Consider the following 62,352-nt stretch of genomic DNA (forward strand, 5'->3'; position numbering starts at 1 on the left):
TCTACATATTGTAGGAGTTTTACTTCACCTTTAGTTTCAAAGAACGTGAGTAAGTTTTCTAGTGCCTGTCCAAACAAATTTGGAGATTCAGTAAAACCTTGAGGTAATACTGTCCACCTTAGTTGTTGTTTTCTGCCTGTGTCCGGATCTTCCCACTCAAAGGTGAAATAATCCCTACCGGCTTCCGATAGTGGGCAAGCCCAGAAAGCATCCTTTAAATCTATTACACTGTACCAGATATGTTCAGGGGATACTTGCTTCAATAAAGTGTATGGATTTGCCACTACCGGGAACCTAGTGATGGTCCTCTGGTTGTCAGCTCTCAGATCCTGAACTAGCTGATAACTACCGTCTGGTTTCTTAAATGGAAGGATGGGTGTATTATGTGGGGACATGCAAGGCTCCAAAGTCCCTTTTTGAATTAAGTTGTCAATTATTGGTTTTAATCTTTGTCTTCCTTCTAATGAGATTGGATAGTATCTAATTCTTATTGGTTCTCTTGGGTTTATTATTTCCGCTCCTAGCGGTTCAATATCCAATTTTCCTATTTCTCCTTTATTGTACTAAACTTTCTGGGTTATACGCTTTTCATCCTCTTCAGTTAAGTGATACAACTTTACCGAGATATTTTGTTTCTCTACCTCTAACCCTATACCTAATTTAATAATTAAATCTCATCCTAAGAGGTTGTGTTCTGCTTCTTCAACTAATAAAAAGTCTCCTACGCATATTCGATTTTTTGATTCAATTTCTACATTCTTAATAATGGGGACTCTAAAAGGTTCTCCTTTAGCACCCACCACCAGGTTGTATCCCTGCTGATTTGACAACCTCTAGGAATATGCTGGACCGTAGATTTTTCAGTCCCTGTATCTACTAAAAATGTCACTTCCTCTCCTTGGGGACCTATTTTTAAATTTATCAAGGGCTCCGTTACTATTCTGGTCCCAAAAATATGTAGCCCCTGAAACCCCTATTCTTCATTCTTAAACATCTCTTCATCTTTCATTCGCTTCTGACAATGCCTTTTGATATGTCTCTTCTGCCCACAATAATAACATTCGGGTATTCCCCTGGGAGAACCCCTATTCCTCTCCCTCGGGATCATTGACTGTCCTTTTTTACCTTCCGATCTGGGAGTTTTTGAGATCATTCTCGGTTGTTCCTTTTGCTGAGTTTCCTGGACCGTCGCTACAAATATTTTTGCTTTCGTTTTCTGCTTCTCCTCATCTCTCTGTACATACACTTTCTGAGCTTCCCTCAACAATTCCTGCAGTCCTCAATTTTGCCAATCATCCAACTTTTCCAGTTTCTTTCTTATATCTCCCCAGGATCTGGCTACAAATTGGGTTTTTAATAATGCTTCTCCGACTGAGAGGCTGGGTCCACTCCAAAATACATCTGTAAATTGTTTCGCAACCTCTCTAGCCAGTCCGTAGGAGACTCGTCCCTCCCCTGACGTTCGATAAAAGCCTTGTTAATATTTTGCCCCCTTGGAACTGCTTCCCTAATGCCCTGTGTAACCAATTCTCTTAAATCTGACATATTTTGCCTATCACGGGCATTTTGGTTATTCCAGTTTGCATTCTGGTTAGGCCACTTCTGTTCTCCAGGAGGGCCTTGTTGGTGCCTTCTCTCCCACATCCGCATTCCCGCTTGTCTAATCATAGATCTTTCTTCGGCTGTAAACAATATTCCTAAGATAGACTGCATTTCCTCTCAGGTATAGGTATTAGGTTTGGTATAGGAATAGGTATTAGGTATTTGGTTTTGTAACTTCCTCTTCCATGGCTTTCGGTTCATTATTTCCTTTGGAAGCAAAGAAAGAAAAGGAAACAAAAGACAGAGAAACTAAACCAAACACTTTATTGTGGGAGCTGTTAGACAATTTACCCCCACCTTATTTAAGGCGGAATGCGGAAGGTTGTCAGGAGGGATTCTATCCCCAACTGCCTCCTGACCCCGCTCCGTCGGATCCCACGCCCTCTCCTCCTTCTTGTCACTCCAGGAGTAAAACTGTACCGAGAGAGAGGGATAAGATTCATGAAAAAGAAGAAGCAGTGGCCTTAGCTCCCCTTTGAGAGGTACCAATGGGAGGACACACAGGAGGAATTGGATTTGTAACTGAAACAAAAAACGCCCAAACAATCGGCCTCAAACCAAGGTTGACTTCTGAGTGAATCCCCCGACCAGCAACCAGCATCTTATCAGCAGCATGAAGCAACCAGCATCTTATCAGCGTGAAAATGCAACCCTGGGAACAATCCCTGGGAACTATAAGTAAACAATAGGAAGTAACTGTAAATCCCAAATGTAAAGAAAAACAGAGACTCCTCAGATGTGCCCGGATCCTGGCCAGATCCGGACACGCCTGAGTGAGGCATGTCAATCTACCAGATATCTCCCCTGCATTTTGTTTAGACTTGTTTGTTAAACTGTACAAAAGCCGGGCCCTCTCACAGCACAGACGCAGACCTCACCTACGAGCGGACGCCCTGCGTGGGACTTCCCAGCTGCCGGGAAAGGCTCTGCGACCCTTCGCTGGGACGGGGCTCCCCAGCTGGTGCACGGGGCAGGGGGATGGTCAAGTAGGAGGGCAACTGGTGATGGATCTTTCTTAATCACTATAGCTAGCTTTATGTAGCAATGACTAGGTGCATTACCTTGCTTATTTTTTTCTGCTGCTTTAAACTAAAGTAAAATAAGCCTATTTCTTTAGCTTGGTGTCTGTGTCCTTTGTGTTAACCCTGTCAATTGGCAAAACAGCAATTACTTCAGAAATTCCAGTATGTTCTGCAGCAGAAATTGGATACTGCGAGACGTTAGTGATTTTTGATTTGGGAAGTACTGGGGCTGCACGGAGTATACACACTGTGGCAGTCTGTTGATTTTTATTAGGGTTAGGGTTGGCATTTGAGCCAAAAGACTACAAACTACCGTCTGGCAAACGCCAAGTCCGGTTGCTCAACACATCGAAACCCAGGATATTTTCATGATGCTCTTTGATTGCAAAGCAAAAAGACGTTAGATGCTTTTCATCAAGGAGCCATAAATTAACTCCTGCTGCTTGGAACTCAGTGCAAGCTCCTGCAACTCCAGTAATTTGAACTTTTTGCCATCCAGGTTGTATGCCTAGCTTATTGGCATCCCGTTGTGTAATTACTGAAATTTGTGCTCCAGTATCAATTAATTCAATCAATTATGTTAATTGTTGCCAAGGACCTACAGGGATTAAAATGTAAGGGCCATTCTCATTTAGCCATTGCCCAATTGCTGTCCGGGCACTATTAGTTTTTTGGTCTTGTGTTTTGGGACTGATCCCCATGAGGGAGAAAAGGGTTATTTCTCTCTCTGGGAGCTGGCGATGGAGGAGTTAGAGTATTTGGAGTGTTACATTTTTGAAATGCTTGAATTAGACTCAGAAGAACCACCGGTAGGTTATCTCTGAATCATGGCTCTAGGAATTCCTAGTGCCAGTGCTTGTTTCCACAGTTCGTTTCTCCACTCCTGGCCCTTAAAATTGTCAGTCAGAGGATTTTTGTTCTTGGGAAAAATGAGTGTTCCTGTCTGTGGGGGAAACACTGAAACATTTGGAGCTCCTGAATACAGGGCTCATTCTCAGGTACCTCAAGTGTACTAAAAGGCAAAGGGTTTCCAGGTGGCATAAATACAGCTTACTCCTTTTTTAAGTTTTCTTTCTGCTGTAAGAAAAAAAGAAAATGGGAGTTGCACACATGAGCCCACAGTCTATGGGAGCTCACAATTCTTACTGTATATCTAGCAGTCACATTTATATCCTTATTGTACTTTCATCTGTTGGAGAATGGCTCAGAGACAAGGGTCCTGAGCCCACCGAGCAGTTGTACGATCAGAGCCTGTTCTAGGGGCTGATGCTGCCTCGCTGATTCTGGGCCTCACTAGGGTTTGCCTGCAGCTGCTCGCAGCTGCTGATACAGGAGGAATGTCAAGGACGCTTCGGCCTTGTGTACCGTGGTGTAGCGAAAACAGGTTAAGGGGAATTAGAAATAGTGGCCTGAGAAACTTAGTGTTATGAGAAGCTTGTGCTGTTAGCTAGCCGCAAGTAAGCGGACCGTGCGAATGCGACCTTTAGAGCTTAAGCCAATCAGCTAGTGACTAGTAGGCATAATAATTATCGTTGTCTGTATAAATAGATGTACCCTGGACCAATAAATTGAACGATGCTTTATCACCCACATTGAGTCCATCTCGGCATATCGTTCCTCCGCCGCTCCGCATTCATCCACCTGATTCCTCTTAAATAATGGGTATTTGATCTTTTTCTATTAACAAATTTCATTTTAGTCCAAAAGATCTTCCTTCTTTTGCTTGCTGCTTGCAGCAATGTAATAAAAGGGAGGTGTTCATAGGGAAGATGGCTGTGAAGATTTCAGATGTACTGTGTTTCTGTTTTCTGAGATGACTGAAAATTGGTTCAGTAGGAATTTGTTGCCAGAGATGTTTTCCTCTGTTTGCCAGAGATGTTTTTTTGCTCTAGCCTGTAAAAGAAAGCTCCCACAATAATGTACTTCCAGAAAAATGGTAACTGAATTTGCTCGCATTATTCTGTGAAAGCAGGCAACTTACAGGCAGAGTAATTTCTTGGACATAGGTAAACAAGCAAACTAAAGACTAAGTACAAAATGCATAAAAAGTAATTACCAGCTTCATGCCCAGTTCATAGGCTTTGTATTGAGGGTGAGATGGGAGGGGCAGCGTGTATCCACTGCGTCTATCCGGAACAAACATCTGCTGCACCAACTGTGCATATAAACACACTGTGAAAGTAACCTGAAAAAGCCCCAGCAAAAGAAAATAACTTACTGCAGTGTGACTGTGCTGTGTACAGGCATCAACTTTCCACCAGCTTTCTCTGAATTTTGTTTTAAATCACCCATATACCTGAGATTGTAATCAAAATACATCTTCGATACGTTTGCTTAAGATATGTTGCTTTTCAGATCTAATGAAGTATATTCCAAGTTGACATCTCTAAATAAACACGAACTTCATTCACTTTAAAGACATTTGAAAAGATCCTCAGTATTCAGGCCAACGTGGCATATTTTCAAAAATGTAAGGGCTCTTTTCAATTAAAAAAACCAAAGCCGAGATTTCAAAAATAGTCAAGAAATCTGACTCCCAAACTTATTTTCAGGAGCCTAGCTGTATAACTCTGTTATGCAAACATATCCAATACAACACTGCTTGGACAAGGAACATAAACCACTTCCTAAAGTAGCTTTCACAGAGCTGCATAAGCACGGTTCAGAAGGTGAAAAGCCTTGGAATGAACACCCAGGGGTAGTTAGGAGCAACTCCTGGTGTTGGCTGGCAGTGCTGTCAGACTGCTCTGATCACGGAACTGGATGAATTTCCTTAGTGAGCATTCCAGCAGAGGAGCTACTAACAGTAACCTCTGATTTCAGAGGCACTTCTGATTAGCCATCTGAAAGCCTAGCTATGCCAATCTGAAGGCAGAAAAGCTATTTAACATAAAGAACTGGAAATGCATGTCTAGTGTCAAAATTTAAAAATAAATCAGAAAACATTCTATTTTAACAACTAAATCTACATAGTTGTACCACTTGACCACAGAACCTTCGTCATTTACAGAACCTAATTCAGTGACAAGTTTCATCAGAAGGATCACTTACTATGGTCACCACACGCTCGTCTGGAGGGAAAGTCTGAAAAGAGCCACACGCTCGTAAATCCACAGGCTCTCGCAGGTGAAAGGCCTGGCCTGCTGCAGCCACCAACGAAGGGCACTGCCTCAGCACTGCCCCAATGCCTGCTGGAAGGTAGCAGTGGGCTCGGTGAAATGAGGCCTGAATTTTCTCAGGATACCTGCATTGTACAATAACAACATAGTGTAGTAAGTGCATCGCAAGCTGAAACCACTCTTTAAGCTAATATTCCCATTTTCACTTTAATACTACTCTGTATTATGGGCCAAATGCCAGATGATTATTCTAAAGTTAAAACTCCGCTAATCTAACACCTGGTATGTCTGTTTATATAGAACTATACATGGCTAATAAAAATTTCATCCCCACATTGGTAAAATGAATCACTGTGAACTTGACTAACATGTCCTACTACACAGCATTCTTCACTGCACCAGGTGTAGAAGTCATCTGGCTCGTGCTGTCAAATCCTTGCAAAAAATAACTTGTGGTGCTGAATAGACCTGTGAGAAGCTATCGCTCTGAAAAGCGTGATGGTTCTACACTTTAATTTGCAATCCTTTTTCTCCCTCCTCAAAGGGCTCCTAAAGGCCCACAGAACTTCCAGACTTTTCAATACAAGAAGGATGTGAAGGCAGAATAACTTGTCCTTGTCAGGTGTGGCATCACAGCAGTGAACCAGTTCCAGAGCCCCCAGATCACAGCACAGCCCACAGGGCACTGGTCCCCCTCTTCAGAAGAAGGCCACAGAAAAAACACTGGTTTCTGAAAAGGAAGCCACTTTATCACACCTAACAGGAAAACGACTGGATACAAGAAAGCACCCCAGACAGCCCAGAATCAAAACTCACTGTTGCACAAGACCAAAGTGAAACACCCACATACCCACTGATGCGCTTCTACACTGCTGTTGGGATGGGCTCTGCAGCCAGGAACTCCTCTGAACAGGTGGACAACAGTGTCACCGCCTGCGAGACTGTCAGAGTGGTGGCAGATAGGTCACATTCCTGCTCCTGGGTCTCTGACAGCGGGATGAGGTGCAGCTCTCCTTTGTAAAGGAACACCTGGCAGGTAGCAACAGTCTCATCAGACAGGATCAGAACAGACACACACGAGGCAGCGGAAAATTTAATTTAATATACAAATGCACATGTTTAAACATAGAGAATACCGAACTACAAATAGAGAAATAACTCAGAAAACAGCACATTTTTTTTTTAAATGGGAGATGAGGTAAATACAGATGCCACAGACCATGATCCAACCAGTAAATAAAAAAAAAAAAAAACAAACTATTTTAACTGCAACACGTTTGGTCCAATGTATTTGGTTTTCTTAATAACACTAATAGCAAACATTTCTCTTCAACTAGAGATTTGCTTCAGGAGAATCAGCATAATTTAACTGCTGAAGAACAGGACAGGAACTGAAAAGCATTGTTTCAGGTGCTACACGTGACCTCTGTTGGTTCCCCATCCTAAGAACTGAATGTAACACTATCGACTTCCTCACTCCGTCTGTTCCCTCAATTGGAAGGAAAATACGGCCCTGATAGTAAAGACACAGGTCTGCAATTAATTCCTGTGTTGTGTTACACCCCTTTTCTTTTAAAAGCCTTGTGGGGAAAAAAAAAAACCTAAACAAATCTTTGTTAATGGAAAAGTAAGTTCCTTTCATTTAAATCCATTGCCAAGAAACTCTGTGACTAGCAATCACCCACAGCAAGCTGATGTGGCTGCAGAATGAAAGTCTACTGCAGACAAGACTAGTTGCACACGTGTACACTGGTGTTACAGTCAACCAATGAACCTTACTTCTTTCAACTTTACCAGCAGAGACTTAGGTTTTTTACCTCATGGCACACACGAGCTCTAGTCTAGTCAGGTGAAAGGGAGTTTGTTCAGAGACTACAGGAGAGAAAAAGTTAACTTTTGTGCCCTGGAACAGCTTTTTTTTTAAGCACTCCCTGTTAACTTAACTTTGTTTTGATGCCAAGTATCACCTCCACCTGGAAAGGGTGGCACAGAGAGCAGGGGGTTAGGTGCACGTTCTGAAAACTAGCTCCGTCAAGACAAATGACGCTGGATTCATTTCATCGCAGTGGTTTGGGACTCCTTGTAGAGTTGTCAGCATTTCCCACATAAAAATACACTAACAAGATAGGAGTGAAGCTGCAAAAGTTAATGGAAGCTGCAAGGGTTAAGGTAGCAAGTACCTGGGTGACTGTCAGAGGACAGGAGGGGTCTTTTAGCTTGTTGAGTAGCTGAGCGGCCTCCTACCGCTTACAAGTGGTACAAGAGGCAACTGAAAGGCACTAAACTGAAGTAACTGGTTTTTAAGCAAGACAGGAATGGTTCCTACTGAAACCTGCTCCCTCCCCCACCCCCAAAAATCCAACCCCAGTATCTTTAAATGCAAGCTGAGTTTTGACTGATGTATTAACAAAAAAAAAAAATTGAATTCAGCAGAAGAACTTCGTAGACTTGAGCACTTCATGAAATATCAAGGAATACAGTAGTTGCCTGCAATGCAGCAACTGTGAAAGCATAAAATTTGCCCCTTTTGGATGGCCAGGCACTTGTCTCAAACTTGCCTAAGTCATACGTAACACAGTTGATATTAGAATTAAAAAAAAAACAAAAACAAAACTAAAAAACACCAACAAAGAAAAGCATTTTAGTTTTAAGCTAAAGGAGATGTATTTGGTACTTAGTTTTAATACCTTTCAAAAGTCCTAAAGTTGTACATGATCTCTGTTTATTAGGTCTTCAGCTGCATGGTTCTCTGAAAACCCACAGTCAAGGTGGATCAGTCACAAAAAGCAAACAGGGGTTCTAAACGTGCCATGAAGAAGTGTCCATCCATGGCCAGAGTCATGCACCAGCTCTCATTCTCAGCAATGTCAACATTGTTTACAGCAGAGTCTTCAAACACCCATCCTTATGAATAGTTAGTTATGTTTTTATCAATCTAAGAAGCAGTTGCCAAAGATTAGAAGGGGTATACTTAAAACATTCCATTTGCCACCAGTAGAAGTAGTTATACTCCAATGGAAGGGTAAATGCACTCCAGTGGGCACTAAAGCCTAACTCCTACAAAATCCAAACAACACACTCAGCCACTGTTGTTTTCCCATTACTGGCTTATGACCTGTTCATCTTGTTACAGGCAAGTACTGCAGAATCTGCCAATTTTTCTGTTAGCTCTACAGAAGATGAAAGATTTTCCATAACAGCAGTAATTTCAATGTTAAAGGCTGTATTTATATGTTTAAAGCAACATTATACTATCAAAAGCAAGCACTACACGTCGCTGCTTCTACAACTCAACTTAGACAAGTTACGAATCCTGTAATAACTGCAGCAGATATCAACGCAGTTGTATAAAAATAAGGTAGCAAGCCAGCTGAGCAGAACTGATGACTTTAAGGGTAGCACACTAGTGACTCTTCCTGTGTTACATACTTGGACCTCTTCCTCACTGACTGAAGGTGGAAGAGGCAGAAGGGACTCTTACTGCAAGTAGTTCCAGACAGTATTCAAAGAAAGTACATTGTCTTCCTGGCGGGATATTTCATGGTAATTTTGCAAAATAGGTCAGTCTCCCTTTCTAAAAATGCCTGCAATTACCCAAGATTTCTGCACTCTGCCATGAGGCTCCAAACCCACAGATGCAACGACGTTGTTAGTAGATGGGTTCTGCACTGTGACAGATGTATCAGTGGTATTTGCTGCAGTTGCCCTTGTGGCTCCAAATTAGACAAAAACATGAAATACATGCTTCTAAGTGATTAGCTGAAGGTCTTACTCCCAAACAGTAAACTCCAGATGACAAATAAGCGTACAGACGAGGTGAGGATAACCACTTCATGTATTTCAACAAAATTAGGACGCTGCATGAAAACAGTTTCTCCTTTAAAAAGTTGTCCAATTAAAAAGCACTTTCTTTCTAAATTTCCCTTATTAATGTTTTCTAAATTACAATTCATAATGAAAAAAACTACTCAGTATTCTTTAGGAAGTAGCTCCTACTATCCCACTCTGTTATGTAAGCTATCAGATGTTAGTGGTACCTACAGAACAGCTAATAATTTTTAATCAATATTGAAGTTATTGAGTCCAGTTGATCCAAGCATGCTTTACTCAAAAAGAAGGGAAAAGAAAGCAAAGCAGAACTGTGCAAATGTAACTAAGTTAGCTTTCCTTTGCATTTCTAGAGGGGTGAAAAAAAAAAACCAAAAAAGCTCTGGTCTTAGTTGAAATCTCTTGGGTTTGCATAGAGGCAAACTGATGCTAAAGAGAGGCTTCTGTTCACTAAACCCTTTCAAAATACAATTTCTTTTAACAGCTGACACTACTGGAACATTGTACAGTGTGGCATTTAGTTACATCAAGCTCACTGGAGATAAGCATCCCCTTTATATCGGTGCCATTCCTCAGGGAGCAAGTTGGTTTTCTGTAGCCCTAGTGCACAAGAGTTACAAAAATATATAAATAAACTTGAACAGACTTCTAGTAACATAATGTAGTATTTTATAGCTAAGAGGAGTCAGTGTGTTAAAAAAGTGAAAGCAGTCTCATCATAAGGTAATTTTTGGTTTCTGTACTAATGGTTGACACAAGACTTCTGGGCTGGTAGGTATCTATTTTGTACAGTAAAAGTAACGTTCAGGTCCATGTGTTGTGCAACATAGAGATATGCTGTACTCTCAGAATCAGGATAATTTTTGAAAGAAGCCGCATAAAGGAATAGTTACCATCTACCTCTAGCTTCCCCCTGGGAAGCTCTATTAAATAGCCAGTTCCTGAATGCTATCACTGAAGCAGTGAGGACTTTCAGCTCAAATGGAAGTGTTCCCCTTGTTGCTCATAAGCCTCTGAAAAATGATCCACAAAATAAAGCCAGCCTCATCCCTTTGAGACAGAGTTGAAAACTAGTTAATTACCCTTCAAATTCATACCCCCACACACTGTCAGGGGGTTTTTAAACCAGCTGAAGCATAAACCTTTCAAGTATTTGCAGATCCTACTTAAGGAATTCACTTCTGAAATAACAGAAGGGTTGACAAATATAGTGAAGTAGCTAATCGCTACCACCCTACAGCAGAGTTGACTGTGATGTTATTGAAATAACAAGCAATGCATTTCTGAGCTTCGGAACTCCTTGTCATGGGACATCACAAACCCTAGAAATGCACAGAACTGACTCTCTCCTGTGGATTTTTCAGCTATTGCCTCACCTCAGTGTGTCAGAGGATTCCTACAGTGACATACATGCTGCAGTCTTCTTCCTAAGGCATCTGCCACAGGCAATCCAAGGCCAAACACGAGCTGGCCCTTTCATGGAACATGGCATCACCAGCACTGACATCGCAGTTAACAATGCAGCCATAGTTACAGCTGCTATACAAGTGTGCAGTATTTACTTGACTTAAATCAGTCAGAAGAGTTTTGAACAGCTACATAGAAAACGTAGAGAGGGCTGGGGAAGCAACTTAGCACAGAATTCTATGAAAACTTTTCCTCTATTAAATCTGCAATATTCCAAAGTATCTTTAGAAAACCACTGAAAATACCTGTTGAGCTGAAGTTCAAAGACTTTTAAAAAACAGCAGAAGGTTTGTTACGTAAAAGTGTGACTAGCAAAAAGATAAGGTTTTCAACTCGGAAACCACAGGAATTGCCACTGAAGACTCTCAAAGGTGAGGGGTTACACTGTTTTACCATCAACTGTACCAATAGCCATTCGGTGTTTGGAAGGAAGGTGCTTCCAAAGAAGTTTAATAAACGCACCATGGTCCCAAACCTCACACCGCTTCCTTACTGTAACAACTTTTACTCAGGAATCTGTTTGATCTTAACCGAAAAGCACCCAAAGGATTTTTAAAGAGCAGCACCAGAATGCTTTGTCTTGTTCATGATGCATTCTGTATCATACCTCCCAGTCACAGCAAACTGATGCACATGCTCTGAAACAGTAGCCCAGAAAAACTCTGAAATGCTCCCAAATCCACGTGATCCCATACAAAATGATACCTGCTATCTCAGCCTACACAGTTCTTTTTTTCTTTCCTTTCTTGGCTGCAGTCATCTTTTCTCCTTTTTTAGCATTTCTCCCGTATTTTGCTTCCTGTTGGGCCAAAAAGTCATCCATCTCCTTTTTTCGATCTTTATTTCTGCTCTGGGGGAAAGGAAATTAAAAAAGAAAACCGACCCAAAACTTTTACTACTTCCTAGTACAGATTATTCTGTTGAAGTTGATAGTATGACAGCTACATAAAATATTGGAATATATTAAACAGGGAATGCAAGCAATATAATACAATACAAATATAATACAATACAAAGTATAGTACCATCAAGCAAAATTCTACTTGTGTACTCTAGGCTCTATACCTAACTTCTCCTGAAGTATCGAGACAGACGTAAAGTGGCTATAAAAATTCCCAACGTAAGCCTAGGAAAAGCAAAACAATTTCTAAGTTTAGACCCAAAACTCTCCTACAGTTTAGGGAATGATTAAGCACGAATGTTCTAGGAAGCCCACTGGATGATGAGAAACAGAAAACATTCCAAAAAGCAGAACGTAAACAGTATGTTTCTTTCCTCAGTCCTCAAGATACAAAACAGTAAGACCTATCAGCTTCTACATCCTGATGGAATCCCTCAGAGAAAGAATCATTAATACTCCCTGTATAACTAGCTAAAACTAGAAGTTAAATATTTTGATTGTGTATGCCATAAGGATATTTGAATAACTTTGTTAATTTTCAAAAGACGCAGGCAGTAAAATCCATACCACACTGACTATTAAGTAAAGTACATAGGTAGCTAACATTAAGGTCAGGTTTTAACCTCAGAACTCTCAAGTTGCAAGGATCCAAACTACAAAGAGGCTCAGGGAGAACAGAATTATAGGCCAGTAACATACTTCTCTTCAGCAGATAGAAAAAGCCTTACTTGAATAAGCGCTTTCAAATCATCTTCTCCATCAAGGCCCAGTTCAGCTTTAGTCTCTTCTGCCTCTCTAGCTTCTTTTTCTGCCTAAAATAGCAAACTAGCTTTTTAACAAGTAGTTTGCAAGTTATTTGACAAAGTCTTATAATAGTTATCAAACTTTTTTTTTTTTTTAAATCTGTATACAACTAGCTGCAAGGAAACACAAATCGTTTCCAAATTTGGCCACAGATGACAAACTGGTGAAAGAAAGACCATTCTGGCTTTAGTAGAGCGGGACAGTTTTTTGTTGTTTCACAATGCTGAATGTGATGTCTATGCCTATCCCTGTTCCCCCCACCCACACTTTTTTTGTCTTGCCAGCTATTACATTTTCTTTAACTTAGAGAACGGTTACTGCGATGTGCATGTAAGATCTACAAAGTGTTCAAAAAACCCCACATTGAAGAAGAGGTCCATTTAGTCCAGCATGTTATTTCACACTTGCCAGAAGGCAAGCACAACATATTTCTACCACATACACTGAACTCCAGCAACTCATAGCTGTGTAAATAAATGCAGGGACATGCTATACTGTAATAAGCCATTGTGTATAATAATAAAATAAAGAATTAATAATAAAACAAAGGAATAAAGATTGGCAGCAGCCTATCACAGCTCAAAAGCCTTTCACAACAATTTGGGGGGGGGGGGGGTGGAAGGGTAGAGAACACAGGTGCACAAATGTGAAAGTCAAAGACACAGAGCAAGATCTGTAACCCAGAAATCCTGTGGCAAACATTTGCCTCAAGAACAGTTCCATTTTATTTCTAACAAGGAAGATTAAAAGCTTATCATAAAAAATATGCTTCCCTTTGGTCCCGGATTGATATAACCTACCCGCTTTTTTCTCGCAATCATTTTCTGCTTCGACTCTCTTACAAAACCTTTGTAGAATGGGACTTCTCCACAGTCAATGGCTTTTTCTATGACTTTCTGTATTCTTGGTTCATCTGTATAGTCCACGCACAACACAGACTCCATTATTCTGTCCAGGTCACCCTCAAAATCCACATATGCTGCTTTGATAATAGCTAGCTCTTTTCGAAGTCTTTAATATCTTTCACTGGGATCTGAAGCAAAGAAGTGACACTTCTGGAGTTACATGATTTATTCACCAGATGGATTTCAGAGACAGCGTTAAAAAAAAAAAAAAGCACAAACAAAACAAAGCAAAACAACAGCAGCCACGTGCTTTACCCGCAGCTCGCCAGGGAGACACGGCCACAGGCCCGAAGCAGGGAGCTCCCCACTTCCCGCAGGGCCTGCCCCTGCCCAGGCGAGCCCTGCGGGGCCCCGGCCCAGCTCTCACCTTCCTGAAGAGCAGCCGCCAGTACTCCCGCCAGTCCCGCTCGCCCCTCAGCACCTCGCCCTCCTCGCCCACCGTGCCCTGCTCACCGTACAGGGCGCGCTGCTCCGCCTCGCTGAGGGCGGCGTAGGCCTTGCCCAGGATCTGAGACAACTGAGCCTTTTTTGGCTAGCCTCAGCTGTATGGTGCTGCAGACATTTCACTCTTCCCATTATGCGCTGCAGCTTTTCAGTCCACAAACATTTTAATGCAAGAAGTTTTTAAGAACAGCCAAACCTCTTCAAGACTTTTCCTTCCTGACAAGAACATGCCCACGGTTTAGACCAATGAGCTTTGATAACACCACACACTATTTCTAGTGCCATATAAAATTACTCACCGCATTTCTGTTCTCTTGCACAGCCATCCTTTGCTATTCAGAAAAGATTCTGAACACTACGGAAGAAAGTCCCATTAAACCTTTATCATTTGAGGTGTTCAGTTGCGATCGCCTAACAAAGGAGGAGTTACTTTTGCACATTGCCCGTTTCCCCCTTTATTCTTTAGTGAACTTAAACCTACCCACAACGGCGCGTCCGTCTCTTCAGCGAGCATGGAATCACAACGTTCCCACCTGCCCGACGGAAAACCTGGCACAGCCCTGGCATGTACGTATTCAATGCAGCCAGTGGAGGCAGGCAGGCAGGCACAGACAGGCAAAGCCAGACTTCTGCTAATAAACGTGGGATTTTCCCTTTTACAAAAGGCACTTCATTAAATACAGGCCTCTCCTGCGGGAGCCCGGCAGCCGCACCGCTGCTCTTCCTTCCCCCAAAAGTTGCCCCCTTGGACGCGGGCGCACGGCCCTGCACTGGCACCTCCTGGGGAGCCCGGCACCTCTCCCATTTTGGGGGGACACGGGGCACCTCTCCCGTTTTGGGGGGGGCTGAACACAGGGGCACCTCTCCCATTTTGGGGGGGGGGGATGAACACGGGGGCACCTCTCCCGTTTTAGGGGGGGGATGAACACGGCACCTCCTCTCCCGTTCTGGTGGGGGGATGAGCATGGTACCTCTTCTCCCGTTTTGGTGAGGATGAACACAGCACCTCCTCTCCTGTTATGGGTGGGATGAACACGGCACCTCCTCTCCTGTTTTGGGTGGGATGAACACGGCACCTCCTCTCCTGTTTTGGGTGGGGAATGAACACAGTAGCTCCTTTCCCATTTTTTTTTTTTTTTGGGGGGGGGTGGGGGGTGGGGTGGGGATAAACACAGCACCTCCTCTCCCGTTTTGGGGGGGATGAACACAACACCTCCTCTCCCGTTTTGGGGGGGATGAACACAACACCTCCTCTCCCGTTTGAGGGAGGATGAACACAGCACCTCCTCTCCCGTTTGGGGGGGGATGAACACGGCACCTCCTCTCCCGTTTTAGGAGGGAGATGCACACGGCACCCCCCCTCCCGTTCCGGGGGGCAGCCCCCCGCCGCCGGGCCGTTCCGCCAGCGCTGCCCACCCAGCCCCGGGCCATCCCTCCCGAGGCCGGGGCAGCGCCCGGGCCCAGCCGCCCGGACCGGCTCCGGAGCAGCCGCAGAGGCCGCGCCGCACACTCCGTGCGCCCCAGCGCCCCGCCCGCCGCGGCGGCGGCTCCAGGCTCCGGGCCCGGCCCCGCTCGCCGCCGCCTCCCCTGCGGAGCCCCGGGGGTCTCCCCCCGCGCCGCCGGGCTGCCGGCCCGCCTTCTGCCCCGGCCACGCCGAGCGGCGCGGAGGCGGCGGGCAGAGGCGAAGCCCCTCCGGCAGCCGCCGCCGCCTCGTCCCTCGCGCGCTCCCAGACCTTCCCCTCGGGCCTCCCCGCGCTTTCCCCGGCGCTTCCCGCCGCGGCGGGCAGCCGCCCACACGCACTCACCGGCCCCGGCCCCGGCCCCGGCCCCCGCCGCTCCCCCCGCGCCGGGCCGGCCTCCCCCGGAGCGGCCGGGGCGCCCCCCCCGCCCCCCCCCGGCCCGGGGTCGGGGCTGCTGCGGCACCGAAGGGAAGAGCTGGGAGCCGGGCGGGGTTCGTGCTGTGAATCAGTGCACAGGCACCTCCTTGGGGCAGGGGGAGCACTGCGAGTACTGGATGATTTTGTGCCGCTGTCAGAGCGAAAGGAGAATTTTCCTGTTGCGGGGCTGAAGTGGCATCTGCTGTGCGGTTGCCTGTGGCTTCCACGGCAGCAGAGAGACTCCTGAGAGCTCTTTCCAGTCCCTTTACCCTGAGTGTGGGCATTAACGTTTTCACTAACCGTCTCCAATCACGGGGGGTTCCTCAGACAGTGGGGTGACGAGGTGGAGGGTCAGATCTACGCGTGGGGCAGGGGCTGCGTTACCCCCCCGCCTCCCGCTGCAGGAATGCCCGCTGGCAGGGGCGCTGTGAAACAATCCTCAACCCTTTTGTCGTGGTTTGGGCCTGGTTGGCAGCCAACCCCAACGCAGCAGCTCTCTCTCCCTTCCCCTCCGGCAATGAGAAGGGACAGAGAGCCAGGCTTGGGGTTCGAGATAGGACTGGGATGGGGAAAAATTCCCCTTTATGATCACGAGCAAAAGGCAGACTCGTTAGGGGAAGAAAAAAAAGAACATACATTTATTACAGACACTAACAACACCTAACAGAGTAGGTACAGTGAGAAGCATCGCCACATCTTGAGAACACCTTCCCCCCACCCCTCCCTTCTTCCCGGGCTCAGCTCTGCTCCCGATATCTCTACCTCCTCCCCCAGTGGCGCAGGGGCAGGGAATGGGGGGTGCAGTCAGCGCTGCCACTTCCTTCATCTTCGGTGAGGGGAGTGTCCGAAACTTGTTCCTCCTACTCCATCGTGGTCCCCCTCTCACAGCAGACAGTCTTCCACAAACTTTCTCCAACATGAGTTCCCTCCCACGGGCCTGCAGCGTTCCCCACACTGCTCCGTCATGGGTCACTAACTTTCTCCGACTGGATTCCCTCCCACGGCTGCAGCCCTTCCCGAGCTGCTCCGGCGTGGGACTTCCCCCGCATGCTGCAATCCTCCCAGCGCTGAATTACAGCAGTGGGGCTGCCTTTTCCCATGAGACCCCGGCCTTCTCCGAGCACAGAGCCTTGATCATTTAAGCAGGAGCAACAGGCCATAAATCAGTGTCTGCTCCACCGTAGATCTCCATGGTTGGCAGGGGGGGGCCGCCCTGCCGTCTCACCACAGGATACAGGGGGGTCTCTGCTCCGGCACACCTCCCCCCTCCTTTCTTCCTCCGTTCCTCCACTGACCTTGGTGTTCACGCAGCTGCAGCAACTCCTCCTCACAAGTCCAACTGCCCGTCACCACGTCCCTTCTTAAATACGTTATCGCAGAGGTGCAGCTGATGGGCTCAATTTCCCAAACAGAAGTGGAACTGGCTTGGAGCTGAGGGAGCTTCGAGAAGCTTCTCAAAGGGGGCCGCCCCTATAGCCCCCTCCCCTGCCACCAAAAAACTCCACCACTCACTCAATCCAGGACACCTTTAATGACTGAAGAAGGAAAGAGAGAGATGGGAGAGGGCTGGGGCTGGAACAGGCGGGTGCGGGTCGCATGTCCCACGGGTTGTGCCCCACAGCTTCTCTGCCCAGCTGTCAGAAGCGGCCGGGGGGGTGTGGGGCACTCTGCCCCGTGGGGTCCCTCAGGGCTCTGGCTCGCTTGGTGGGCACGCTGCTGCCGTCGGATGCTCTGCGCTTGCTGCTGCCCACCGCTGCGCTGTCCCTGTGCGGCAAGTGGGTCCAACCCCCCCGGGGCTGCCTCCGCAGGGCCTCCCCCACCAGTGGGGCCCTGAGGGGCGGATGACACTGGGGGGCAGCCGGGGGGCTGGCCGGGGGGCTCAGCAGCGGGATGCGCAGGGGGCTCAGCAGGGCACTCTCCAGAAGACCCTGCGGGGGATCCTTCCAGGGACTCTCCGCAGGACGGGCCTCTGAAGTCTCCTCGGAAGTCTCCAGGGAGCTCTCCTCCTCAGCAGCCTCCGAGGGGCTCGGGGGCAGCCGGGTGGGGAGGTCTGCTGCCACCCCACCCTGCTGCCCCTTGGGGTCCTGCGAGGGGGAGGCTGCCACCCCCCAGAAGGGGTCGGCGTCCCCCAGCATGGCCGCTGCCAGGCCGACCTTGGGGCCGTTGTCCTGCACCCCATCCTCCAAGAAGTCGGGGGACTTCGCCGACGGAGGCGGTGCTGGCGAGGCCTGTGGGGGACATCGGGGAAGGTGTTCTCGCCAGCCACCATCTCCACTGTCGCCGCCTGCTCCTTGCAGCCGCCCTCTGCCCTGTGCTCCGAGAGGTGGGGGAGCTCGTTGAGAGAGGTGGTCAGGTTGGGGACACTGGGGACAGTGTCCTCACCATCCCCCAGCCCCGCCACCACCGCTCGCTCCTTGGGGCAGCTGCCCCCTCCCACATACTCGGAGAGGTGGGGAAGCTCATCAAGGACCTCGACACTCAAGCGGGGGACATTGGTGGTCAAACAGTTGTCCATGCTGTCCCCTGGCTGTGCCACCACCGCTTGGTCCCAGGGGCCGTTGCCATCCACCATGTCCATGGAGAGGTCCGGGAGCTCATTGAGGAAGGCGGAGCTGGCCAGGCTGTAGGGGAAATCAAAGACATCGGGGACCGTGTCCTCGCTGCCCCCCAGCCCCGCCACCGCTGTCTGCTCCTTGGGGCAGCCGCCTGCCCCCACGTACTCGGAGAGGTCGGGGAGCTCACTGAGGAAGGCAGCCAAGCCAGGGTCATCGGGGCCGGTGTCCTCGCTGCCCCCCAGCCCCGCCACCGCTGTCTGCTCCTTGGGGCAGCTGCCCTCTGCCACATAGTCCGAGAGGTCGGGCAGCTCTCGGAGGAAGGCGGCCAAGCTGGGGCTGTCGGGGCCATCGGGGACAGTGTCCTCACTGTCCTCGGTGTGGAGCCAGGCGGTGGTGTCCTCTGCCTGCTCAGGAACGGCCTCAGCGAAGGCGGCTGGCCCCTGCTCGGGCAGGTCTGTGCACTTCCCCGGAGCTGCTGGGGTGGTCACCACTGCTGAAAAAGCAAGCAAAGACAACCAGTCCCTGGTGATGCAAGCTCTCCTCGGCTTGGCCGCCCACCTACTGGCCCTGCCACCCCCTAAAACTCACCCTTGGGCTGTGTGGTGGTTCCACTGGTCGGCGGAGCAAGGGCAGGGGGGTGGGGGGTGGCAGCAGGGACGCTGTCCTCAGTGGCCACCACATCCTTGTTGGAGGCCTCTGATGGCTTCTGGGCGCTGCCAGGGAGGGTGTGGGGCACAGGGGGGCCCTGCACCCAATGCTGAGTTGTGGGGTGGCAGGGTGTCGGGGGGCCGGGGTGGGCAGGGACGTGCCACAGGCAGGAGCCCGTGGGGTACAGGGGCCCCCCCGGGAGCACAGCCCCTGGCCCCAGCCCCATCGGCTGGTGGGGCAACAGCATCCCCAGCACCAGCTGCTGTCCCCAGCTGTAGGCAGGGGGACAGGGAGCAGCCACAGGGGAGAACTGCACCCCAGGGGGGATCTGCACCCCAGGGGGGAGCTGCACCCCGGGGGGGAGCTGCACCACGGAGGGGAGCTGTACAATGGTGGGGAGCTGCACCCCGGGGGGAAGCAGCACCCCGGGGGGGAGCTGCCCCGGGACCCCCATGGGCCCTGGCACCCCCTGCCAGACGCTGGCCTGTGGCAGCTGGGAGGTGACGGGGTGGAGCTGGGCGGGCTGGGAGGACACCGGCAGCCCTGGGACGGAGAGCAGCGTGCCGGCAGGGACCGGTGGCGGCATGGCCGGAACACTGAAGCTCTGCAACCCTGTCTGCCGGGGGGTTGGAACGTGCCCCATTATGGCATCACCTCCTAACGACATCACACACGCAGGGGCCGGGACCGGGACCAGCTGTGAGCCCCTCCACGGGCAATGGGGTCCTGGTCCCCCCGGCCCCCTCGCTCCATGGCCGCCCTCAGCCTCTGCTCAGCCACAGCCCAGGTGACACCCACCCTGTGCCTGCACCCTGCTGGGGGCTGCTCTGGGCAAAACCAGCCCTGGGATGCCCCCGCAGCTCATTAATATTATTTAGCCTGGATAGGGAGCTCCCCGGGGGGAGGCCCCAGCTGCCCTTGCAGCAGCCCACGCAGGAGGAAGCTGAGGCCCAGGCTCGCTCATGCCAGTGAGGAGGCCACAAATCCTCTGTCACTGCCGTGCCTGCGGCCAGTTTGGAGGGGGGGAAGGGGCTGCCTGGGGCCGAGGAGAGGGGACCCCCAGGGGGGACGGGGGGCCCCGTCCTGACTCCTCACTGGCTTCACTCCCGGGCAAGTGCTTCTCCTCTGCGCCAGGACGGAGAGCACAGCGGGGGCTGGAGAGCGTCCCCAGGAGCTGCATGGGCTCGGGGGGCATCCCTGAAGTGGGGTCTGTGGGAGCTGTTCATGTCACATTGTGAAATTTTAGTCTATGTTTTTGAACAACTGAAGACATAACAGGCACTGGTTCGAGGGTCTTTCTGAGAATGTTTTACTAGTGTAGGCTTAACTGCTGCCTGTGGCATGATAGAATTCAATAGACCGGAAAAGGAAAAAGACAGGAGTTCCCCATTCCTTGTGGAAAACCTGCACTTCAGTATTAGTTCTCAATAAACCCTGCAGTCCATTACTGACCTGCGGCCTGGGGACTTCATTCCTGCGAGCTGCTCCCACGGGTGGCTGGGAGGGAGGAGTGTGGTCGCAGTGGAGAAGAAAACCACAGGACTGTGCTCTGAATCCATGTTTTCATCATCATTCAAAATTGGGTTTGGTCTGACAACAGGGAGAATAGTATTAAAATCTCACCCTTCCCAAACTAATTTGGATACTATGTCCTGTGGTTTAAGATAATACAAGTAACCAGTTTTCTCAGTTTTTATCGTCCACTTTGTCATGGTAAAAACTTTTGTTTCACTAATTTGAGCAGTTTGTTTTTTTCTAGACAAAGTAGTGGGTTACATTTATGGCTGATGGTTCAGATTGGTGTTTTTCTCTGGGTTTTGTGGGGTGTGGTGAGTTTGGCATTTTTCAGCTCCTTGACAGGAGGGGCAGAGTTCATGGTTCAGGGCTCATATGCCCGTGCTCTATTTTGACAGACAACGATACTTTGTTCGCAAAAGCATAACCATGTGCATTTATACGCGATTAGACATTAACTGATTACTTTACAAACTACACTGAAAAGAAGCTTCCCGTAGTGATGCTTCCCTCTCAGATAAGCATAACTTTTTAAAAATTCCCTGTTAGCCGAAAACTGACAGCTTCCCCCTTCAACTTTTAAGCACTTGTGAGCATCTGACAAGGGTCCCTCTCTGAGATATTCTGGAGCAGTAAGTTGATCTCAAGTGGGTTTGGTTGTTTTTGTTTCTTCTCATTAACCACACAGGCACTCTTAAGCTGTCATAGGTTTGGATTTTGTTTTGAACAAATACCATCACACTAGGTTGGAAATGCCTTTTTCAGTGGCACTCGGAGGATATAGTTCAGACTTTCAGGATACAGTAGAGGTTAACTATTGCAATATTTTGATGGTAGAACTTGAATATGTGCTTGATTTTTTGCGAACAGATTGATGAGTCTTCTGCATCAATTTCTCTGGCGCAGCTTATTAAGGTATATTCTTGTCAAATACTTAAAATATAACAAGTGTTTGCTTTGTATTTTTAAATCTTATACTGTGATCTGTAGCTGGATAACTGTTGTAATGTGAACAAAACTTAATTTTTAATAATTTACAGTACTTGTTTTAACTTTAAAATGTGTGCATATTTTGTTACTGTCTTGTAAAGATTAGTTCCCAGTTTGGGAAGATAGAAGGGGAGTAACTTCTCAGCCACAACGTACTGTTGCAGTATTACCTTCAGAACACAACACTTCAGAAGCTGTTTTGCTGTTTCTCAGATTTTTCCTTAATTTTGCACTGGAAACTAACAGAATTTTCACAGAATAATTTAATTTGCTGTAAGTTGTGAACAGCCAAAAGAGAAGCGTTCCTGTACCATGCACAACTGCATGGCTATTTTCTAATTTCTAGCCACTGTATAGATCCATTTGTGGAACGCTGCACAGTTTCATGTAGACAGTGGACAACACAATCTGATTTGTTTGAATGCAGGCTGTGGAAATTGTGTAAATGTACCTAATTGTTTGTAGGAACATACCACGTGTACGTGTGGCATATTAGCAGATGTGACTTTCTGAAGCTGTTGTAAAGCCATGTTTTGCTATGGAACTGCTTGCATTATTTGCTCAACGCTGTGTAACTTTGCCTGGGAAAGCACTAGTGATTGCACTGTGTGAAAAGGAGGAGTGCTAGCCAGGGAAATTACTAGTTTTTAAAGTGACAAGGATTAGAGAAGGTAGGGCCCAATGCAGAGGAACTAGTTCTTTCTTCTGAAAATAAAGGCTGGAGTTCATTACCAAGAAAGAGAAATCTCCTCTCCCTCCCAATGCAGAATTAAATTGTGTATATTTGGGAAGACAAAAAAACAAACAAACAAACAAACAAACAAACAAACAAACAAACACACCCAATTAGTTTGGAAGGTAGCCACCAAAAGAAATTGGTCTCCATTAGTGCTGTCCCTAAACGTACCCTTGGTTCTGTAAACTCATGTGAAGTTTTACTCTAAAATGTGAAATGCTGTCAAAGTGGTGTACGCATTGAAGCTTTCGAGAAAATTTAAGTGTTTCAGAAAAATGCAGGAACATGGCATAAAGCAGCTCAAAACTGTTACTTATTCTAACCTCTTCAGTGCAGGCTGGTTTAGCGTGGAGGCAACGTGTTGCAAAAAAGTTTTCTGCATTATTATTACTATGTATGAAATGCTTTATTTGAATTTTGGTCTATTCCTAGTAATGCTTAGTCATTTTGGGACGTGTTTTGTAAATGGTTTGGGTTCAAACAAATCAGTCGAGTGTCTGTAAAGTTTTCTGTAAATGTTAATGAAAGTTATTTCATGGATGTCAACCTGGATTATGTTACAGATGAGAAAAAACTGTGTCTATGAAACGGCCATTTAATAAACTGTTGAAACTAGCTGGTTACTTTTGTGGATGAATGCATATAAAAACAGACACACCAGTGGTTGATCTGAGTGACAGGTTCCTGAAGGTCCAAATCATTTACAGTCGCTCCCTTAGGCCCTGCTTGTGTCTGCACTAGTGTGTAATAAAAACATTTGAACAAACACTACTGAAAAAATAATCAGCTGGCTTCAACAATGTGACGATCTCGTTCTGTGTAAGGTTTCTGTTACAATTTGCATGTTAAAAAGACACAGTCAACTGGAGAAGAACTGCAGGTTGTGCTGACTGCAGTTAAATCCCTTCATATGAAGAAGTTAGTAGGCAGGGGACGTGCCGTTTGGCTGCCGACAGCACGTGACGGTCAAATTTCTACCGAAAAGAATTTTTCCTGAGGCATTATAAGAAGCTTGATTCCTTTTAAAGCTTCTGTGTCTGAAGCCAAATTTCAGCAAGCAACATCTTCCCCAACTCTTAAGTTGTGTGTCCCTTTAATGCTGGAAAATGTAAATAATGATACTTGCATAGAACTCTCTCAACTAAATGTACAGTGAAGACCTTCCCCTTCAAATAGTCTGGAGCTTGAGAATCAGTTTAAAACTACTGGATAATAATTTTTTTTTCTACACATAACTTCAATCCACTTGGAAGAAAACTGGACTGGTTACGCAAGACTTTATGTAAGGTACAAACAGAGCCTAAGGTTTTGAGTGCCCAAGAATGCTCTTTTCAAGTAGGTTAAGAGGCACATAAACACCCCGTCATGGCATAAGGACTCCCCAGAACACCTTCAGGAGAACTATATTTTATATAAGCAGCTGTATTCATGCAACCTCAGCTAGGCTGGTGCTGCTCTTTACAGGATTAGCTGAGTGGTGTTGTCTTCAGCTGTGCGGGCTTAGATGTGTTCCTAATGTGTGTGTCAAATAACTGCCTGTTAAACAGACTGCCAATCTGGCTGAAGCCAACGCTTCCGAAGAAGACAAGATAAAAGCTGTGATGATACAGTCTTGCCGACAGTATGATCCAATCAAGTAAGTGTTGACAATGTCAAATCTGTTCTCTAAAGGCTATGGAAAAATTGTAGAGATGTTTGTTTGAACAAGAGTGACACATGCATACCTTTTTCTTTTTTTTCCCCAAAAAATTTTAGTTACATGAAGAAATCCTTGGGTCTACCTCCACCATCATATACTTGTTTTCGTTGCGGAAATCCTGGCCACTATATAAAGAACTGCCCAACAAATGGGGTAATATGGTGGGGGACTTCTGGTGTTACTTTGTTTTTAATTGTTGTGCCTCGGCAGTTATGTGACAAATACATGAATATTCATCTTGACAATTGTTCCTCTCGGGGTGAAATACAGAGGTTATATGGCAATGGTGCAAAGCCCTTCAAAATCCAAGGGAAAGATGGAATTGTCAACATGAAATTTTCTTTTTTTCTACGTCATAGACATTACATGTGCCCACAGATCTTCCGCTGTGAACTTGAATGCATATCTTTATATATTTCAATATTGCTGGAATTTTTCTGTTAGAAAGTTCAAAACACTGCTCAAGCCTTTGGAGCATCCTGGCTATATTCATCAAGCAACCCTTAGGCTAAGTTAAAGGGGAGGATTAGAGGCTTTTGCTGCTCAAAATAATCAATGAAATGTCATTGTAAGTGTGGGTCTTAAGATGAGATATGTCCGTATCTCTTTTCTTATCAGGACAAAAAATTTGAGTCTGTTCCCAGAATTAAAAAGAGCACAGGAATTCCAAGGAGTTTCATGGTGGAGGTGAAAGATCCCAATACGAAGGGTGCTATGCTGACCAAGACAGGAAAATATGTGATACCAACTATTAATGCGTAAGTATGGAATTACTGGGACTGACCAAAAAGTGAACGAGAGAAGCCGTGTGTAAATGCCTGAGTGACAGTGCAACCAAGTTGGCCATCGTCTGTAATTACGGGGGAGGAAGCACTGTCATCGGATCTTAACCTTGAAATCTGTGACACTTTCTAATATTAAAACAGGGCGCTCCTGCTGTTTGTGTCCCTGGAAATCGGTTAAGCTGCTGGTATGCTCAGAACCTGTACTCCTACAAAGCATTTCAGTAGTGTTTACAGTGGAGTCGTTCCCTTTGAAAGCTCCTTTTGCTTCTGGTTTACGTTTCAAAAGCTTTTTGAAAAATTTACCATAGAGCTGTTGGACTGAGATGTCCTTCCCCTCTGGCTTTTACCAAAGCCCACGTGTGAAACAGACTGACAATTTCCTGTTGCTATAAATGAAGAGAATACTCCTGTGTGCTGACAAGAGTGGCTGTTTTAAAATGCACTTGGAAGCACTTCTGATTTTCTGTCATGGATCTCCTTTCATAGAAGCTGTGACACGGACTTCCATTTATAAAACATAATTACTCAGAGACTAACTTTACCCCGAGCCTGCAATTTACATTCACCCTCTGGCAAAGGAGAGGTGGGATTCATGTCACCTGATTTCTAGCTGTCAAAAATGATTTTTCCAGTCTGATCTAATTTCTTAGATGATCCAACAAACGGGAAAGTTCTGCAGAAGGAAGGTTGTTCCCCCCCTCCCTCTTCCAGTGTTGTGACTCTAGAAGAGTAGTTTAAACTAAATGCCTGTGGTTGTGAAGGCTAATGTGGAGTGAGAATTCCATCGATCATCCTCCTTTCATAAAAGCCAAAGCTTGGAGAAGTTTTCCTTTATCCATCTTTAACTTTTTTCTTTTTCCTTCCCCACCCACCCTCCAGGGAAGCTTATGCTAGAGGAAAGAAGGAGAAGCCTCCCTTCTTACCAGAGGAGCCATCCTCTTCCTCCTCAGACGGTGATCCTCTTCCAGAGGAGTTGATATGTCTCATTTGTAGAGATATCTTGACTGACGCCGCTGTTATTCCCTGCTGTGGAAACAGTTATTGTGATGAATGTAAGTGTTCCTCCCATGTTTGTTAGCTCAAAGCACCACATCTGATCTTCTGAAAGCAGAAAAAGGAGATAACAAAATTAACTTTGCTAACAGCTCTATTTAATACTTAACTATACCCTGATTGGGGAAGAACCCTGCTCATAGAAATGAAGAAAAAAAAGAAGCAGAAAGCTTCTTTTTTTTTTTTTTTTTTTTGTGCAGGTGATTACAGTATTGGATATCAAATGCATTTAGCTTGTCCACAGCCTTTTCTCTCATGCAAAACTCTATGGCCACCTCGGGTGACTTCCTGTGATCTGCAACAAATGGCTAGTTAAGCATGTGATCCACATTCTCCTCCATGGGAGAGCTGGTTAAAGCCTTCAGGACTTGAACATACTAATGACTGAGATGCACTTTACTCATTAACCCTGAGGTTGGTGACTTCGCACTGTACTAGATAGTGGAAAAAAGACTAGTCAGAACATCAAGACACAGCCTACTCTACATCTTCAAATATTACAAGAGTGAGCTGTCAAAACTGCATAGTGTTTTGCTGCGCACTATCAATTTTTTACACTACTGAACATTTATAGATTCAGGCTCTCAATTCAAGACCATATTCACCATCAATCATTTCTGTGTTTTATAATCGATTAGAACCAACAAAATTTCCTTAGTTTGCCCATGAACTATTCTGATGATTCTAATTATTCACAGGTATTAGAACAGCATTACTGGAATCTGAGGAACATACATGCCCAACATGTCACCAGACAGATGTTTCTCCTGATTCTTTAATTGCCAACAAGTGCCTACGCCAGGTAACAGGAAGATTTTTACATCAACTGTTTGTAAGAAAAGTCTGTTTGTAAAAATCTGAAAGGGAAGAAGATACTAATTTACATCTCCTTAAGCAAGGCTGACTGAATAAAACTAGATTTATTTCTCAAGTACATTATCTGTTGTTACAGAAGCATACAACTCTTTAGAGACAATCTGGCAAATTCAGGTCACATTTTTGTTTAACATGATTGCCTCAGTTTGGTGTTAACACTGAAGTACTTTAAATACAGATACTCTGAGTTACCAGTCATTAGTATCAGTGTTTAATGTGATGTGTTCATACAGCACAGATCGCTTTGGGCTGGAAGAGACCTTTAAAGATCATCCAGTCCCAACCCCTTCCACCAGCCCTGTCCAACCTGGCCTTGAACCCTTCCAGGGAGGGGGCAGCCACAGCTCCTCTGGGCACCCTGGGCCAGCGCACAGGGAAGAGTTTCTGCCTTATGTCTAATCTGACTATATCTGTATGTTGGCTTATTTTAGGATTGATACTATTTATGGGAACACAGGAGTCATTTTACTCTGTGGAGGCTTTTGTCTGTATATCTCCTGGAGGTTCCTAATACCATCTTGTAAATGTTTTTCTGCCTTCAGGCTGTGAACAACTTCAAAAATGGAACTGGCTACACAAAAAGGCGCCGTAAGCAGATTCAGCAGCAACAGCAGCAGCAGCCGCCACCACCTCCGCCGGCGCTCATGGCTCCGACACCTCCTGCTGCTCTGGTGACGGCCTCTGAACTTGCTAAATCTTCCTCTGACAATCAGCACTTTGTTGGAAGAGAACATAAGTTTTCTTTCAACATATGCGTTGATTCTCATTCTTTGGTGGAGCTTATTTTCCAACTGTTTGCATTTATTCACCAGGGCTATCAGGTTCCTGTTCTCAAGCAGCCAGCATTACCAAGTCTTCTGGGCCCCCAAGGACAATCAATACCCACAGCTGGTAAGTAACTGCAACTTTAGAATTTCTTCTAAAAAATTGTCTTCAGATAAAGTGAATGGGATTTTTTTCTTTTTCCTCTCCCCACGCCAAAAGTTCATCCAATGAGAGCCGGTGGAATTCGCTCAGCAGGTGCCAGTCCAAGCTGGGAAATGTAAGTATTCTACAGAAATGAAACATATTATACATATTGTAAGCTGTTAAATGAGGTGGTAATGCGTAAGTTATAAAACAGCTGCATTATCATGAAATAAGTATGCACAGATAGTTGTGGAGAATACAAGTGGTAATTAATTTTTAAATGGCTTCATTTGGCCTAACAAAGGGGTTCTGTGCTTGCATTAAGGTTATTTAAAATAAAACTCCAGTGCGTGACTCAAAGAGGACTCTGAAAAATTAACTCTTTTTGAGGAAACCATAATTACATATCAAAATTAAATAAAATTAAAAGATCGGATGGAAAGCCAGCCTTTTGATTGCTGGCTGAATAGGGCTGAAGAAATTGATTTCCCAATAGAAATCAGCCTCCAATAGATTTTTTTAGCAATCTAATTAATATTGACAGAGCAAATTATTGGAGGAGGCAATGCTGTTATTTTATGACAATTTTGACTGTCTTCAGTTTAGTCATCTCAAATAGCCAAACTGTTTCACCTGGAGAGAGAGGATTCTTTTATCCATTATTGCAATGTCAAGTTATTCCTTCCTTTTGGTATGTATTTGTTGTAGAGAGATTGTAAGGGTGCACTGTGTTTATAAAATTGTAAAGATCAGTGAAAACAAAAACCAGGATCCATCTCACAGATTGTCTAAGACCTCAAATTCAGTAAGAAAGAAAATAAAAAGTCAGGGACAAGAACAGGCCAAATACATCATCACGAGGCAACAACACAGGAAACGTGTGGAAGAGGTTAGAAGTTTGAGAGCAGATGAGTTAATCCCTGTGCAGTACGTTGAAGATCAGAAGTGTGAAGTATTAAGTGTATCAAGGAGTGGCAGAGGAGCAGTGGGCACTTGGCTCGTGGGAGATGGGAGTCTCTTTTAAGCACAGGCAGACTCCATCCACAGTTGCAAAGCTGAGTATACGGAGAGAAGACTGAGGGAGCTGCTGGGGGTGAGGGTGTGGAAGGAAGTATGAGGATCGAGAAGTGAGTGTAGTCTCAAATGAACAGAAAGCAGGGAGGGAAAGTGCTCAAGGTGAGAACAAGAAGTGCTTGCCACCATGCTCCTGCTTCGTTCCTTCACCTTTCAAATCAGAGCAGAGTGTAACAAACAGTGATAGGTGTTTTGGGGTTTCTTTAGAAGTCCAGACTGAGGACGCCACACAGGGAACATAGCCAAAGGACTCAGAACCCAACAGTACCAGCACCAACACCGGTCTTTGTGCCTGTGCCTACACCTCCCTTGCACCCTCCACCACCCCACTGCACCTCCTCTCCCACCGCGGGTACCACCACCACCACCATTTCCTCCTCAGTACACACCTGGTCAGCCACACTCTGCTGAGTGCACTGTCCCCCCTCCAGGATATCCCCCAGCCCCTGTAAACATGTCATCAGCTTGGGTGACAACAGCAGCACCAGCGGCTCGTTCAAATCCCACCCCAACGACACGAGCGCCTCCTTTACAGAATCACAGAATCACTGAGATTGGAAAAGGCCTTTAAGATCATCAAGTCCAACCGTTAGCCCAACACTGCCAAGCCCACCACTAAACCACGTCCCCAAGCACCACATCTACACGTCTCTTAAATATCTCCAGGGATGGTGACTCCACCACTTCCCTGGGCAGCCTGCTCCAATGATCAACAGCCCTTTCGTTGAAAAAATTTTTCTTAATATGGATCCAAATCTCCCCTGGAGCAACTTGAGGCCATTTCCTCTTGTCCTATCCCTTGTTAGCTGGGAAAAGACACTGACACTCATCTCACTGCAACCTCCTTTCAGGTAGTTGTAGAGGGTGATGAGGTCTCCCCTCGGCCTCCTTTCCTCCAGGCTAAACAACCCCCAGTTCCCTCAGCCACTCCTCACAAGACTTGTTCTCTAGAGCCTCCACATCTTCATTGCCCTTCTCTGGACACGCTCCAGCACCTCGATGTCTTTCTGGCAGTGAGGGGCCCAAAGCTGAACCCAGTATAGGAGGTGCAGCCTCACCGGGGCCGAGTGCAGGGGGACGGTCACTGCCCTGGTCCTGCTGGGATTCCTGACACCAGCCAGGCTGCTCTCGGCCTCCCTTCCCTAGGGAGGAGTTTTCCAGAGAACAACAGAGACTTAAAGTGGAGTAGGCATTTGGCTCAATGAAGTTGCGCTGGTTTTCATGTTTATATTTTGATAGCGTATCGCACTGCAGTTACACTGCATCTGACATGAGCAAAAATGGCATCGTGTTCCTTCCAATATACTTTCTCGTTGCAGATGGCAAATGTGCAAAACTAAAACAAGACAAATGTAATTCTAAAACTTTCTCTAAGCCTTGTAGGAATTCTAAACTGCTTTTGCTTACATAGGATGTCCACCTTTTGCATTTGCATGCAGTATGCATTTTCTCATATTGGCCATGTTTTGTTTCTTGGTGTCTTTTGGTAAAAAAGGTCAAATTATAATTGGAATAAAGGTGAAACTTCTTTTAACAGGGAAAAGAAAAAGTCCAAACTCTATGAATTTACAAATCATTCTGCAAAGGAACTGATGGAATATAAAAAGATTCAAAAGGAGCATAGGCGTTAATTTTCCAGGTAACTGCCTTCCCTGTCTGTAATGGAGCAGCAGATTGGCTAGAAGAATCAGGAGGAGATCCACTCCACCTCTCTCTCGTTAGGTGGACTGGGTGATTCAAGGGATTAGCAGTGATAGGAGTTCCATACGTAGGTTAGTAGCTCCAATATGGTAGAGATTACAGTTGACCGACAGCGATAATTTGGCAGCAGTTCTTCCAGAGCAGGTGTGTCTTTCGGTAAAGCTTCTCTGCAGTGACGTCCTTTACCTCCTGACAGCCGTGAGGAGGCCAGAAACTGAATAGGTGCAGCTGCTGGATTTTTGTGTGTCTCCCTGCTCTGATTGTAACCATTACCACAAAGCACTTCGGAGGAGATATGGGAGAGAAATTGTCTTCATTTCCACTTTTGTTTACCTCATGTGGATACGTGGAGAGATTTTAACCTGGACTGCCAGCTGGTGGCTTTCACTAGTAATTTGTTGACATTTTAATTTTTTTCTTAGGAACTGAAAGGTCACACTGGTTTGTAGAGGAATCTTAAATTGGTAAAGGACTTTGAGAGGAGGCATGATGCCAATGAACATATGTGGAATAACGTGAAATGGCTCTTTAAAAAATAACAAAAGAAAAACTTGTGAAGAAGAAGCTCAGGGTAGCTGATGTTTTTTATCCCCAGAATTCACTCAGGCAGGAGTCTGAATAGCTCTCTCTTAGTACTGCTGTCAGTATCTTTCCTTGAATAATGGCCTCATGGCATATTACTAGATTCTGTGTTTACCAGCTTTTAGATATGACTTTTCTTGAAATACGGGCACTATCCTTGGTTAGAGCTACAGCTACGTGCAAAAATTTGCTAGGGCATCTGTCTAGAAGTCCTGTATGTAAGATTGCAGCACAAGTACTTTGCATCCTGTACAAGGTCCCAAATAAATAAGTAGGGAAGTTAAACAGACTAAGCTGGCACTGTAAAATGGAGCTTTACTGTCTTCAGGTGAAATCGTGTTTTCTTGATATTTGTTACTGTGCTGTAGCCATTAAAACTTGCTCTTTCTGCATCTTACTGCAACAAAAATGATTTGCACCGCAGGTGGTTGCGGAGTAGTGAAAAGTGTACACGTAGCAGTAGAAGCCAGTAACACCACCTTAAATCAGTCAATAGCTCTGGTAGTTCATGTGATAGAAGTAAGTGGAAATAGATGTGCCCTTCCTGTATATTTTCACACTAACGAAGCAGCAGTTCTGTCTTGTAAGTGGAAACCTTTGCGTGTTGCCAAATTCTTCCGTGTGCAGTAGCATTATGTCAGCATCTGAAAGAAGCTTTGACATGAGCATAGGGAGAAGAAAAAAAAAACAAACCAAATTTGGGAGGGAAAAAATTGGGGAGAGATACTCTTTTGAGTTCATTTCATTTATTTTTACTGTGTTGTGTCTTTCTTAAGGTCCAAGTTTCCCTGCAGTGCTTCATCTTACAGTAGAAGTTTGCATAGCTACTCCGAGGCAAGATCGGGTTCTTCCCGCACTCGCTCCTACTCTCGATCATTTCGTCGTTCCCGTTCTCGTTCCTACTCGCGATCGCCACCGTACCCAGGAAGAGGCAAAGGGAAGAGGCACAACCATCGTTCTAGGTCAAGGCCACGTGGTTATGATCAAGGGTCAAGGTCAAGATCACCCACATCCAGAAGGTCCCATTCACGGTCAAGGTCTCCAGTATTTAAAGGCCAGCCTCCCCCTAAACTTAGAAGGAGAGAGGGAGCATTTTAACAGACATACAGAGTTCCACCATATGATATGAAAGCTTCTTATGGCAGATCTGTTGGCTTTAGCGATCCATTTGACAAAGGACTGATGCAGAGAATGGGAAAGGAACTATAGGGAAAAATTTTACAAGGGCTGTGCTGTTGACACTCAAACTTGACCTCCAGTAAACAGAGAGGGCTTTTCTCCAGCTAGGTTTGGTCCACCTGGAACGAGATGGGAGGACTCACCAAATTCTCAGGAATGTAGGGAGAATTATTCTGGTGGGCAGAACTACCAAAATCATCATAGAGCCGGAAATTACGCTGAAAAACCTTCTGGAAGAGAGGGCGATGGCATCGAAGACGCTACAAAATCCAAAGAGAAGACGGTGGAAAAGCCACTGGAAGATGACAGAGGAAAGAAACATAAAAATTACCAGAAGAGAGGACAACAGGAGGAGAATTAAGGATTTCCCAGTCCTGAGTGGTATGGGAGGTGGGAGAAAACCAAGGGAACCAGTTACAGCAGCAGATGTTAAAACGAACTCTCTGTTCCCAAGCAGAGATGATGCCACCCCTGTGAGAGATAAGTTATGGAAGCAGATGCTGTTGCTTTCAGACCAACCTCTGAAAAGGAGAAAAAAAGAGAAGAATAAGCCAAAAGAGAAGAATAAGCCAAACCCAAAAACTGAAGTGACAGAGGAGAAAGTAGAAGTGGCCGTTCCTCCCAAGAAAGACAACATAGTAACTCCAGCTCCAGTTCCCAAGAGCAGGTGGACACCGATCATGAAAAATCTCCTTGACAGGAACCTCCTGTGAAAAAAGTGGAGGAGTAGACAACTTTAATTCCTTTATGTTCTTAATTCATCTTCATATGATCTCTTGTCAGGCATTTTTGAACTTGTGCATGCTCTTTATTTTGAAGAGAAGCACACAGCATCATTTCTCTTTTCTCGGTATCTAGCTACAGCTGCCAACCTTTCCAGAGCAGAGTTATGCTTAAAACTTATTTTTTTTTGTGAGGAGAGAAAGAGCAATCTCAGGAAAATATCTGCCCTGTAACAGTCACATTAAGAAGAAGTGGTAATGACTGCAAACGTGACTTTCGAGTAACTCAGCTGGGCTAATAGATGTTCAAATAAGCTTACTGCCCTCAGACCAAAATCTTATTTGGAACATATAATTAAATGGGCAGCTTGCTCTCTAGATTTCTTATTTGTGAATTCTTAAGCACTGATTATGTATTCACGTAGTGGTTTGGGTAGTCCAACATGTTGGTTAATTCTGACTTGGGGAGTTGCTGTAATTAGATAGCACTTGGTCAGTGCTGTTTTGGTTCTAGTTTGATTTGAGTTTATAATGGCTTTAATCTTCCTAATACAAGTCTTGGGTTTTTTGTTGTTACGTTTAATACAAATATTAAGACATGACTTCAAACAATAAACAACATGTGATAGAAAGAAACCTGATTCGGTATGTCTTTAATTAGATGTGTTGTATATTACAAGCCATGACAGGTCACTGGAAGATAACTTGATTGCTCAGTCCAGTAGACAGCTCCCTTTTACATTTGTTTTCTTTCTTGGATGCATCAAAAAGCTCAAGAAACTAAGGAAAAAGGCTTGAAAGGTAAAAATAAAAATAGACGATAGTTATTAAAGGCATAAACCTAAGAAAATCGGCGTCTTTGGTGAAGAAAGAGCAGAAGGTGGCTGACAAACTCAGGATACAGCAAGTATATTCCTTCTCCATGTTTTAAGGTTTCTCAATCTTTGTAATGAGTCTTGAAAGGCCTCTATGGCTTTTTCCTCCTTCAGCTCCAAAGTAAGCTTTTTATGACTTCATCATAACATTGCTGCCATACAGCTTTGAAGAACAAAGGATTAAGGGTGAACAGTGAACGAGTATTTTTTCAGGAGTGGGGTGGTGGGTGGGCGTTGAAGGGAAGAGCTTCTTCTTGATTCTCTAGCAGTCTTGGTGGACACTGGCAGGAGAAAGCATTTAATTGACTTCTTTATGGATTATTATCCAAGCTGACATAAAACCTAACTTGGAGGAAATCATACACATGCTGCACCCACAATCCCCTTTGCACTAAACTCCAGAGGAGAAAGGAGTCCCTGCTTCAACAGCCGTACAGCTCAGGCAGGTGCTACCAGGGGTCCTCCTGCCCCTCCTTCAAGAGGAACAGCCCCCCACGGCTTCCACTGGCGCAGGTGTCCATGTGGATGCTCCAAAGCAGGCCTTGGTTCTGCTGTGCAAAAAGGACAAGGCTAAACAAGTTGAATTCCCTGAGTTTGTCTTTAAGAATATCTTTAATTCATTTCCTATCCCTTCTGTTATATAGCAGAACACAAGAATGACACAGCAGATGAGAAACTGGCTTGGATGTAATTCAAGTCTTAAAGTGACTAAAAGAAAAAAAAACAAAATAAAGCAACAAAGAAAGAGAGAAAGTGAGGATTTAAAAGACGTGACTCGCTGCCCAGATGTTGTTCATTTCTATCAGTTATCAGTATTTCTGTAAAGCTTGTGGCTGGGGACTGGAACATTCTTGCTAACCCTGGTTTTAAGGCTGCAGTGACATAATACGCAATTCAAGCAAATCCAGCCAAGGTGCTCTCAGGAGCAGCAGTCATGTGCGTTACATAGCACCTCTATCCCGTGCTGAACAAGGGTGGGGTAAGACAGAACTCCCTTTGGGAAATGCACTCGCACCTTGTTGAAAATGCTGAATGCAAGACCTTGCTAAATTAGCTGCTGGTCTCACTCAGGACTGAGCAGCTGTCACCTGCCTTTGTGAACACGAAAAATGAAGTCAATGGGGTGGGCTCAGCACACTGCAGAAGAGAACGAGCACTTCAGGCTGAACCTCAGCAAGACATGAGGCACTGAAAACAGATTCTTCAGTGACGCCTCTTACCAGAGAGAGCTGCAGGAGTTTCAGCACGTCTAGTGGAGAACGAACGCTCTGTGGGTCCAAGCATGCTGGTATCAGGAAGGAAAGGTGGGCTGTAATGGTTTAATGGTCTTTATTAAGTTAAAAAGGGGAAGCCTAGCAGGTCAGAGCAAAGCTTCGAGTCACCAGTGCCCGGGGAACTGCTTCACCAAGGAGGTGACGCCGAGCACACTCTCGGTGGTCTCGGTCCAGCCGGGATCAGGGCGACGCGCTGAATAATGACAAATTCTCTTCAGTTTGTGAAGGGGGAGCACTGCCAAGAGGCAATGCTGCCATCCTGTATGCAATCCCCCAACTTATTACCTCCTGTTTACATCTTTCATTTCTGTTTTTCCCATCCTACCGACCTTCAGATCTAGCCTCTTTACTGGCCACTCGCTCATCCCACGCTCCACAGCTGCCGTTCCGACCTGCAGCTTCTCACGCTCGCAACAGAGTGTTCCGCACTCTTGCTGCATTTACCCACAACCATCCTTCTAGTCTGAGGGTCAGTTTACAGTTTTGCTAACCACCAATAATTCATTCCCACATATCCCCCTTCCTTGTTTTAGAATTTTATTTTCAAGGTGATTACTGCCGTCCATCACAGTTCGGCCTTCCACACTGTGGACAGGAGGCTTCATGTTCATCGCAGGATGGCAAGTCGGCAGATTTGGTTGAAACAGGGGCCAAATAAGTGAAAGAAGTCATTGAAATCTGTCACGGTTTGATGCGGAAGTCTCAGACACAACATACACAATCAATGTGATCAAGTTAATGCCACTTTATTAAAGGATACACAGCAATTTATACACTAGCACAAAGCGCACGCATTACGTTCTGGTTGCTAATAGGTTAAAGCTGCTTGTTCACACGCCTTGCTCTGCCCTACCTACATTCTGCTTTTACCTTTTGTTATCTTGCTTTTACATTCCAACCTCCTTACCTCTTTGCAACATAGGCAGTTTCTCAAAACCCCAACTTCCTTATCTCTTTCGACCTTGCATATGTCCTTCACAACAGCTGCAGTTGTGAGGCCCCTCGGTCTCCATCGCTCATAATACGCCTATTTGCTTCCAGCTACTCCACAGAACTCTGTGCTTCCAGGGGACAATAAACGACCAAGAGAAACCTATTCCTGCAAGCACCAGCTTGGGGCAGGCTGCTCTGTCACTGGAGAGGTGAGAAGAGCTGAGAAGTGCCTGGTTTGGGGTGGGAAGTGCCTGGGCGAGGGGAACCCCAAAGTTAGCTGAGCTGCGTGACCATGCAGGGTAAGGACTTAAACCAGGGGGGTTGTGGTGCACAGCCAGGGATCACGGATTGGAGCAGAAACATGCAGGCAATGCAGAGAGGAGGCTGGTCTGGAACGGCATTTACAGCTCCGTTGCTTGGCCATCCAAGTGACAGGGTGATGATGGGACCACAAAGCAGCATCCAGACGGTGACAGCAAAGACAACTACAAAAAAGGAATTCATGTTCATTGTCTTCATTCTGCAGGTATGATTTGGGGAAAGGCAAAGCTCACCTGGAGTTGGTTGCAAGGAAAGTCAAGAGCAAATTGAAGAGCTTCGGTTGCTCGTGAGAGACCAAGGCTGAACAAGGAAAATGCAGGGCTGCTGCTGAATGGGGAGGGCGAGTGAATAACAGCAGCCAGGGGTGGGGCTGAGGGACTCAGTTTGTCATTACTGAAAAGGTCTCCAGGCCTGCGTGCAAGATGGTCAGGGGTCAGAGCACCTGGCCTGTGAGCAGAGGCCAAGAGGCCATGAGGGAAGGCGGAGGACAATCTCGTCACAGCTCACCTTTCCTCTGAGAATATTCCTGTTCATGGAGAATGAAGAGCCGGGCTCTCCGCCGTGGTGCATGCTGGAAGCACAAAAACAATGGGCAGAAGGTGCAAGAGGAGAGGTTCAGCCTAGACATAAGGAAAAACTTCTTCCCCATCAGCTCCATCAAGTGTTGGAGCAGGTTACCCAGATAGGCTGTGCAGTCTCTGTCCTGGGAGGTTTTCAAAATCCAGATCGTTCAAGATCGAGCTGAAACACCCGGGTGTTTTTAATAAAATGGCAATGTTTTCCCACCATGGCAGAATGTGGAAACTTCCAGGAAGTGCATTAATCATAGGAGAAGAAATACTGATCTCCTTCTGCCCTTGCATTACCCCTCCTCTAGATGTGTTTAATCTCCGTCCCCTTTCAGGTGTTCCCACCTCTCCTGATTAAGTGACCATGGCTAAGGGCATCCTGTCAGCACACAAGCCCTCCCCTTGGCTCTCCAGATTTCCTCCTCGCTCTCTGGTGATTCAGACACCTCTCAACTATCTAGTCGCTGCTTTCAGCTTCAGGGAATTAGACATTTGCCCTATCTCTGAGAATTCTAATCAACTCTAGAGTCAGCTCCTTCATTACGTTTATATCTCTGCATTCCTAACCATCTGTCTAAAGCAGTTAATGTACAAACATGTCTTGTGGATGGTGGACCTCATTAGATACAACTTGGACTTGACATACAGTTAGGCAGAGTGTTTTAGAGCTTATTGAATCACATCAGGTGTAACTTCTGTTTATGGCAATGAGAGGAATTCTTCCTGTGCCTGTGTGCAGCCAGTTTTCTGAGGAAAGCAGGTGGGAATTGGGGCCAAGGAGCTGTAACAGCCAGCTGCAGGCTTCAGTGGAGAAGTCTGATGTCAGGAAAAGTGATGCAAGGCTCAGGGGGCTGATCAGAGAAATGAGGGGGCTGGGGAGGTGAGGAGCAAGGTTGTCCATAGAGAGCCTGGCCTCAAGGGACTGCTTTTCCTACCTGCCCATATCTGCCTAGCGACCGTCTGCATCACTATCACTTGGAGAACGCTGCTATCACTTCTTCTGTAAACAAACCTACAAAAAAATACAATATTACCTTAAAAATACAATATTACCTTTTATCTGAAAGGCTCATCTGAACTCTTCCTCTTTAACTACTGTCCTGAAACCTCTACAATTAGCTGCAGAAGTCTTGAAGATTTAAGAAAATTATGGACAGAGATAAGGCACCTGAGGGCTCTCTGCCTTGTAACGAGCCCCGTGGTGGTTTTGGTGCCGAGCGTGTGGATGTGCAAGGCTGAGAGGAGCTTGCACAAACTGCTCAGAGTCGGAGTCAGCAGCAAAAGTTCAAGTTTCTTGGAGTATTCCCAACATTACCAACAGAGGCTCGCCATGGACTCGTCAGAGCAGGAAATTGCAGGCAGTGATGCCAGTCAAAGGCAACGTGCTGGTGGCTCTGATGCAGTGTAAAGCCTTGGTGTGTTTTATCAAGCCAAATGCCAAGCCCTGACCCCAGCCCCTCAGAGGAGAGATCCTGTCCATCGCATGAGTCGCAGGCCTCTTCCTGGGATGTGTTTCAGGGGGTGAGGCCAAGTGAGGGACAACAGTACGGCACCTCCTGTGCGAGGAGACAACGTGGCCTTGGTGCCATGAGGACAAGGTATCTCCTTGTAGGCCGTGGTGGCAGAGACATCAGCCACAGCCAGGGGCACAAAGACCTCTGTTCTGTCAGGGCCTTTCAGCCTTGCCAGTACCCTTGGCCACCTCCATGAGGGTCTGTCCTCCACTGTCCCAGGCCTGCGCCTCTTCCCCTGCGGGCTGTAGACACCCAACACACTTCCTCACCGTGTTCTCACCCCGCTGGCATGTCCTTACCCTCACTGACAACTCCCCATCCCCACTGGCTGTTCCTTCAAACAGAAAATCATGGGCTAACCCAGAGTGACCTGTCATGCCAAAGCACTACCCTTCAGGTGACTTATCTTCCTCCTCATATCCATCTGGACATCCAAAACTGCGTTTTATTGTAGTTTGCTCTTCTTGTGCTCCTTCCCACTACCAAAAAACATGCAATCATCTCTGAAAGTACCCATCAAGCTTTCTCACGGTACTGCTACACTTCCCTGAGCCTCCACTTCACCAGGCCAATGAAGCCCCCCCCCTCAGCCTTTCCACACATGGCCCCTAACCCCATCTTGGCAGACCTCCTATGGGCCCGCTCCACCCCCTCCCCACTCCTCCAGAGCAGGGAGCCCCACATGAGGACACACCATTCCAGATGTGGCCCCAGCAGTGCTGAGTCGGGGGGGTGGGGTGATAACTCCCACTGTCTGGGTGCCCACGCTCCTCCCAGTGCAGCCCAGTATGCACATGGCCATATTCACGGTTAGCACCACTGCCCCGTATGGCGTCCTTCGTAACGCCCAGGCCCTTCTCCTTAAGGTCGCTCCTCATCCCCTTCAGGTCCAAGCCTGCATTGATCTACAGGGTTGTTTTACCCCCTAATGTAGATGATCAGAAGATCAGAAGGAGAAGACCCCTTCTCCTTGGAAAACTTCTCGAGGTTTCTGTTGGCCAAATCCCTGAGTTTCTCAAGGTCCGCCTGGACTGATGCTCCACTGTGTCAGCTCTTGGTCTGTGCGTGCACGGGACTCACCTGACTGGTGGTGTCACTAGCAGCGTCACAGCACGGGGAATTGAAGTAAGGATATGACAGATAATAAGGAGGAGATTCTATTTAAAGTAAATTGCATGCCAAGATAGGTATTACAATGGTGACCATTCCAGAAATGCCAAATCAGGGTACAAAACAAGCATGTACATACTGGAGAGAGTCCAACAAAGGGTCGTGAAGATGATGAAGGGACTGGAGCATGTCTCCTATGAGAAGGGGTTGCGAGACCTGTGACTGTCCAGCCTGGAGAGACATGTCCATTTCTGGAAAGGGGGGATGGAAAGCCCTGCTGGGCATATCTGTCCCCCTTGAATCCAGGTCCTTGTGCAAGGCTCGGGTGGTGGAGCTCGTCTGGTGCCCACATTTGTCTGAGGGGTGGCTGGTCAGTGCCATTCCCAAGCAGGGAGTGAGAGATTTGGTGCCGGGACAAGTCCTGCCCAAGGCGGTTGCAGCTCACAGCTGTGCTGTCTCAAGTCACTGACCCATGGATGGGGCCTGTGAGAAATAAAAGCCCACAGATGTCAATCACCACAAGTAACGTGGCTGACATGATGCCAAGACGCCAACATGGAAGTTTCCAGCCCATACAGTATGTTCAGGAGAAGAAATCCTGACCTTCCTCTGCATTGACCCTCACTAATCGTTCACATCGATCCACATGTCCTGCTAAAACTGACCCCTTCTCAACTTTCTGCAGCCTGCCAGATACTCCCCTTAGCCCAATCCTTGATTATGTTCCTACCTGTCCTTTCCCATGTATATCACTTGCGATTTTCCACGAAGGTTACTGACTGTGGGAAGTGGCTGGTGATAGGAATGGCACGGTGTGTGGGAACTGGGGGGGGGGGGGGGGGGTGGGGGCGGAACGGACACGACGGACGACAGAGCTTACACACACAGTACCGTACAGAAAGGATCTTACTTCTCCCACATATTCAGACTTCATCAGAGTCACTCTGGATCAAGAGGAATTGGCGGAGGCTGATAACTCTTGTTCTGGAAGCAGAAACAGAAGGAAAACTGGTAAAAGCAGATATCTTGTTCTGTTGTTACTTCTTACAGAAATCTTCTGTTTGGCTACACTCCTGGAGTCTCCCAAATCAGCCACACAAGACTTGAAGAATTAGGGAGAATTATGCAGGGAGCCTTGGATTGTCAGGGCATTTTGCATGATAATGAGCTCTCTGGTGCCAAGTTCCTGAACTGCAGATACTGAGAGAATAAACCAGCTTATATTGGGCTAAAAAGGCAATTTTTTTTTTTTTTTTTTTAGGGGGGGTGGGTGGGGGCGGGGAGGACATGGGGAGAGAGGGCAGGGGGGGACGGGCACAGAGGTGGCTTCTGTAAAAAGATGCCAGAAGCTGCCCCCATATCCATCAGAGCCAGTTCCAGCCGGCTCCAAGGTGGACCCACAGCTGGCCAAAGCTGAGCCCATCAATGACAGTGGTAGCACCTCTGTGATAACATCATTAAGCAAGGTGGGGAAATGTTGTGCAATAGCAGCTGCGGGAGAAGAGTGAGAATATGTAAGAGGAACAACTCTGCAGCACCAAGGTCAGTGAAGAAGGAGGTGTAAGAAACTATGAACTAAGGGTATTGTTTATTGAAATTTATGTTAAGCTCAATGTAAAGGTTAGGCGGCAAAAGACAAAAAAACTGCTTATGCAAATAGCTGCCAGACACCGCTTGTGTGAGACAAGATAACCTGTGAGACAAGATGACTGCGTGAGATAAGATAACCGCAATTGCTTACACAAACCAGATACTTGTGCAAGCAGAAGGGGGTACTGATCAAAGACAACCACGGATGTAAAAATGTATAAAAAGGAACTGTTTGAACTGATCAGTGCGGCAGTTGGCGGAGCGCAGACTCCCCTGCCGTCCAGCGCTGTCTTTGCTCATATTCTACTTGCTATAATTAATAAAATTATAATTGGATTATGATCCATTGTGGTCTCAATTTATAACAATTTCATGGTGCCGTGACTCGGATAAGGAACGGTGGGCTTCTGTCCTCCGGGGAGGCGCCCCGCGGCAATCCGCGGCCCCGCGATTGATAGCCCACCCCATCCTTACCGACGAACCTAAATTCTAGAATAATGAGCAAAGGAGAAACCGGTAAAATCCCATAAAAATTCTGTGCACGGGAGTCCGGACGAAGACGCAGGATGCGTAAGTCTATTGCGAATTTGTTCGCGGGTTTACCGTTCGGGCGGGATTGGGTTTCCTGGATTATAACGAATGAGAGGTTCGATATACTGAACCAAGCGAGTGCGGACCCTTAAGTACTGCGTTTCCCATCTCCCGCGAGGGACTGGGCCAGGAACAAGGGGAGCAAGTGAGTGTGTGTTTGTGGATAATCCAGAAGATGGGGGCGAAGGGCAGCAAGCCTTCGACTCCCATGGGAAGGGTACCCACTGTACCTAAGAATACCCCTCTGGCATATGTCTTAGACAATTGGAGATATTTCCCTGGAACACTAGGGAAAGATAAGCAGAAAATGATAGAATATTGTACTAAGATATGGGGAGGGAAGAAGATTTCTAAAAATGTCTTTTGGCCAGTCTGCGGGTCAGAAGAAGATTGGATAAATGCAACAATTAAATCTCTGGGTTAATAATAAAAAAACCCCTTAACCCAGAAGAAAGTCAGTATGCGGGAGTGTGGCTAAAAAGACCGGGAGCTAGACTTTACCCGCTGAATGAAATAAAAACTAAACAAAAGAAAAAGAAGGAAGGGTTAGACGAAACCCTTCTAACCCCCCCTCCTTACATTTCCCCTCCTGCTCCCACAGCCCCTCCAGAGGTCCCCAGAGCGCCCACTCCCCCACCGGAGTCGGAACAAGAGTCTCCCCCTCCTCCTAGACGTGTAACTAGAAGCCAAAAAGGGGCAGCTCAGATGTACCCCCTAAGGGAAATACCCATGGGGGGACCTCAACCCGTGATCGGATATATTTCCGTACCCCTAAACTCGGCTGACCTATGAGATTTTAAAAGAACCGAGATGGGAAACTTAATTGAGGACCCACTCGGAGTGGCAGAAAGATTAAATCAATTTTTTGGACCAAACCTTTATACTTGGGATGAGATGCAATCTATCCTTGGTCAATTATTTACTACCGAGGAAAGAGATATGATTAGACGAGCAGGAATGAGACTGTGGGATGCTCAACATGCCCAGGGACCTCAAGCGGATATTAAATGGCCACTCCAAAGACCTAATAGGGATAATCAGGATCCGGTGCATAGAACTCATATGCAGGACCTGAGAACTATAGTAATTCAGGGAATTAGAGAAGCAGTACCCTGTGGCCAGAATATTAATAAAGCATTTAATGAAATGCAAAAGAAAGATGAGAGCCCTACTGAGTGGCTGGAACGACTGAGGAAAGCCCTTCAGCTGTATTCTGGGATAAATCCAGACGACCCTTTAGGGCAAGCACTCCTCAAAACTCAGTTTGTGGCAAAATCATGGGAAGATATCAGAAAGAAGATTGAAAAGTTAGAAGACTGGCAGAATAGAGGGTTGGATGAATTATTGAGAGAAGCTCAGAAAGTCTATGTAAGGCGAGAGAAAGAGAGCAGCAAGTGACAAGTAAAAATGATGGTAGCAGCGGTCAGAGAGGACCGTAAAGGACGAACTGGTGAACACAGATCTGCTGGAATGAAACAAGGGAACGTAGTAGTAAAGAAGGAACAGAGATGTTGTTTTTATTGTGGAAAGAAGGGACATATAAAGAAGAATTGCAGAGAAAGGATCAGGGATGAGGAAATATTGAAAACGGAATAGGAGAGCCAGGGGCTCTATATCTTAGGGGACCGGAGTCATCATGAGCCCTTGATAAAATTAAAAATAGGTCCCCATAAACAAGAGTTCACCTTTTTAGTAGACACTGGGGCTGAAAAATCGACTATTAAACAAATACCTGAGGGATGTAAAATTTCCTCGGAAAAAAAGTACAAGTAATTGGGGCAAAAGGAGAACCATTTAAAGTAAACAAAATCAAAAATGTGGTATTCGAAACTGAAAATAAATTTGGAATGGGTGAACTCTTGCTCGTCCCTGAAGCAGAATTTAATCTGCTAGGACGAGATTAATTGTTGAATTACAACTAGAAATTAAAGTGAAAAATCAAGAGCTAACAGTGTCTACTTATCCTTTGACCGTGGATGAGCAAAAACAAATTAACCCCGATGTCTGGAACTCTCCGGACACAATTAGTAGACTGGAAATCCCACCGATTAAAATCCAAGTTTCTGAACCCCACATACCTGTGAGGGTAAAGCAATATCCCATTTCCCTAGACGGACGGAGAGGATTAAAACCAGAAATTGATCGATTATTAGCACAAGGAATCTTAGAGCCTTGTATGTCACCCTTTAACACCCCCATTCTGCCTGTAAAGAAACCAAATGGGAAATATCGGCTCGTACATGATTTAAGGGAAATCGTTTAAGGGAGCACGGGGCGGCTAGGGTTAATCCCTTGCGGGGAAGTCCCAGCGGCAGGAATTCAAGGGGGGATGGGATTTGTGGATGTGCCGCTCACTAATGTAAAAGTGAGGGCGTATAAGAATGAATTTAGGAGGTTATTAGAGGACCCTGTGGGGCTGTCAGAGAAGACTGATCAATTTTTGGGACCCAGTATATATATACATGGGAGGAGATGCAGTCGATTACGGGAATTTTTTTTTCTCTCCTGAAGAAAGACAGATGATCAGAACGGTTGGAATGTGGATATGGGAGAGAGAAAATCAGCAGGGGATACCCGGGGAAAGGAAACTCCCTGTAACCCCTCTGCAGTGGAATCAGAATGAACAAGAGCGGAGGAGAGATATGAGTGACTCTAGGTCATTATAATAAGAGTCTGGAGGAACTCCTGAGAGAAGCACAGAAAGTAGATATTAGGAAGGATGAAGAAGAGGCTAAAACTAAAGCTAAAACTATGATAACTGCACAAGAAGCTGTTAGAAACAAACACAAGGAATCTCAGACGGGAAATCACAAATTTGAAACAGGCAAGGGAATGAAAGGGGAGGCGGAACCAAGAGGCACCACTGGCTAGGGAAATCACAAGGGAATGTTTTCATTGTGGGAAGGGGGGGCATTATAAACAAGAATGCCCCCAGAGAATACGGGACCTGTTGGTGTTTGAAGTAACCCAACAGGATGAGGGTGGTAATCACTAGGGGTGTCAGGGACTCTACCTCCTGGGGGATATAGCAACAGAAGAGCCCTTGATAAATTTGAAATTAAGACCCCAGGAGGAAGATTATGTAAAAGATACAACTTGGGCTGTAGGGGCTAAAGGTGAAGGGGTTTTTGGTCCCAGTTATAAAGAATGTGTTAATACAAGGGGAAGATCAATATGCTGTTAATGATTTGTTGTTAATGCCAGGGGTAGGATGTAATTTGCTAGGTAGAGATTTACAAGTGCAATTAGGAATAGGTGTGGTGCTGGGTGAAGGAAAACTAGTGGTTAAATTACTAGAATTATGGGAGGAGAATCGGGGAGGATATTTAGGAACCAGAGCATAACTGTTTGGATTTTATAAATTATCAAACGAAAATAAGAGAAGATCCGTTAAATAAACCTTTGCCCTATAGAGAAAAACTATTTATTGATGGGTCCTCTCGATGCCTAGAAGGAAAAATATTGGGTTATGTAATTATCGAGAGGCAGAAGATGGAAGTGTTTGAAAAGGGGAAATTACCTGCTGGGTGGTCAGCACAAGTCTGTGAACTCTATGCCCTAAAACAGACATTGGTATATTGAGAGATAAGGAAGGGACAGTGTACACAGATTCAAAGTATGCATTTGGAGTGGTCCACACATTTGGAAAAATATGGGAAGAAAGAGGGCTTATAAATACAAAAGGGAAGGAGCTAGTACACGAGCGGCTGATCAGAGAAGTTTTAGAAGCCCTGAAGCTCCCCACAGAAATTGCAATTGTGCATGTGAAAGGACATCAGAGGGGAGCATCAATGGAAATAAGGGGGAATAATTTAGCAGATTAAGTAGCCAGAGAAGCAGCTACAGAATCATCACTGGTAGTTTTATTGGTAATAATACCAGGGGATTATGAGAATTTAGCCCCAAATTTCACAGAACAAGAAAAGGATATACTTAAAAATAAGGGGGAAAAGATTCAGAAGGAAAATGGACTTTAGCAGATGGAAGGCAGATGTTAAACAAAACAAGATCATGAGAAATTCAGATCATGAGAAATTCTGTCATTAATACATTAGAAAATACATTGGGGAACACAATCACTTTGTGATCATTTTCTTAGACAATATGGGTGTATAGGAATATATATATGGTGGCTAAACAACTAGTTGATCGATGTTTGATTTGTTAAAAAGTGAACAAAAAGGTAATGAGATAAAAAAAAAAAAAAAGGTGGCTGGGGAATAGGAGCTAGCCATACAAAGCCTCCAGGTAGACTTAACAGAGCTACCTTAAATACAAAGGTGGAAGTATTTGTTGGTATTAGTGGCTCACTTAACTCATTGGGTGGAAGCAATCCCCCACACCAAGGGCAATGGCAAGCATGGTATCCAAGGTGTTACTGGAAAACATTATCCCCAGATATGGATTAATAGAAAGAATAGACTTGGGCGGAGGAACACTATTTCATTTTAAAAAAAATTATACAACAGCTATCTGAAGCCTTAGGGATCGAATGGGCATGGCACACCCCATGGCATCCTCGGAGTTCTGGAAGAGGAGAAAGAATGAATCAAACTTCAAAACAAACCTTGACTAAGTTAATGATTGAGACTCAGATGTCTTGGATTAAATGCCTGCCGTTGGCCTTATTAAGGATCAATACTCAGCCACGAACAGACCTGGGAATTTCTCCCTATGAAATGATGTTTGGATTACTATGTATGAGTAATGACAGGGATATTGTCATCCCTGAAGTAGGAGATCAGTATGTAAGAAAGTATGTAATAAGAATTGGTAACACTTTAATGAAACTAAGAAAGAAAGGACTTCTGCCTCAAATACCACCATTGGCTTTTAAATATCCACAATGTAAAACCAGGTGATTGGGTATTGATAAAAGTGTGGAAAGATTAATCATTAACTCCCGAGTGGGAAGGTCCATTTCAGGTGCTGCTGATCACCGAGACAGCGATCCGAACAAAAGAAAAGGGGTGGACTCTTGCCTCCTGAGGAAAAGGACTGGTGGAAAAGCCTCAGGAGTGGACTGTGGTACCATCAACTGATCGACTACAAGTCACCCTCAAAGGACTAAGTAAATTCATCAGGAGGGGATTGAATGACTCTTAACCAGTGGTTTGACTGGGTTTTTAACTGGGTTCAGAGGTAACACTGCGAAAATTTACTTATTCATTTGCTTACTTGCTGTATAAGGAAACAAAAACAAAAAACAAACAAACAAACAAAAAAACTGTCAGGGAAAAGCTGGCGTTTACCAAGCATTAACTGACAGACATGTTACAGAGTGGCTTTTGGTAACAGATTATGAGCATTTTGGATTCAATTAGGCATTGCTAGAAAATCAACCTAATAGGGTAATACCTTGTCTCGAGTGTATGTATGGATGTCATGAAGCGTGGGTTTTGTGTGAATGTGAAATGTGTTACCGGATGTGGTATTTCTTGCAGATGGAGAAAATTGTCTTATAACTGTATAGGGAAGGGGCATGAACTGTAACCTTGATTTACGGGGAAAAAGAGGTTAGTCCCCAGAATTTGTGATGTCCCTGAGAGTTGATGGGAGGACACTATCGGAAAGTGCCAAAATTTTGCTTTGCTTAGAAACAAAGGAAGTGGCTACAAAGGAGCTGCACTTGAATTGACTAACTCTTAACACACGGATTTGTTAAACAGTAGAGGGCAAGACCGGGTTAACCTCTGTGCTCGCCACCAAGAAGACCTTTTTCTCAGCTGTGGGCTGCAACCCCATAGGCATGAGAGGTGGGAGTATATGTTATACCGGACCTCTGCTAATCATCCTGGTATGGTTTGCTTTAATAGTGGCAAATTTGTGCAGCAAGTGCTTTACTGTTATGTCCAACATCAGAGTGGCTTTGCTTTCCCAAAGACAGAAGGGTGGATGGAGATATTTTAGTGGGAAGAAGAGAATCCAAGTAAAAGATGTGACAGAAGTAAAACAGTCAGTACCAAAACCGCCGAAAAGACCTATAACAGAATTTTCAACATGGTTAACCAAAGGAGATGGTGGTTTACATAAGCAGATACAACTACATGCGTACTTGAAAGAGGAACATTTACAAGGGCAAAAGATATGTAGTAAAAAGGCAAACAAAGTGAGGGCTACCAACATCAAGGCTGCACAATAAATTGCTGCCCATGCATAAGCACGCTCCATTGTTTTCGCGGTATCGGAGGTACAAGAGTGAGAGCGCGAGTGGCGAACCTGCCTGGTCTGTAGGGATCAGGAGTCAGGGTCCACATACGCAGCAGGAAAATGGATTTCCACGCCCCCAGTCCAAAGCGCATGTGTTGCTGGAGGGTCTCGAAAGTTCGGCTATACCCGGATGGCAAAAACAACTGCCAGGCCCGCCCAGATCTAGGCAGCACAGGCATTCTGGGTGGAAGAGAAACTTCCGCTCATTGCGCACTTGGACCTTCCTCGGTCAAGCCGCTAGCCTGGGGCTGGACTATCCCACTAATCTTACTGATCCCACTGGATTGCAATCTTGGGAAGATGGGAGTAGGGGACGATCCCGTGTGCGCCGGCCTGCTGTTGGGATTTTTCATTATATTGGTGGTGACTGTCGTTGCCATCGCGGTATGCGAGGGAATGTCTCGTGGCTGGTGTCGGAGATCACCTCCTCCCCCCAATCCTCCAAGATCACGAAGACAACTAAGACGCCCTCGAAACCTTGATGAGGTGATGGAAACAGACTTATAGTTCAAAGAAGAAAATGTTGTTGATCAGAGGAGTTACCGCGCGGCGTGTGACAGTTGTTCTTGGACTCTTTCTATCTTTCTATCGCTATCGCCCCGTGAGTAAGGGTAACAAGACATCGAAGGACAACATCCAAAGGACAGTGCTGATATCTTTGGTTCTTACTTTTTCTCTTTCTGATTGTGTCGCGTGGGACTTTGCTGGATTGTTATACAGTTAATTATTTCAGGTTCTTGTTTGCTAATAAATTGTTGATTATTGTTTACAGAGTGTCTGATAGTACGGTTGACTGTGCAGTTCGGCACACAGCTCGAATTTGCTTAACACCAACAGGTGAAACAGTAGTAGCAAATTGCATGTTGGTCACAACTTGTTGGATTAACTGAACAAAGCAAGGAATAAATAACACACGGCAAAAACATTAAGGCGACAACTGCACATAGCAGATAGAATAAGAGCTGTTTTACCTATGGTGCTCTGAAAACACCCTCAATGTTAGACTCAGAATGGTGGGATGATCTATTAGGAGCTTCCTGGTGGAAAAGATTGTTGTGAATGCGTTATGCCACGTGAAAACTATGATTGTAATTGTAAGGTATTATCTTGAGAGTGTTATGATAAATGTTGGAATTGTGGAAAAAGGTTTGCTTGCAGTGACGAAAATGAAAGTAGCATCTAATAAACAATAATAGGATAAAAGAAAAAGGGGGGGATTGTAAGAAACTATGAACTAAGGGTATTGTTTATTGAAATTTATGTTAAGCTCAATGTAAAGGTTAGGCGGCAAAAGACAAAAAAACTGCTTATGCAAATAGCTGCCAGACACCGCTTGTGTGAGACAAGATAACCTGTGAGACAAGATGACTGCGTGAGATAAGATAACCGCAATTGCTTACACAAACCAGATACTTGTGCAAGCAGAAGGGGGTACTGATCAAAGACAACCACGGATGTAAAAATGTATAAAAAGGAACTGTTTGAACTGATCAGTACGGCAGTTGGCGGAGCGCAGACTCCCCTGCCGTCCAGCGCTGTCTTTGCTCATATTCTACTTGCTATAATTAATAAAATTATAATTGGATTATGATCCATTGTGGTCTCAATTTATAACAGAGGTGAAGGAGCTGCTCCAGGTGCCGGAGCAGAGACTTCCCTGCAGCCCATAGTGAAGACCATGGCGAGGCAGGTTGTTCCCCCAGAGCCCCTAGAGGTCTACAGTGGAGCAGATACCCACCTACAGCCCTTGGAAGACCCTATGCCAGAGAAGATGGGTGTCCCCCAAATGAGACCGTGGCACCATGAAGAGCCTGCACCAGAGCAGGTTCCTGGCAGGACCTGTGGACCCATGGAGAGAGAGGAGCCCATGCTGGAACAGTTTTGCTGACAGGACTTGTGACCCCATGGGGGACCCATGCTGGAGCAGCCTGTGCCAGAAGGTCTCCAGACCATGGGAAGGAGTCCCGCTGGAGAACTTCATTCAGGCCTGTCTGCCATGGGTGGGATTGCACACTGAAGCAGAGGAAGAGTGTGAGGAGGACGGAGCAGCAAAGACAACGTGTGATGAACTGACCACAATGCCCATTCCCCATCCCCCTGTGCTGCTAAGAGAAGCACTTCCCAGGAGCTCAGTTTTACGTGCGAGGTACGCCATGCATGCACCCAAGGGGCATTTTACACAGCAGTTCTGTACGTTCCCAGCACAGCCCCTGTGAACTTTCTGGAAAGCTGACAGTGTGCATCCCGGCCACAAAGGCTCAGGCTGAGGAGCCAGAGAGGAACGTGGCCAGAGGAGGATGAACGAGAGCTCCTAAAGTCTATCCAGAGGAACAGCACGGCCAAGGGACTGACAGGAGCCTTTCCACATCACCGTCATCTTCCTGAGTTTTCAGGCTGCCCCCTCCTCCCCCGGCGTGCATGTCCAGGCCCCTTACTGCACCGGAGATGAAAGCAGGGCTCCCAGAGACAGCCTTGCTTTTTGATACAGCCGCCTCATTCTCAAACCAAGGGCAGGGGAGAAGCGGACCACAAAGATTCTTACGTGGTGTACAGCCACTGGGGAAAGGAACCAAAAGCTTGACTTGAGCATTTCCATGCTGCATAAGACAGTATTGTAGAAGGCGCTCAGAAACAATTTCTGTTTAAATTTTGGCTTGTAAGACATCCTCTACCAATATGAGTCTTTAACATGAACATTCTTACTGTAGAAGATGCACGATTAACAGAGAAAGAGCTTACTTGCTCTTAGATTTTTTAATTTCCTCCTGATGTTTTAGTTTTTCAAAGAACAACTGAAAAAAAAATGATCTTTCTACATGTCTAGGAGCAACACAAACAGCATCTATGTCAGCACCTGCAGAGAGATTCCATTTCTTCTGTTATTGTTGGAAGTCACTTTCAAACATCAGAACTATGAGCAGACAATGAAAGTTCTACCTTGAGTGTGTACTCCAAGCCTGTAAGAACCAAAGGTAAATATTCTGACACCAACATTTCCTGCTGCTGAAGCGGGAAGATTCTGTGGGTAGAAGAGAACGCGTTTACTTTAGAACAGAAGATACACATTGACCTATGTGCAAGTTTAGGTAGCATACAGGCCTTTTAGAAAGGCTACAACAGCCTCCATGAACAGTGTCTTCTCACGCCCATACTGAGTTGTTAGTCTAACAGGTTGCTGCTGTTTTTCTGAAATGAGTGCTTGCAACTCAAAAAGAAAAAAAATAAAACCAAACAAAATAGATGAGTAATGTAGCAGTCCACTCATTAATTTACACAAATTAAGGACTATTATTAGCCTTCCCCACAGCAGATGCACAATCTCTGCAAAAGGCAAGTCTGGTGTCATAATTTCAAACCACACTGGGTGCTGCAGGCTGTCTGGGGCGAGATTAGTGCCCATTTCCCACCTAGCTCACCCCACAATACGTTGTTTCAGCTTTGTTAGCTGCCAGAAGTCAACCCACAGAGCCACTTCACACATTTATTCAGTGCCCCACAGACTTCAAGATTGTGAACTGTAGTATCTTTTATACCTTATTTCAATGGCAGTTGCTACACCTCTACTCAGTACATAGGAAGAAAGTTAAAAGTTCCACTTCAGCATAAATCCTAGTAGTATGGCCTTTAAAAGAAATAAAAAGGTGCCAGCTGTTTTGATAAGAGCATATAAAAACTCCTTACCTTCCTGTCACCAAATTCTGAAATCCATTCTTGGAACAAGTTATTCAGCTTACCAAGAACCACCAGCTTGTAAAGGAAACTCATGTTAAGTTTGACCTGAAAAACCCAAGAGGTTAACAAATTTTAGTCTTGTTATACTGGTGATTCAGTTCTTCCTCCTCTTCAAATACCCGAAACGGCTTCGTTGCTGCAACTGGCTTCTGAGAATGGAGGCAATCTACATCCTTAGGAGGAGCCCAGCTAATGGGAGAAGTGATTCCATAGTGCCTGTGAGGCTGGTTCTGCAACCTAGATATACTGAGGGAGAAAATACTGAAGACTTCACAAAAGGGGAAAAAAAAAAAAAAAAAAAAAAAAAAAGAAAGAAACAAAAACCCTCACTGGAAAACACCCTTCAGCTTACAGGTTTCCAAATCAACTTCCACTTTTACCTGGCATTAATATAAATGAGGAAAAAGTCCTGCAAGTCCTGCTTATGATTTTTAGATAACTTGACCTAACTTTGAAATACTACTACTTTTTTAAAACACATTTGTGGATATAAAAAAAGAATCAAGTAGCTACCATCTTAATACAACTTGTCTGCGTTGCTCTAGACAGCTAGAGCTGATCACCAGGAAATGAAAGGGTTTGAAATCCACGAAGGGTGATACTACACGCAGCAGACGTTTAGGACACATTCCTGTTTCTTATCAGTTTTGATTTAAGGATATTCAAATCAGCTTCCCGATAACATTAAACAAGACAATTTAACACCGACTTCTTTTAGTTCTTTTACTAAAGTGCATTTATGCATGTCTTAAATCTGAAGAAAAGACATCACTGCTGCTTGGTTTCTCCTCACTTGCCTCCACGGACAGTGACTAAGCCAAGAAAACAAAAATCTGTTCACCCGTGAAAAGAAAGACTCTGCACTGCCCAAACACCATTCAGTTTTAATCAGTTTTAATATTATTCCTTAATTAAAGGCACAAAGGGGAAGGTTCGGGACTACTGAATTGCTGAGGTTTGTCTCTGCAAGCCCGCTGCCGTCATCACAGCAACCAAAAACTGTTCAAACAAAAAAACCTACTTGCTCGAGTTCCACAATGGGAATTTGAAGAAGAGCACAACCCCAAGCAGCCCGGATGGAGCTGTGGGGCTCCTGGCTGCAATTGAGGAGCAGGAGCCGCCCCGGGCGCGGGGAAGCAGCCCCGACCCCCCCGAGCTGGGATTTTCAGCGCCAACTCCCAGCGCTGCGCAGGCCCCCGCTGCCTCTTGCCCCAAGAACGAGGCCCCAGCCGAGCAGCTCGGGGCTGCCCCCCCAGCCGTCCCTCGGGGCGGCCAAATCAGCTCCTCGAGGGGCTTCGGCCGGGACCCCGGGCTGGGGCCTGGGGCTGGCAGGGAAAGGGCCGGGACCCCCCCGGCTCGCAGCCCCCCCGGGCTCGGGGCTCCCCCAGCCCTTGCCGGCAGCACCCAGCCCCCCCCGCCAGTCCCCTCACCACCCACCGCCCCACTCCCCAGCCCCGGGGCCGCCCGCAGCCCCCCCCAGCCCACTCCCCGGCTCGCCAGGGGGGTCCGAGCCTTTCCCCAGCCCCACTCCCCGGCACCCCCGGGGCCCGTCCCCCCGCTCTCGGCCCCCCAGGGGTCCACAGCCCCCCAGCCCCCTCCCCAGCTGCTCACAGCCCCCCCAAGGCACAGAGCTCCCCCCCAACCCCACTCCCGGGCTCCACAGCCCCCCCACTGCTCCGCAGCCGCCGACAGGGGACGGGCCCCACCGCGCGCCCCAGCCCCGCCCCCTCCACAGCCAATCAGCGCGCGGCTCCCCCGACCGCCCTCCCGGGGCACGCTGGGAGTTGTAGTCCCGTCCCCGGGGTGTGCGCATGCGCAGGGCTCCCGGTGCAAGGTGGGCGGTGGTGCAGGGGGCCGCGTGCAACAGGGGTGCGTGTGCAGGGTCCTCGTGCAATGTGGGGGTGTCACCTCCCTTCCCCGTGTGATTTTACGCCCCGTGTCGCCGCTCGGGGCTCGCCGGGCAGTTCACCTCTGTGCTGAGCGGCGCTGGGCGGGAAGTTCATTAGAGCACGTGGATTTGTAGGATGGAAATGACGGATCAGCTCAGCTCAGAAAATCCAGGGGAGCTGGGGGGAGCGGGGATATTCCTGGAAATCGTAACCAAGAAAACTCCCCAAGCCAAATGAGAGTTTAAAAATCCAACGCTTTTCTTACAGTGCTGGGTGCGTGGGCGATCTTTCCTCCTAACATGCACACCCAGGCACAAAAGCACACACATCATATAGAGAAAAAAAATAAACATTCGTAGAAATTCTAAATAAACAATCATATAATCTCTAGCATTTATATAATTTCATTCCTCTAATTTCTAATATAAATTCTAAAATCTAATGCCTGTGAAACTACCTCTGTGCAAGTGTACTGAATTGGGGAAGGGTCTCGGGTGGTTGTTTTGAAGTACAGACCTTAACTCACTTTACCCACTGATGGTCACAGCTCACGGTTTGGGCTGCTGCTCGGCACGCAGACCTGCTGATCTTGTCTACAAAGTGCACACAAAGGAGCCTGTTCCTTGTATCCTTTGTATACGAACGGAATTGCGCACATCTCTGGTATCAACAGGTCTAACTAGAACCCTTACTTTATGACTTTTTCAGTTTCTGAAAAATAGCAAGAATGCCCCCTATTTCCCCGATGAGGCCAGGAGAGGGAGTAGCAGGTTGTATTTTTTTCCCCAGAAAAATCAACACTCTGGATGGCAAGTGTTACATTCAGGTTGCCCAGCAGGCAAAGATGGCATCCTCCATTCATTATTGTTTTGAAAAGACCATGGAGAGATTTTTTTTTTTTTTTTTTTTTTGGCCAGGAAAAACTGCACTTAAGAGCATCTGCCACAAGAAAGTTTCAGACAAGAACTACACACTTTGTAAAAAAATAGAAATCTTACCTATTGCTGAATGAAAAGATGTGCAGGTGTCTAATCAGGTTAATCTGTGTAAGCTCTGTGCTCACTGATGCTGCTGAAGGTACAACACAAACCCAGCTCACCTGCAGTCATTAACTGTGCAGATGCTGGCCAAAACATGGTGTTACAGTCAAATAAAAAGAGACCCTGGTCCTCTTCTGCCTCTGTTTAGACAAAATCTAGTGAAAAAAAGCCAAACAGGTGTTCCTCTAGATTGCCACCCCAATTTTGAGGCTTTTGTATTGCTGCTGATGGACAGCAAAGATTGTTTGCATGCTTCAGGTTCACGTGCAGGGAAACCTGAAACATGCCTTGAAATTTGTCAAGAATTCTGAAAAATTCACCACCTGATCTTAAGCCATTTAAATTCCTGTGTGAGGAAGCTGGTTTCTGTGGGGTCTGTAAACACTGATGAATGACACAGTCTTTGAGAAGGTGACTCAGAGGAGGAACTAAAAACACCCCAAAGACTAAAACCTTACTTGTGTATTTTCCATCTCTTCCAGGGGGTGATTATCTCAGCCTGAAAACCAGAAGGGAAAAAAGCCCACAAATGAAATCATAGAATGTATCAAGTAATGTATTTCCAAGAGGGAGAGCAATAACATGGTAGAAGGCACTGGTCAGATACCAGTTTGTGGTTCTGCTCGCCCACATCTCAGACAGTGGAACCAGAATCACAGAATCCCAGGGTGGAAGGGACCTCGAGGATCAGCTGGTCCAACCTTCCTTGGCAAAGACCGGCCTAGACAAGGTGGCCCAGCACCCTGTCCAGCTGAATCTTAAAAGTGTCCGCTGTTGGGGGATCCACCACTGCCCTGGGGAGATTATTCCAGCGGCTGATTGTTCTCGTGGTGAAACATGTTCCTCTTGTGTCCAGCTGGAATGTCCCCAGCAATAACTCGTGCCCACTCGCCCTTGGCTTTTCCCTGGGACTCCTTGTATCAAGGGAGTCTCCCTCTTCTTTGCAGCCCCCCTTGAGATGCTGGAAGCAGAAGAGCTGCCCAGGCTTGCACCGGAGGATCTGTCTCTGCTGAGCTCAGGGACTGCCGGCGGGACTGACAAGCTGAGAGCGGTGTCTGTGGGGCCAGTCACTGCCGAGAGCAGCGCCAGTCCCAGTCCCTCACCCTCACCCTGAGAATCAGCGCTGGCTAACGGGTGCGGGGTTTGGATCCCAGTCCACACTCCCGGGTTCTGTTTCTCTCGCTCAGCCAAGAGGCAAGTCCCTGCACCCCTGTGATCCCGGGAAATGGAGATGGGTGTGCTCTTCTTGGTACTCGGGAAGAAGTCACCCTAACTATTAACCAAGTAGCATCTGAAATCGCAGCCTCCTCCTCTGAGAGGCAAAGGTGCTGATGGTATTTAATTGCACTGGTGCTTAATTAACATACAATAACGTTTTGACAATGGCAATGTATCTTATTCAGCTGAAAAGGCACAAATGTTAAGCAAGCAGCACGGAATGACAACTGAAATTACAGTCTGGGGAGAAATCTCAGGTCAAATCTATGAGAAAAGTTTTTCCCTGACCAAATAAGGATGTTTGAAAACACTGAAGCCATAGTCATAAACATTTTGTCATAAACAAAGGCACGGCACATTCATCTGTAGAAACTTCTATTCAAGCCAGAGAAAACACTCTTTAAACAAGTTACACCTCTTCAGCACTCCTATCAAATAAATATGACCTGTAAAATGCAGGTAGTGGGGTAAAGAGAAAAAACAAACTACAAGACGCATCTCCCATTAACTTTGGGCAATACCTTGCTGGTAACTATTTCTGGCCCAAGAGACTTTCGGAACCAGCACCTAAAGCGGGCTGCCATTTGCCCTTTGCCCTCTGCCTCCCTAAAGAAGAGACTTCCCCGGGGGTGACCAAAGGTGGCTTGTACTGGGGAAAGCCTCCCCGAGGGGAACCCGTGTAAAACAAGCCTGGGGCCAGGCTGTGCCGAGGGGCAGCTGTCCTGCAGGCAGCGGGACAGGCCGGCAGTGACACTCTCTGCTCAGCAGGCTGTGGGTGCTGCACAGCGGAAGGACACCGTGGGGTTGGGCTTGTCCCAGCTTTATTAAATAGCAGCTGTTTCCCCGAGGGAAGTCGCCCCTCAGCCTGGCTTAGCAGCACCAGCAGCACAGCGCTCGCAGGGTGCATCCTGGTGTCTGCTGCTGCGTATGCGAGCTCAGGATGCAGACGGTCTGAGCTGCCATGGAACAGATGGAGGGGTCTCTGTCATTCTGCAGGGGCTTCAGGGCTGTGAGAGAAAGGAACAGAGCCAAGATGAGCCCCCCTGTGTGCAGAGACCCCCCGGCATCCCCTCCAGCCCGTGCTCCCGACTCACCGGTGAAGATCTTGGCCAGCTTCTCCTGGCTTTGGTCCCTGAGGGGCCGTGCAGCAAGCCCTGGGCACAGAGCATCGTCTGAGCGCCCGCTGCCCAGCACGCTCCCAGCAGCGCAGCCCCCGGCCCCGCCGGCTCGGCTGCACGCCCTCCTGCCCCTCCGCAGGGCTGAGCCCAGGGCAGGCCAGTAGCCGAGGCAGGGGGGAACGGGCAAGGGGGCCACCAAGGCCACCGGCGTGGGCAGGGCTGGGAGAGGGAGGCCAAGGCCCTGCACGGGGCAGCCGGGGCTCTGGCAGCCCCAGGGCTGCTCCTCGCTGCCAGCGCAGCGGCGGGGGCTGGGGCCGGGCTGCCAAAAGAGGGACCCCGGGGGCTGTGGCTCACCGAGGAACCTGACGGCCGCCTCTCGCAAGGTGACCTGGTCGTCCTTCAGGTACGGCAGGCTCTGAGTCACGTAGTCCTCAGCCCTTTTCCTGTCCTGCACCAGCTGGAGAGAGCACGGGGCTATGGGCATGTCCCAGTCCCTCCCCAGTTGGCTGGAGCACTCCCTCCTCCCAGCACCCCTGTTCCCAGAGCCCTCCCTCCCGCCGGGTGCAGGGAGGGGAGAGGCGCGTGGAGAAGAGCCCGTGGGGGCTCTGTGCTGGAGGACAGACACCAAGGATGCGGCTCCAGGCTGTGGGCTCCGGACTGGAGCAGGGCAGGCGAGGTGGAGCTGCAGAGCCCCCAGCCCCAATGCAGGGGGCAGCCCTCATCCAGGCTGGGGCCTGAGGTTTGGGGGTTATCCTCACCAAGCACTCCCCGATCCTCCATGTCTGCTGGGTCTGTACCAGGTGTCTGAGCTTCTTCCACCTGAGGAGCTCTGCTGCAGCAAGGAGGGCTTCCCTGGAGGCCTGCAGAGCACCAGAAGCTGGGAGATGGCACCACAGCCTGGGCAAGGAGACCTGGTGTCCCCCTCCTCTTGGCTTTGTTCCCGGGGTGATCCCACACCTGGGAAGCTGCAACAGGCCCTCGCCCAAACAGATGAGGGTGCCTTCCCCACATCAGTGCTGAGCTTTAAAATCTGTACCTTGGCCACGAGCTGGCACTGGTCACTCATGTGAAAGAAGAGCGGGAGCAGGCCCATCCGTGCTTTCTTCCTCATCTCTTTCTTGGTTTTGCTCACCACAGTCTTCATCAGGTCTCTGAAGAGGATGATGGAGAGCTCTCGCAGCTGGTTGAAGCCCTGGCAGGGAGAAGCACAGCGTGACTTGGGCAACCGCGGGTCAGCCTCAGCCCCTCGCCACAGGCTCTGGGGAGAACGTCTGGTCCTGCCCCGCAGCGCGGCTGGGGGAGCCCTCGGGGCTCTGAGAGCAGCTCTCCGGGAGGAGCTGGGCTGGGCTGCAGAACCCAGAAGCCATCCCCCAAGAGCCAGGGCAGAAAGGAGGGGAGCAGCCCCTGCCCCGAGTGCTGCTCGCAGGGCTGGGCTGCAGGGCAGCTCTCAGTGCTCAGTGCCCCTCTGCGGGGCTCAGGCTCCTCCATCAGCCTGACCTCGGCAAAGAGGGGCAGGAGGTGCTCCGCCAGCTGCACAGCGATGGGGCTGGCCTTCTTCTTCTTCAGGTGACCCATCACATTGCGGAAGACCACCAGGTTCTTCATCTTGAGGTCTGCTTCGCCGTCCTGCAGGGCCTCCATCATGTCTGGCAGGAAGACCTGCATTTTCCTGGCCTGGATGAAACAGAGCGCTTCCCTTGTGTGAGAGGGCCCCAGGCAGCCACCAGCCCTGCCGTGGCAGGGAGGGCGTTTGGAGCAGTGACCCCACCTGCGGACTCCCAGCCGAGGCCAAGCCACCACGTCACCCCCTGCCCCAGCCCCGGCTGCCAACACGGCTCCCCTTGCCGACCCCCTGCTCACCATCTCTGCTCTCTGCGACAGCGTCATGAGGCCCCTGAGCACCAGGGAGCGCAGTGCCAGGCTCGGGTGCCTCAGGAACCTGCAGTGCTTGTACAGCACAGCAAATTCCTCCTCTTCCACATTGGGGCTGACCAGCAGCTGAAAGAAACCCAGGAGTGAGCGGGCGGCAGAGCTGGCGGGGCTCCCCGCACCGTGCCGCTCCTGGCTCCCAGCGGCAGCTGAGGACGGGGGCACTGGGGCTTTTCCGGGGACTCACAGCCAGGCGAAGGATGCAGGTGTCCTCTGGGTAGGTGCAGAAGAGCCTGTTGCGGCGTTCCTGGAGGCTGGTGTAGAGCTCCTTCAAAACCTTCTCCAGCGTCTGGGGCACGGAGAACATCACCTCCCACATGGCCAGGCCAGTGCTGCGGGGCAGCGCGCTCCGTCAGCAGGGCTGCCTCGGCCACAGCAGCACGGCCGGGGCCAGCCCCGCGCCACGCAGAGCCGAGCCCTCGGGGGGGCTGCCCGGGGCGGGCGGGAGAGGCCGGAGGTGCTGTTCCCCGGGGGGCTGGCAGGAGCGTGGTGGCGGGGCTCCGGGCTGGCTTGCCCAGCTCTGGCTGCTGCGGGGCTGGGCAGGCTGGGGGGATGGAGGGCCCTGCTCCGCGGGGGTGTCCTGCAGTATTCCTTGGGTCTGGCGGCCGGAGAGGCTGCGGGCCCCGCTCCCCCCAGGGAAGAAGCCCTCCCAGCTCTCGGGGCCAGTACCTGTCTCCTTGGGGAGCGCTCTGCAGCAGCGCCATGACTACCTCCCCAGGGCACTTGTTAGCCATCAGGAGAAGCAGGGAGTCGAGGCTGTGCCGGGCTGGTGCCGTGCTGATGCCCTCCAGGTTCTGGTGGATGCAGCTCGTGATCTTTGGCACCTGGAGGGGACACGGGTGAGGAGGGGGCTGCCACTGGCGTGCAGCCATTTCCTCAGCTGCCCTTCCCATCCCTCCCGGCTGCCTTCAGGTGGCTTCAGGGGCCCGAGACACCGGGCTGTGGGAGAGAGGGAGGGAGGGCTGGAGGGAGGAACAAGGCCTGGCAGGGCTGAAGGTCACGGCTGGCCAGCCCCAGGCCACTTACATCCACCAGCCAGAGGTCAGGGTCTCCCATGACCACATCCAGCATGCTTCTTGCTGCCTCCTTCTCAAAGACGCTGCAGTCTCTCATCGCCTCGATGGCCACGAGGACGATGTCTGTCCTCTCAGCAGGCTGGAGGTATTTTCCAAAGGCCTACGGCAGGGAGGAAGGACGGGAGCGAAGCTATGTCACAGCCAGGGCCCTGATGGTGCTCACCAGGGCCGGCGAGGCCACGGCAGCCCCGCTGGTTTGGGATGCCTTTGCTCACACGAGTGCCCTGCTGATGCCACAGACAAGAGTCCCGGCAAGGGGGAGGCTCATTACCATGTCCCTGGCATTGGTGAAACACTGCAGGGAGGTGGTCTCAGCTTCCGAATGGAGCTGTGGGGTTTTCTCCTCTAGCAGTGACCGGCCTGAACAGCAGGGAAACACACAAGAGTCAAGAAGAGACAGCAGCTTTGCCAGCAAGCTTATCAACCCACCTCGAGATGTGCTTGTGAGATGGCAGGGCACAATTGGTCAAGGCAATTTCTGGAGGGCATCAGGAATAGCTCCAGGCACGGGAGGGACCGGCTGGGGTGACACACAGAGGGATCTGCTCTTCATTGATAAGGATGAAGCCCACCACCCCTTCTCTTACTTTTTTGCTTCTGCATGAACGTATGGAGGCAATAAAGAGCATCCTACTTTTTTGCTTCTGCATGAACGTATGGAGGCAATAAAGAGCATCCAATGCTGGCGAGCTTGTCTCTCCCGTGGAGAAGTGGAACAGGGTGAGACGTCCCAGCAGCTGTCCCAGGATGGGGATCTGGATGTCTCCGTCGCAGACACAGCTGTGTGTGTCTCTTCCAGAGTGGTGCCAGGCCTGGGCGAGGGAGGCAGAACGGCACAAGGGTTGAGGGCAGGCAGCTGGTGCCCAGGCCCTGAACCCAGGCTGTGCCCAGGGCTGGATCCCCGGGGGGTCGAGGCTTTGTGAGACCCCACCGGCCACAGTTCCTGAAGCAGCTCGAGCCGAGCAGCAGCCCCGCACCGGGAGAGCTGCCGGCTGCTCTGGTGTGCGGGGAAGGGGAGCCAGCCGGGCGGGAGGGGACCTGGCTCCTCACCTCCAGTGTGGAAGTGTTGGCCAGCACGTTGCTGAGCACCACAATCCTCCCCACGGCCCTCTCCCGCACAGCCGCTCGCTCAGAGCTGGTGAAGCTCAGCAGCATCTGGGGAGAGAGAAGCTTCTGGTGTGCCCTGGGAGCAGCCACGTGCTCCAGCAGCAGCAACAGCAGCAGCACCGCTCAGCTCCTGGGCTGGACTCGCACCATCAAGTCCACCCGGGCTTCCTCTGACGTTGAGCAAAGCCTGTGGTGGGGTTCCTGCCTCTCGGGTCCCCCGCAGGCTTGGGGCAAAGGCTGCAGGCCTTGGGGCCAGGCGGGTGGGCAGATGCCACCCTTGGCAGCCACCGTGCTCCAGAGGAGCCTGGTGGGCAGCCCCTGGTTACCTGAGGGAGGTGGGCGCCCTCCCTGCAGTGCGCTCTCTCTGCGTGGCAGAGGGGTCGGGACCATCCACACAAGAGTGGACACCCCCTTCCCCCCGGGGTGAGGCACAGCCCCGCTCTTCACACGTGCCAGACCTGGAAGATGTTCTGCAGCTCCTCGCTGAGTCTGGAGGCAGGACAGCTGAGCACCATCATCTCCAGCATGGAGTCCATGGCTTTCAGGGTCTGCAAGGAAGACCAAGAGCTGTGGCAGCGATTCCTGCTGTCCCTGCCAGCCCCAGGAGACTGATCGCAGCTCCCAGTGCCAAGGGAAGGCTCCCGCGGTGCCCGGGAGAGACCCAGAGGCAGACAAGCTGCTGCGGGCAAAGCAGCCTGCAGCACTGGACGTGGCCAGGCCCATGGGAAGGGCATGAAGGGATGAGGGTGGGAAAGCAAATCCCAGAGCCTGCCCTGCCTTGGATCTCTGGCCATAGCGCAGCAGGGGTGGCCAGGGAGCAGCCCAGAGGGACTGGGGGCTCCTGGGGCTCACCCAGTCCTTACCTGCAGGTAGAGGTGAATGTCCAGGCCCTGCATTTCCTCTTGTGGAGGAAGCTGCAAGACGCTGGAGAAGCAGGCGTCGAGGAGGCTTTTCTTGTTGCCCTCCAGCACCGTCTCCACTGAGCTGCAGAGAGGGAGAGGGGCCTCTCAGACACTGGTGCTGGGACCTCGTGCAGGTGGGCACGGACCTCTGGGGAAGGGGTCCCCAGGACGGGGGGAGCAGGTACCTCAGCTGGGCGATGGCAAGCATGGCGAGCTGCCGCACTGCTGTGGCCAGTTGGTCCCGGGGCTCCTCTTCCAGCAGCACCTGCAGAGCACAACCGGGCTGGGACCTGGCCGCTGCCAGCACCCACTGCTGCCAGCCCCTCGCCCTGCCCAAGCACTGCCCTTGCAGGGTGCTGGG

At 48.0% G+C, this 62,352-nt stretch overlaps 1 protein-coding gene and 1 pseudogene across 1 annotated transcript; one reads left to right on the forward strand and one right to left on the reverse strand.

Moving 5' to 3' along the window:
• Window positions 1-4,581: 4,581 nt before the first annotated feature.
• On the reverse strand, window positions 4,582-14,630 carry LOC122152424 (annotated as a pseudogene).
• Window positions 14,631-21,533: 6,903 nt separating this feature from the next.
• LOC122154796 (E3 ubiquitin-protein ligase RBBP6-like) lies at window positions 21,534-32,632 on the forward strand. The gene is made up of 10 exons (XM_042806635.1): window positions 21,534-21,602; window positions 23,961-24,049; window positions 24,169-24,265; window positions 24,731-24,870; window positions 25,777-25,949; window positions 26,649-26,752; window positions 27,369-27,717; window positions 27,811-27,868; window positions 31,869-32,009; window positions 32,509-32,632. The coding sequence occupies exons 1-10, from the start codon at window positions 21,534-21,536 to the stop codon at window positions 32,630-32,632; spliced, it is 1,344 nt and encodes a 447-aa protein (XP_042662569.1).
• The last annotated feature ends 29,720 nt before the right edge of the window (window positions 32,633-62,352 follow it).

This window comes from Tyto alba, unplaced genomic scaffold, assembly GCF_018691265.1.
Source record: "Tyto alba isolate M040663 unplaced genomic scaffold, T.alba_DEE_v4.0 Super-Scaffold_48, whole genome shotgun sequence".
Taxonomy (NCBI): Eukaryota; Metazoa; Chordata; class Aves; order Strigiformes; family Tytonidae; genus Tyto; species Tyto alba.

Coding starts and splice junctions, on each gene's coding strand:
- LOC122154796 (XM_042806635.1), top strand. CDS start 21,534: ATGTGCTTGATTTTTTGCGAACAGATTGATGAGTCTTCTGCATCAATT. Junction 24,266..24,730: donor AGAACTGCCCAACAAATGGG/GTAATATGGTGG, acceptor TTTTCTTATCAG/GACAAAAAATTTGAGTCTGT. Junction 27,869..31,868: donor GCCAGTCCAAGCTGGGAAAT/GTAAGTATTCTA, acceptor GTCTTTCTTAAG/GTCCAAGTTTCCCTGCAGTG.